Here is a 72,089-nt window from a genome sequence, read left to right on the forward strand (position 1 = left end):
TCACTAAGTGACCCGCCCGAGCCTGGCGACTTATGGGTGACCTGGCAAGCGGATCAAAGGAGCGACAAGACCCGGGGGCCCAAGAGGCTCAAGGCCCAGAAGGCAGGCTATGTTATGGTAGGCCGGCTTAAGAGGAAAGGCGTGAGGAATATCTCCTTTACGAGGAAGCAAGACCCGGACTTGTAATCAACTTGTAAGAGAAGATAGACTAATCCTAGTCCTACTAGGACTCCACATGTAACCCGCCCCTCTAACTTATATAAGGAGGGGCAGGGCTCCCCAAAGAGAGAGAGGGAACAAGAAACAGTATCTAGGGCTAGACACCAAGAGGAGAGCCGGCTTACGGCGACTTCCTCATAATCATAATGAGACCTAGCCACAAACAGCATGTAGGGTTATTATCGGATGATGTTTCCCGGGGCCCGAAGCTGTCTAAATCCTCGTCTTGTGTGTTGCATCTTTTGATTCCGCTCAACCCCTTCAAGCTACCACATAGATGCGTTGGCCTCGCGACTAAGTCCTTACACTAGGACATCTGCCGTGACAATTCCACGACAGGTACAGTTGGGCCTGTGTTTTCTGTGGCTGCTGATCTATCTGATTTAACATGTATCACTACCTTTTCCAAATACCTAGTTTGTACTCCTTGACGACCTGCACTCACCCTCTTCCTTTTGGACACCTATTACGAAAGAACAACATTTGACTGAAAAAACATAGTGTGACTACACATGGAATAGGTACAGAAAATGGATAGGTATGGCATATACTCATATATGATGCTTAAACTAAGCAGATGGTGTAACAAAGTAGAAGTAATGCAAGAGGTCAGAAGCAAAATATGTGCGGCCAATACAACTTTGCAAAGTTAGAGAAAGCACCTTGATGGGTGAATAAGATAGGCCATCCTCCACCATGCCAAGTTTGCTAGGCAGTGGATCATTCCGCAATATTCCTCTCGTGCGCCCATTCTCATATTCATTTTGATAATGTTCAATATCTGACATGCATGAAAACATAAAAACAAGTGAGATTTTCTTTGTAATGTAGAAGTGATTCTAATCCAATAGTGCCTCCCTGTAAACCCCTTTGTGCTACCTCTGCAATTCTTTTAAAAGATGTCATGCATGTTGTAATTTGTTGTGTGCATTAATATAATGTGGCCTACTACTCAAAATATGAGTGCTCCAGAAGTGATGACACTTCGCAGATGATAGCTTCAACATATAGTAAAGAAGAACAAGTCGACCTGACCCGACAGATTCAAAATATACTAAGGGAGAACAACTCGACCTGACCAGTCGACCGCAAGAGAAGAGTATCATTTTAAAGAAGAGCAGAAGAGCAAGCAGATTGAAGATATTACAAGTCTTTTAATACAATGTCGGTTGGCCACCCATGATGAACCAGAGCGCACAGAGAAATACTATTCTTTCCGGTCTCTCCATATGTGTCTCGCATGCATATCGAAACTAAAGTAGGAATATTTAGCTAACCAATTAAACATCTCTCAGTTTTACTAATATCAGCAATAATATCTGATATGAATTTGTACAACTAAGTTTGTTTAGCTCGATGGGTGGAGCAGTGCTATTACGACATGAACCACGTAGGCTGATTGTGGTCATCATAAAATGGGGAAAACATAAGCATGATGAGTACAGTGTTGACCGTGGCAGTGGGATGGCAGATCTGAAGCTGCAAACCGCGCAAAGGGTAGTTAGCAACCGATGTTTGCTTTGAAATAACAACTAAGATTTGGTATGGACAAGAAAGTACGGTCAACAAGTGACAAAGAAATGCAATTATGCTGTCTCTCTATATGTCGCGACATGCATTAGGAAACTCAAGTGGGACCTTTAGCTAACCAATTAAATGTGTCGGTTAACTAATATCAGTATCATATCACAATCATATTTGAACAACTAAGCTTTCGAATTCTGAGTGTTGTGTTGTTTAGCTTGAAGGGTGGAGTAATGCTAGTACGACAGAAAGCACCTACGCAGACCATAATAGAGTAGATAAAAGGGGAAAACCCTAAGCATCAAGACAAAAATCAGGAAAGTGGAACTAGCTGGACCAGTGGGTGGCACACATGCTTTTCGAAACGAATATAGGAACATTAGGTGACCAATTAAATGTTCTCTGTTTTCATGATATGAGCATCATATCAGATTCGTATTTCAACACGTAAGCTTTGGGTTCAGGTCTTGAGGAGCAGTGCTAGCACGACACGAAGCACCTACGATGATGGTAGTCAATATAAAGGGGGGAAACCATAAGCTTTACGAGTATAGTGCCCGTGACATGGCGGATCAGAAGGTGCAAACCGGACAAAGCTACTTCGCAACCAATGTTTGCTTTCAACTAGCCACTACGATTTGGTACGGACAAGAAAAGTACAGTAAACAAATTATGATCTATTTTTCGGGTGAGATCAATAACTTAAGCACATATGGAAGAGTACCACCTCTCTTGCGACGCCATGTAGGCCTATGCTGATACATTGAGGGTGCTGCGGGTGCGATGGCTGTCGGCGGCGGGGAAGAAGACTTTAGACGGCAGACGGCCGGTTCGGGGGATATATCCTGTTGCCGTGGACGAGGCGGTCGTAGGAGCAGCAACGGCAAGGTGGATGACGGCGCCGATGAAGCGAGAGGAGGCGATGAAAGGATCCTGGTCCAACGCCGTGGATGAGAGACGTCCATCTCTTGCAGTGGACGACGGGGTAGGGGTAGCGGCTCCGGCAAGGTGGAGGATGGGGTGGCGGACGGAGGAGGCTGGCCGCAGTGCGGAGGTTGTCCTGCCGCCGATGGTGTATGAATGGGGAAATGGAGGGGAGGGGGGATATCAAACTTTGGGACGCGCTTCTCTGAAATGGGGGAAAGTTACAAACTTATCCCCCGTTTAAAATTTCGGACATCGCATCGGTTGGGGATAGGACGGTAATCTCGCATCTCCCAAATAATTGCCGGTAACTATTTCGGGCGAGGAGAGGGTGATTTGCCGCCCACGGTGTATGAATGGGGCTGACAGGTAGGGTGGTTGTGTCATGTCTGATGGAAGTTACACATCTGCCCCTATTTAAGATATTAGCCCACACCGATTTCGGGCGAGGAGAGGGTGTTTTGCCGCCCACGGTTGGCGCCCACGGTGTATGAACGGGGCTGATAGGTAGGGCGGTTGTGTCACGTCTGATGGAAGTTACACATCTGCCCCTATTTAAAATATAAGCCTGCATCGATTTCGGATGAGGAGAGTTTGTTTTGCCGCCCACCGTGTATGAATGGGGAAATGGAAGAAGAGACACATGTCTTTCGGACGAGCTTGAATCAAATGTGTTTTGCCGCCCACGTTTGGCGCCCACCATGTCTGAATGGGCTCAGAGGCCATCGTGTCACGTCTGATTGAAGTTACTAGTCTACCCCTATCAACAACAGTGTAAATCCTATCGATAAGGATGTCAAGTGTCAGGGGTAGATAGTAATTTCCATCTCGCAAACACTTGCTTTGTGCAGCCCACAAATTATAGTGGGTGTTTAGCCGCTTCGTTCAAAACTTGGGAGAATTAGCATTCACGTTCGTCCTAGGACCTGGCAAACTAAATTCAAATCCAATTTGTATTCGATTACGAATATCCACAGATAATTAGACGTTTTGTTATTTATTTCTTCAAAACCACAACAAAGATTTATTCCACCTTTATATATGATTATGATTTAGAAATGCCGTGATCTTCGAATTCAGTAGGTTGGATATACTCTGAGTCAAACAGTTATTTCATCCAGTACAATATGCTCACATGATAAACATTTCACCTTATGTCAATCATACAAGTACTGAGGATTACCTCGCCTAAAAAATTCGGATCATTACAACACATGGACAACATAGGGGGTCTTGCAACATAATCCATTCAGAGACATGACACAACATGCAAGTACAATTATCTAATGAAAATTTCAACTGGTATCTATAGAAGAACCGGGATTATCTTGGGCTTCAGATAGCAGAAACAACAGGACCTCCTCCGTCTTCAAATGCAACATTCTTACTTCCTCCAATTCTTGGGTTGCTTGCATAATGCGTGCCGCTAATTCCGTAATTTCCAGCCTCAAGATAAATATTACCTCATTCTTGAGAGCCACACCATCTCTTTCTGCCTCTAGTAGAGCCTCAAACACTATAATATTTGTGCTCAGACTACTCTCCGGCGGTGTTGCCTCTGAACTGCTACCATGTAGTAACATGGATGGCGCACTGCTTCCACAAATAGATTCTAGGGTTGTGCATTTTGTCCTAGTGTGAACGGCATCCTGAAAGGTTTCCGCTGGACATAAGTAAGAGATAGTTATCGTATGATCCAGGCAGTAAGCTTACATGGTAAACGACGGACGAATTATTGCCTAGCATGGCAAACTACATTTAAATGGTTCGAAGCAGCATCAGCCGAAAAGAAATTAAAATGGTAAGATGAAACTAGGGATGTAAGTGGCAAATAAACGAAATCCGCCAGTCCCATCTAGTTAGTTTTTGCTACCTCCCTAGTTCATTTTCCTCAAAGAAAACAAAAACTCTTTTGAACTAACATACCACTAGTGGACTTTAATCGGGACTAAACCGGACCCAGTTGACATCCCTAGTTGAAAGGGAGTGTACAACCGCTATATTTAAGTTGCCAAGGCATCTAAGCAGTTGAAATAATTTGAGAAAGCACTTAACAGTGTGGCCTCATATAAACTACAAAGACAGTCTTGTGATGAAGTTGAGAGGAAAAGTTAAGGACTCAAATGAAATAGGCATGCATTTCTTTACAATAGTACAGCAGGCACTGCTGACATATTGGCCAAATCAGGTATAGCATAACAACAAATAAGCATTCGAATCAAGCAATACAGCAAAGCGGACAACTGAACTATTTGTAATTCGGTAGGATTACACGTTGAGGGCACAAGCCAAGAAAGCAGTCCACTCACATTACGTTTCACATGTACTAAAACACACTAGCTTACCATATGTTGCTGTGAAGCCTAGCTGCTGTTGCAATGTTCGTTGAAGATATCGTCAGCATCCCGTGGTTGCAAATCTAGTTGTTGTAGTTTATTTTGCACCATCTATTTAGGTAAAATTAATTTTAATCACATGCACTGGTCCAAATTGATCATCAATGGTTCATCTAAACTAATGAAAGAAGGGTGTGTGCATACACGACAATACTCCCTCCGATTCTTTTTACTTTGTGTATAACTTTTTTCTCAGTTTTCTTGTATTAGTCTGCGCGTTGCCGATTCCTAGCGCTGGTTTCCTTTTGTGCCCCGCCCCATCCGCCTCTGCCCTAATTAATTGGCAAATTAGTCCAGAAAAATTAAACCAGTGCCCTCCTTGGTATGCGGGTCAAGAGTTATGCACATACTAAATAGAATCGGAGGGAGTATATCTGCTTCCCTCTATTTTTATGCTTGTTCGAGGTGCCAGCCCCAAAAGAACAAATATTTTGCTTGATGGGGTTGGCAGCTCCATAATTAATAGAAGCATCAAATTAGTCATGCAACTTGGGAAGATCAAGAACACACAAACAAGTAATGAATAGAGGCTCGGAGCAGTGATGTAATAGCTAGCATCAGAAAATGTAGGGTAAAATGAACAAAAAGCAGTGGAACCACATGCTAGTTTGCTGATGTGTAATTAAGCATAGAGAACATTAAGCAGCCTGATGGAACCAACATGTGGAATCAGAACAAAACTAAAGCATATTAACTATATGTGCACTGGTATGTAATTTAGCATAGGTAACATGTTCACTGCCAGAAGTATGGCCCTACAGGTGCAAGCAGAATAACGCGTCTCATGAAAAACTGAATGATGCCCTGAAGAAATTCAAAGGTGCGGTGCTTATGATAGGAAAGTGAATGTAGGTGCCGGCCGTTGGATAATAGTACCTGATTCTCGGCGGCGTATGGGTATCGTTGTCATACTTGATAGCTAAGGATCGTTGATGATGCTCGTGTTGCAGTTGAGTTTGGGCCGGCTGTCGCCGTCGCTGAAGCGGCTCCGGTGCTACGGTTGCGGCGCCTGTTGACATACAAGAAAGCTCATCTGTGGTAAGTGAACAGTTGCACGATAAAGAGAAAAACCGAAGGAGTACAAACCGAAATAACCTGATGAGGCTGCGGCGTCGTTAAAGCAGGACCGGTGGAGTTGAATATGGCGTCCGTGGAGCGGGTCCGGTGCAGTGGACGAAGGCTTCGGTGGACGCGTTGTACAGTGCTGTCGGTGAGGCGGATCTGTTGCGGCAGGCGAGGGCTTGTATGAAGGGCCAGCGAAGGGGCGGACGAGGGAGTCAGTGAAGGGCCTACGAAGTGGTGGACGAGGGCACCGGTTAAACAGATCCGGTGTGGTGGACCATGATGGCGGTCAAGGAGATCTGGAGTGGTGGACCATGATGGCGGTCAAGGAGATCTGGAGCGGTGGACAAGCCAGTCGCTGAAGCGGCTCCGGTGAAGTGGTGAGTTGGCAGTTGGGGTTCCAAGGTGCGGAAGGTAGATCCGGCAGGGTTTGAGGTCCACTGCTGCGGCGGAGGACTAGATTTGGCGGCTTGCCATGGTTGGGGGGGTTGGGAAGGGGAAGGGGAGGGGCTCTGGGGAAGAATGTTGGGGGCAAAGAGGGGAAAACAATGGAGTTACCAAAGCAGCCCTTTTCTGTTCATGTGGCAGGGGTAAAACAGGAATATCGCAGCCCTTTTCCGTTCATGTGGCAGGGGTAAAACAGGAATATCGCAGGGCTAAACTTTCGGGCGCGTGATATTTCGATGTGAGCGGGAAGTTTGAAAGCTTTTGGCACCTAAAATTATAAGTATTCTACTCTCGTACGGCCGACTATGATATCATGGCCGACAATTTGTTTGTTCTGCACGCAAAAAAATGTGCAAGTTTTGACAATCAATGTCTCCAACTCGAAACTTAGATAGTCCATTCAATTCAAATATGGATCATTGAGCTACTACAAGCAAATACCATCATACGGTCCAATTCAAATGAAATTCCAAATGTGTTTATCCTAAATATGATGACAAAAGCAAAAATGTTTATGTGTATGAATAAAGTGGGTGATTATAAAGTTTGAACATGCCCATATGTGTATATCTCTAGGTTTGATATATGAATTTGAAATCATGAAATCCCGGCTTAAAAAATGTACCTCCGTTTAAATGAATTACAAAAGCTAATGATGGAGTCGAATTCCAAAATTCCAATCTTAGGTTTGTAATTCTGGTACATCAAGGTATATCATGCATGTTCAAAAGTATCGTTATCTCATAGTACAAACTGTGAAACAAATTGATCAACCATGAGTGCACAATATCTCAATTACGCTAAAGTCCCTCAAATATAGACACGTCACTCTTTATCTGAAGTCAACCCCCCCCCACACACACACAGAAGTCGTTCTCTCCCCCAAACACCAACACACGAGCACATTAACACCCTTCTCTCTTATAAAGTCCGGACCCCAACATAGGTCTCTATCACTTTGTCTCTCGGGCATGCACACATCTCTTCCCTCACACTCTAGGTCTCCCTCTATCTTTCTTACCCAAGCACACGCACTACGTAGAGTGTATATTTCCCATACACACAAAACGTCGCCCCCAAACGTCTATCTCACTAGTTATGTGGTTCTCGCGCCCTCACCTCACACACCACCCCCACTGCAAACAAGCACACTTTGTCTCCTTGTGCACCACTCTCCTCTTTTTATCTCTCCCACATGCGGACCCGCCCCAGCTCCTGCCCTCTATACATATATGTCGTGACTCTTTGCATAGCTCCCTAATGTATAATCGTTCTCAATTCCACACATTGTTCTCTACACCATCTATTCTAGCTCTCTCATGAAGTCCCTATCACACACACGATTACTCGCTTCCCTTGTGTCTCCGTTCATAGGCCAATTTTTCGGACAACATCAACATTTTCTCCCTATCTATACGCCATTTATGGACACAAACGACCCCTCTCGTCCCCTCTCTTCCTCCCTCTCTCCGTCGCTAGCTCTCTCTTTCTCTCGCTCTCACACCCCTCTCCCACACACACACTCGATGTCTCTTCCAAATAGTCTGCTCCCCCCGCCCGCACCCGTGCTATCTAACTACTACACATGTCACACCATTCCCCTTCCCTTATACTAGGTTTACATCATCATTGGTCTCTCTACTCCGCATACACTCTCTCCCTCTCACACACAAACGCGTGCACAAACACACACAGACATGCACGAACACCCATTTACCTGGATCCTCATCTCTCCTCATGTCTACATGTGTATCTCACACACTCACTCTCTAATTATGTATATGTGTCTCCATGTTACACAACACAAAGACCCATGTACATGTCTCTTTCTCTATCCTCCACACACATAGACACAAAGAATCTGTTATCATTGCCTCAGTCTCTAACATATCACACACGCGCACACACACACACACACTCATGCTCTCTCTCTCTCTCTCTCTCTCTCGCAAACACGCTCAACAAGGGTTTCCCCGTGAATAACTTACCATCTATTCATGAACAGTCGTGGTAGTACGGCGAACACGAGATGTGAAAAAGAATAAATCTACACGTGCTTAGACCACCTAGTATGACTACTAGGACTAGAGCAAGCTAAAAAGCGCGCCGCCGTCACCCCCTCCTTGTCGGCGACGGGAAAATCTTCGTTTTACACAGTCGAGAAGTCATTGTGCTAAGGCCCCACATGCTGAGGCGTTGAATAGAATGTAGATGCTAGTTTACGGAAGCGTATCGATAATACGTTTGTATCTCCATACTTATATTTCTTCTCTTATAAAAAACCGAGTTGGTGATGATGGTGCATGTGCCATCTTGCAATATAGACCGTCCGATCTATATCTGACGGATGGAAATTAAACTAAAAGATACCTGCACCCCTCTCCACATTTGCAGACAAGGCCTTCCCTCGTTCATCCTTATCTCCAACAAACCTCATTGTTGAGCAATTAAGAAAGGAAGCCTCTGGAACAAACTGGCCTGGTGGCCGCTGTCGGTGTCGTCAATCCCCATGCCTCCGCTCAGTTCGGCCACCAACCACCACCACACCCCACTCCTCTTCACCTTATCTCATATTTCTCGAGATATCATTAGTTTTTACACATGGGATTACTTCCGCAAGGGTCAATCACAACAAGTGTTTTATAAAAAAAATGCATCTTGATGTTCCGTGCAAGGCACGGATCTTGCTAGTACTCCTACACAAGACTAAGTTGGTGATGCTGGTGTGTCTGTCATCCGTCGTTTGTGACCATTAGATCTACATCTAACGATTGTGAGGTAAGTTGTTGCCTTTTCTCACCAACATCCCACTTGTCTACCAATTTGCAGAAAAACCCATAATTAGTATCTTAAAACCAACCACATCCCTCCCTGACCTCACCAAAACAGCCCAAGGAATATATTCTAATTGAAACATAATATATCTCTAGTGACATATGTATATCAAAATTAGGGTGTTTTGTACCAAGTTTGTGAATAAGTATTATTCTAATTATGATTCGTTGCAACGGACATGAACATTGCTAGTATTTCCAACCATGCATTTCTTTTCCTAGTATTCCATAATTTTGAGTTTTCCATCAAGATATTAGTCACTCATGGTTGATATTTACTTTCAATCATGTACACATATGCACTATGTAACTAGCCTTGCTTATTGGCTTCCAAAGCTTAACTTTCACTCCTACTTACAATATGTAGAGTATTTAACAAAAAACTACCACTTTCAACCAGCCCTAGGAGGAATCTATTGTTCAAAAAATAGCAAAAACATACCCAAAATTTCTTAATCGACGCCAAAAACTAACAGTACTCCTACCGATTAGCTTCGTTTAAACCCATTTATGATAGGGTTGGCCCACATGTCCGTGCTGACGAGGCAGCTTAAACCAACACATTTTGTTTGACTGTTGACACGAGGGACCCACATCTGACCTTCTATCCTGTTATTCCCCCTCAAATCATTATTTTTCCTGAACATTACTTCAAACAGTACTGATGCGTGTTCGTCGGTGATGCCGGTGATGAGCGAGTTGGCCGCCGCTCCGCCGGGCGGGCCGGACGCCGCGCTGGCCTCCGCACGGGTTGGCAGGCTGGCCCGAGCGTGACTGACGAGCGAGCAAGACGCCGCGCTGGCCTTCGCTCGAGCCAGATAGCTGGCCTTAGCGCGGCGCGCGCGAGCAAGCCGCTGCGCTGCCTTGCCAATCTAGCTAGCAAACCTTGCAGACAAGCAGCTGGACGGAGCTATCTTCGCTAGCTAGCGGCCGCGAGCGCCGGACGGAGCTGGCATCCGGGCTGCCGCAACATGGGCTCCGCAACGCCGGCGGTTTTGACCTCGCCTTCTGCCGGCGGTGGTAGCTGCTTCCCATGGCCGAGGATGACTAGGTGGACGGGCCAGAGGTAGGAGGCCACTCGAGGATTTTTGTTGGTAAGAGCATGTACAATGGTTGATAAGGCAGTCTTATCTTAAGTCTGCCACGTATGCAAGTGGTAGTAGTTTCTTGGCATTTTAGTGGTTTCTTAGATTTTTAGAGCAAGTACAATAGAGCCGAGTCAGCGGGCTATAAAAAATAAACTACTACTACATGTTGGCTATAAGATGGGTTGTAGATGACATGGCACTGGTTTATAGCCAGCAGCTGGCTATACTATTAACCATGCTCTTAGGGGTTTCTTGTAAGGAACAATGTACGTACTACTAGCGACAAGAGGCGATTCTAGGTTGCGTTGTACTCCAACGAGTACTACTAGTAGTCGCGGGAGTGTATACCTCGTTTTGTGGGTTCGATCCCAGTCGAACGCACGGCGGCCTTTTTTTAAAATAGTACTACTACACTTCGCTGCGAGCCAATATTTTACACGGGTAGTTTGAGTTTTGAAGTCAAACGAACGTGCGGCCCCACAATCTGGGTGCACTGGACAGCCTAGCCACGTGAACGTGTTTTCCTTCCCAGCATCCTGTGGCTCGCGTGCTCGCCCTAGCCGCACCTCGCTTGCAGCTTCTAGCTAGTAGCATATTTAAACTAGCGCCTCCCAATTAAGCCCGAGGAGCCGGAAAAGCCTAGTGGGCATTGGGAACTGTGCAATATGGCTCTGTACGTAAAGTGCTCTACTACTACTACTTTGTAGCTTGTGGCGTTGCATGCATGGACTTCACTCCATTATCGGCTCTACTATAAAAGAAATTCCTCTTGCCGTGTTTTTTTTTGAAACGGAGGCAAAAGCTTTGCTTCATCTCATTCATAAAGAAGGAACTACTAACAAAGTTCAACGAGATCCGTTACACCTCCACAAATGGAAGCGAAAAGCCTAGTCTCATTGTATCAAATAACTCAAATGTTCTGCCCCCGCGGTAACCATCGTTGATAAACAGGCTGCTAGTGTGTGCGTGAGGCGAGCGGCTGAGTAGGCCAGCTACGCGAGAGGAGCGGCTGAAGCACCGAGAGTACCCACTAGGCCACTACGCAGGTGTACTTCCCCTGCATTGATAGTACAACGATGGTTCTAGAGAACAGTAGTACCCTCGACTTCCAACTGTAGCTCCTTGGCCCTGAGATTCAAGAGTTCAAAACTAGTGTACTATACAAGACTACTCCCTCCTTTCCGGTTTATAGGGCTTATCTCAAAATTTTAGTTTTTCCATTTTATAAGGCTCAATTTGGTTGTTCCCCATCACATGTTTAGACTTCAAGGTGCATTAAATCATTGCATGCAAGTATTAAGAGAAAACTGACCAATGCATGCACTTTATGCATGCATGCATTGCAATTAATGCATTCGTAAACATAATTTTTTGAGGAAAACAAGAGCATTAATTGGGTGCTTTTGCAAACTACAAAAAATATTCCACCACTCATCATCTACCTTGGTTGGTGAGATTTTTGAATTGAGCCTTATAAACCGGAAAGGAGGGAGTAGACTAGAAGTACAGTACATCGCACTACTAGTTGAGAAAAGTAGGACTAGTACTGCTACAGTACGAGTACATACTCCTCCGTCACATAATGTACGACGTTTTTGACACTAGTTGGCGTGTACAAAAAATGGCAAAAAATACCCAAAATTTCTTAATCCATGCCAAAAACTACTACCTAGTGCCAAAAATTTCTTACTAGTGCTATTATTTACAGTATACTGCAATCCCATAACGTTCCATAATGCTAGTACTAGTACTCCATCGTACCAAAAACTACTACCTAGTGCCAAAAATTTCTTACTAGTGCTATTATTTAGAGTAGTAAATAATAGCCTCACCCCTTCGCTGAGGAACGATCTACAGTTGGAAGGGACGAGGCCCTGCGGTTACTATGCTCTTATCTCCTCCTCGCCAGTTCCCCTCCCCCCGAAGAGAAGGCAGTTCGTTGCTGCTCCCATGGATTCGCCAGGCGGTTCTCCTCCTCATCGGGGCTGGGAGACCTTGGACGATGATTCTCTGGGAGAAATCGCACGCCGCTCCGACGTCCTCACCGCCGCAAGACTCGGTGCTTCCTGCACCAACTTTTTCAAGACGCTGCTTAAACAGGCTTGGGAAAAGGCCATGCTTGTTGGTCTTCGATGCGTCCTCGAGGAGAAGGTTCTTCTATGGGACAATTCTTCGAACAGTCCACCGCTCCCTGGCCATGGTTGCACATTGACTCCGCTAGAGTTGACAACGTTGAGAGGTAGTCGGATTTTGTCCGATGAGCAGGTCAGTAATGGAGTTTGATCATGTAGTACTTAGTTATTCCATTTCCATCCCGTAATTTCTCCGCTGCCCACCGTCTTATATATAGGTCTGGGTTGGTGCAACGAAGATTGGCTTGCATACCTCTGGCCGGATACCACCATGATTTTGCACAACATCCACAGCAGTGCGGCCGTTCCGGTGGACCCCTTCTCCACCATTGGGATCGGCCTTCCGGACTGGCTGGGCAAGAATACGTATGATGATGCCTACATGAGATTGAAGAAGATAGCAATTGCGGACCCGCCGACAAAGAGACGCGGCTATGACGATTGCTATCTCATCGCGGTGTTCGACATAAGGATTGCCATCAATGTAGGAGGCAGTAACGGCAGAGGCTTGCGCATGTTGGCGGCAGATTTGTACCCCTACACGTTCGAAGACGCTGTGCGCCATCTAGGCCGCATCTTCGTGGTGACACGCCAGGGGACTTGTTTCATCTGGTTGACATCCTACGGTACGGGAGATTACAAACGGAATGCACAAACCATCATTTGCATCCCTAACGGTACTCCATTATTTTGCAGGGACCAGTCATCCCCCGATCAAAATAAGATCGCCGATCCTGGATGTGCATTTGCATCCGCGATTCGGTCTAACCTGGAAGCTTGTAGCTGACTTTGGCATATTGGGATCAACTATCTTAGCAGTTGTTACCCATGGTACCACTGATGTGCAACATGGTCACATAATCTACCACGATCGGACGGTCACCATCTACCCAGGTATTCCATTCTTAACCCTCTCGCCTTCTCTTTCATTGTTGTACTAGTAGTATACTTTGTATTACTAGTAGGAGTACTTTTTACCTTGGAGGACGTGTTTAGCTAGCTAGGCCCTTGAAGACTTGAACCCACTAGCTGCCACCATTTTTGTTTTTCCATGTCTTACTATCTCATCCATGTAGCCAAGAGTGGCTATATATAATAAGCCAGTTATTTTAATTCCTCTATACTGGAGTAGTACTATTTGCTGCACAGTATTACTGACCGCCACATTTGAGCACAACATTATTATACATGGACCTTGACTATGTACGTCACTATGTGTCTAGATCTAGGATGCCGCGTGTACCAGATGAACGGCGTCGAGTTCGGCCCCCGTGATGCTACGTGGGTGCCGAGGAACACCCTTGGAGAGTACTCGCTTTTCATCGGGGACAGCTACCCCATTGTGAAGCGGATGCCACCTTCCGTGCACGACACGAAAGGCCTGCTGTTCATGAAGCATGGTTGTGTCTTCAGTGCGCACCGCCGGATGAACGACATGCTGGGACACGCTATCCCTGATTTATGCCGCTTCAGCTTGGATGAGTCTTCATCGTGTGGAACCGGACTAGAAAGTTGCGACAATGATTCCCGTTGCCCGCCGCTATGGATCATGCCATCCATGAAGAACACCTGGGACTGGAACCTAGAGGAGGACATGTAGCCCATCTATAACGTGTAAGTGGAGCACGGTAATTGTGAACGGTAGCGCTGTGAATATATGTAGACTAGTCGTGCACAAATTTATCACATGAGTTGGAGATGAACTTGTGTGTCATACTGGCATTTGTCCTTTAGAATTTATTACTAGTAAATGTGTTATGTGTACATGCAACTTGTGTGGTTGTTGCACGGGCTCCAACACGCTCTTAGAGAAAAAAGGTGGCACAACTTTGGATATACGTGACGTGGCGGCATCACACAGTAGCATCATTCGCTATAGTTGTACTAGTACAGTCCTACTAGGACGATAACTCCTATAAAACCTTGCGTTTGGCTCTTTGCCTCTTCGGGAGGTAAAACAGTTCGTACTCGTGTGAACCTTGCACTTGGCTCTTCGCCTCTTCGGAAGGTCCAACAATGATGATACTACAGTACAATATGCTTCTGGAAATCTAACACCGATTGAACTGCTGCATGTCCATCGCGAGGGCGAGGGCGAGGGAGAGGGAGAGGGAGAGGGCGCTGTAGTCAAAACCCTCTCCTCGTCCTGCGAACCACCACGCGCGTGGGCGAGGGACAGGCGTAGTAAGCAAGCTTCTCCTCGTTCGGCGAGTTGACGGGACACATCAAAGCAGTACTAGTACTAGTAGTAGTAGTCCATACTGCGTCCTTTCCGATTAATATGGATTAATTTGAAACAAGAAAAATACACTGGCGGTCAATGTATGTAATAGTACGCTCTTTACGGTCACTATATATAGTTTTGCGGCGATTATGCGATCACTAGCTCATCATAGAGCACCGTTATGCACCCTACTGACCGGCCACATAGTCGACATGGCACTTTGTTGACTAGTTAAATTGTCACCTGGTTTCTGGGTCCCACCTATCAGTTGGCAGAGCAAAGAAATCAGTTAAACAAAACTTTACGCAGGTGCGACACGAGTCGAACCCTTGCGCGCGAACCGCCCTGGCTGTGTATGTGAGTGCATGCACGTGTCCTCCCTCGGTCTTCCAACAAAGAGTGTACTACATGATGTACATCTACACTTCCAATGCATTTAGCCTTTAATCTAAATCGATATTGATTGACTAAAGCACCAACTTCTGCTGTAGGTATAGGATACATGTCTATCCTTAATTACAGCATGCAACGACCTTCATTTAATCTTCTTATCTCAATGGTCGCATGCACACATAAGTCTGCTACTTTTGGGCATTAATTATGCCCTGGTCAATGTGTAAATCTCTAAATGTACAGTCTTTCACGGACGTAGGGAGTAGGTTGAGCACTTGAGCGTGAGCGTGTGTGTTGCGTCGTGTGCTATGTGCCGCATGGGTGCGTGAGTGTTGCGTGCGTGCATGGGGCTTACTCCCTCCCATTGACATGTTCATATTTCAAGCTTCCTCTGTTCCCTCCATATGGTGATACTCCCTCTGTTCCCAAATAGTACAGAGTAAAAGCCTCCCTCTGTTCCTAAATACGGAGTATTTGTCTTTCTACAGATTTCAACAAGTGACTAGGTACGGAGCAAAATGAGTGAAGTGAGCATAGAGGCATAGGGATACTGTAGAAAGGAAGTCCTCACGATCCATTTATTCCCCATCTCGGTCAGAGAGAACTATTCAACTAGTCTATTCTTCATCCTCTCTTTTTCTTCCTCCTCTCTTCCCCATCGCCGGCCGCACACCATTTACCCCCGCTCACTGCTCGCCCGCCCGCGCCATCTTCCTTGGTAGCTCGCGCGTACCATATCCCCCCGCTCACTGCTCGGCCACACGAGGAGAAGTTTCTTCGCTCGCCCGCCCGAATCCACTTCCCCGCTGGCTCGCAAGAACCGAAAACCCCAATGGCAGAACTGACTGACACGCAGAGCCGTGATTGGAATTCCCTCCCCGATGTTCTCTTGGAGCAGATCTGTAGTCGTATGGACCTACTCAGCACCGTCCGTCTAGCCGCATACTCGGTGTCTTTGTACCATCTACTCGTCTGCAACCGGACGGCTCTTTTCAAGACACCCTGCTTGGTGATGCCCGATCCTCGCAGGTGGCCCAAACACCGACTTGATGATCGTACGGAGGTTGCCGTGGTGCCCCTCGACATGCTACCACTACCCGTCCACCTGTCCTTCATGCGTGGCCACTACTGGGCGGGCATGAAGGCCAACTGGATCGTCCTCATCCACCACAACGGTAGTCCATGGCGTCTCGTAGATATCTACACCTAGTGAGAGATCACCCTTCCATCGTTGGATACCGCCGCCATCGAGCCTCGCAGCCCACCGGACACTCCTGCCTACTACCAAGCTTTTGGCTCGACCTCTGTTTGCAGAAAGTTGTAATCTGCGAAGTGCCCACACCATCAGAAGACTACATGGATTACAAGCTCATTGCCTTGTTCAACAAGGGATTAGTCTATCTGGAATCCGGTCGCCATACATGGTTATGGCTCATCATCAATCCTGTTGAGGAAACATTTCTGTCTGATGCTATAGTGCACGATGGCATCGTTTACGCGGTCGACGCATAGATTGGCTAACTATATTGGTGGAATCTATCGTCGTGTAATTGTTCTATCTCATCTCATCTTTACCTTATGAATACGACTGCCTGTTCATTTGTTACAAATTTAGAATGCATAGCATGTCTATAACCACATCATTGCTATATGTTCCTCTCATTTCCTAGATTTTTATGACCACACATGTTATTGTTAGTGTTGATATGAGAACAATTGGCATCTAATGATTGTAAGAATACATATTATGAGAATAACATCATGATTGCTATATGTTACTCTCGTTTACAAGATTTTTATAACAACGCATGTTATTGCTTGGAGTTGATATGAGAACAGTAGTAGTAAGTGCTATGGTAGAATATGAGTAGGCGCTGTCATAGCTGTTTTCCTCTCATTGTTACATGATGTTTGAACCATGACATATTGCTAGAATATGAAAGCCATTGGCTTATTTTTTTAACTTGGGGTATGATTATGACCACGGCATTGCAATTCTCTGTCTATGATATGTGTCACTATTATAATAATCTTAATTCCACACATACTCTGAACATGATTGTTTATTTTTGTCCTTTTGGTCTCTAATTTGAATTGTTGCAGCAGACGCAAATGCGCTGGCCTTCATGATTCCAGGACTTGGAATCATACCAGCCAATGGGTGGTGGTTTATCACTTGTTCAGCTGACGGCGGTCATTTGATGCTCACCCGCACATACCAAATTGACCAAACCATTACATCAAACCACATGCAGTACAATGCGTGGGGCGTTCGTGACATTGATGGCTATGGATGCTTCGTGTTCGAGAAAGATCCCAGCTCTGTTGGGCCAGGCGTATTCAACTGGAGGCGGGTTTACAGCCTCGGCAACCACTCCTTGTTCCTCGGGCTCAATTATCCGATCATCCAACCAATCATCGATCATATCACCGGCGATGATTACTGTGCTATGCAACTTCCATACACGAGGGGGGTGGGCTGTGTTTACATATCATACCATGGGTTTCATGAATCACCATATCAAGAGATTCATCGACACAGCTTGTTGCCAGATAATCTTCAGTGTGTGAAAGGCATCAAGCTTCCATGCGATGGATGGCTTTTGCAAACCTGACATGCGGCGATGTGGTTCATGCCAACAGCAAATATGCACAACTTGAGTCGTGCTGATATCTAGACTGAGCTATGTATTCTGGTGTTGTAGCATGACCCTCTTTTGTTGGATATTATGTACTGTTGTTAGTTTGAAGCAGTCCTCTGGTTTGAAGGATAGATACCTTCCTGGGATCAAGTGCATCCTAACTCACCTGCGTAGGATGTACTGATAATGATGATGGAGATACTGTGCAGAAGCCATATATATATATATATATATATATATATATATATATATATATATATATATATATATATATATATCAGTTAGGCTTCAAATGCGTACTTGTTAGTTAAACCTATGAATAAATTGTGACACTAAATATGACTAGTAAGTAGTACAGTAGCAGTAGTAGTATACGTTGGTCAAATTATTCATCATGTCAACACATTGAATTGATGTGATAACACGCTGCGCGTGAGGTGACACAAGAATCTCGGCGGCGTGTTCGGTTATTCTGGACTTCAGATTTGGAGTACCACTTATCTGTCGAAATCTTTCATCATTCACTTAAAACAGTCGATTGATCATACATTGAGTACCATATAACTGGAATTACCGATGCAAGTCGAAGAAGGATTGGCCCGTGCTGCCGACTGACGTCAAGTTCGATCCCACGGATCAGGAGCTGATCAAGCATCTTGAGGCCAAAGTGAGTGCTGACAGCGTGAGATTTCAGTCTCTAATCGATTTGTTCATACCAACCATCGACAGCGAGCACGGCATATGTTACATCCAACCTGAGAAACTTCCAGGTAAGACACCGATCGGCTGTCTACTTGCACAAACATATTCCTTTGTTTGTAGCTCTATTTTTCTTTTTAGACGCAGACTTGGTGAAGCAATTACAATTTGACAGTTAATAAAAAGTGAAACAAGTGACTGCAACATGCCAAAGATGTTATGAAAATGCCAACTAGGTACACTAAAACCTATATTCCACAATACTACATGTATCACACTGAGTGGCCTAAGGAAGCATTTCTTCCAGCGCAATTCCAGGGCGTTCAAAAGGGGCGCGTGGACGCGTCACAAGATACAGTCGAAGTGCGGCATGCACGTGATGTGGCACAAGACCGACAATACCTTGCCGGTGATGGTCAACGGCCGGCAGACGGGCAGCAAAAAAGGTTCTGGTGCTGCACACCAACAAGAACTTCGACCAGTAGAGGACCAACTGGGTGATGCACTAGTACCACCTCCGGGACTTAGAGCAAGAGAAGGAGCGGGAGTTGGTCCTCTGCAAGATTTTCTACCAGATGAACACTAGGGCCAGGAGTAAAAAGATTATAAGTTAGTTTGGTATTGGTAGTTGTACTACCTTGTCGTCCGCAAGTTGGTATTGTTGTTAACGATCTTTTGGTATGAACTTGCATTTGCTTCCAACCATCACGCCGAGGGTCGACGTGGATATAAAGTTGTATCATTTGTTTCGAAACGAATTCTCAGGCACCTGATTTTTATTTGATGGGTAGCATAAGCACCCGCCGTTCGAATTCCCAGTTCTCCAATTTTTTCGAAACAAGTGCATGCACTTATTATCACGATAAAAAAACAATATCCGTGCTGCATCCCAGTTATCAGTCTGTACTTGCAGAATTCTCTCATTTATTGAGCATGTATATTGTTTTTTCAGGTCGAGCAAGTTTCAATTGGGCTGTAGATTGCCCAGGGTTGTTTTGTTTTTAACAGGCCCAACCCATGACGACAACGGGGCACAAAGATCCAGCAGGTATCTACTGGCCTCTGGCCCACCAGCGTTAGTTATATTTTGTCTTACAACATCCGCACGCAGTTTTTTTTATTGAATCAAACACACAGCCCAGTTCTATTTTCCTATTGAAACGTATGTCCTACATCCATTTTCTAATCTCTACCTGTAGTTTTACTAGTTCATATACACGTATCATTATATTGAAAACACATAAAATTCCCTTTTCATATTTACATCCTTATTTTTGTTGTTGTTTCCCACCCAACGCTGATTTTTTACCACTGGTTTTCCCTTAAACCAACTAAACTGTCCCACGTCTTATTTTCTTACAAAAACAAAACGATTTTTTTGGCAAATCAATAAGTTCTTAAAAAATGTTTATCATTTCGGGATTACAACAGTTCGGACTCCACCGAAATATGTAAAATAAGGTTGGAATTTTTGACCGTGGTCCTGGGAGAAAATGGGCTGTAAATTATAAAAAATAGCAAATGGGCTTTATGTTGTCTGCCACAGATTTGGAGGCTGACTTGTGGGCCTACTAAGTTCATGCGTACACAAGGTTTCTCAAAAAAGAAACTTGGTCAACAATCGACTCTACCAGCGTCAGACCGTTAGATGTCAATCTAACAGCAATCGTGCTTCTTCAGTCTTTGATCTTCCTGCCCCAGCCGCCCAAACCAGCACCGTCGGAACCGCCTGCTCCCGCCTCCCGTGGCTGGCAGTGCTGCCGGGAAGGCCTCATGGCCCCATCATACTCGCATCCCTGGCCTGTCTATCCCTCTACTCACCCACACCTCCAGTTATTTTCCGGCGACGGCAGCCGAACCAGTCAACCCTCGTACTCTCCACCACGTGGGCAGCCACTGCCGTGTCTTCCCCGGCTCCGTGTCATTCCCTTCGTAGGCCTTGCCGTCGTTCACCGCCCTGGTGCTCTCGGCGCGGCGTGGTCAATGATGTCCATCCAACGGCCGTAGTGCTTCTTCAACCTCTGGTCTTCTTGCCCCAGCCACCCAAAGCAGCACCGGTCATGCCGCATGCTCCTGCCTCCCGTGGCCGCCTGTGCTGCCGCGGAGGCCTCACCGTCCCCATACTACTCCCACCGCTGGCCAGGCCATCCCTCCACTCACCCACTCCTCCTGTTATTCTGCGGCGACGACAGCCTCACACCGCAGCCGAACCAGTGAACCCTCGTACTCCTCTCTGCGTGGGCATCCACTGCCGCGTCTTTCCCGGCTCCGCATCGTCCCCTTCCTAGGCCTCGCCGTCGTCCACCGCCGTGGTGCTATCAGCGCGACATGATCAATGTGGTCAATGACCGATTTCCATCGGAAGAGTACTGTACGTGGAGAGGCTGACAGCTAGGTCCACGGCAGCCGCAAGGAAGTGCCTCCTTATTACACGCAAAATAATTATTCCTCCACCTGACAGCAGGGACCCACCGGACAGGCCACCAGTATTTCATGAAAAAAAACATTTCCCCTCTGACTGCTGGGACCCACCGGATGGGCCACCATATTTCGCGAAAAAAACGTTTGCCCCTGACTGCTGGGACCCACCGGACGGACCACCGTATTTCGTGAAAAAACGTCCCCCCCCCCCGCAGTCAGCTCGGACCCACCGGAAGTGCCTCCTTATTACGCACAGAAAAATGAATACCCCCTGCTAGCTGGGACCCACCATGGTGGGAGGCTGACTTGTGGGCCTACTAAGTTGACAAGGATGGAGGGTTTTGTCAACTTAGTCAATATGAACGATTCTAGCTCCAGTGACCATACGATGTCCATCCAACGGCCGTAGTGCTTCTTCAACGTCTGGTCTTCTTGCTCCAGGCGCCCAATGCTACGCCGGTCGTGCCACGTGCTCCTGCCTCTCGTGGCCCGCTATGATGCCGCGGAGGCCTCACCGCCCCTACTACTCCCACCGCTGGCCCATGCTATCCCTCTACTCACCCACACCCCCTGTTATTCTGCGGCGACAACAGCCTCATGCCGCAGCCGAACCAGTGAACCCTCGTACTCCTCTCCGCGTGGGCATCCACTGCCGTGTCTTCCCCGGCTCCGCGTCGTCCTCTTCCTAGGCCTTGCCGTCGTCCACCGCCTTGGTGCTCTCGGCGCTGCGTGGTCAATGTGGTCAACGACCGACTTCCATCGGAAGAATACTGTACGTGGAGAGGCTGACAGCTGGGTCCATAGCCACAGCCCAGTTTTTTTGTGATTTTCCAAGTAAGTCGCTTTGTCAGGCCTATTGGGCTGCAAATCTTTCAAGATGAGGAGAGCTTCATTCGGCTGGCCGAGAAAATGGCCCATCAGTAATGAGAAATGGGCTGTACATTTTTAAAACACATCAAACCGGCAATTAGTTTAAAATATTTTTTCATTTCGAGATTTTAAATTACATTAATTTTTATGCATGGAGAATTTGTTGAATTTTATATTGATATACATTTATTTTTAAAATCAGTTTGAATGTGAGTCGAAATTTCGGGATTAAAAACAGTTCGGACCGCACCGAAATATGCAAAATTTTGTTAAGTTTTTTAACCGTGGCTACAATATGGGCTGTAATGCTAACAAAAAGAATATGGGCTCCAAAAAAACCTTAAGAATTAGCAAATGCACTATAAATTATTAGAAATAATGGCAGATGGGTTGTATGTTGTTTTCCACAGATTTGAGGCTTTCCTAAAAAAAGTTGACGCACAAGCAGTGACTGTTGGACGTCCATCGAACGACCGTCATGCTTCTTCAATCTCTGCTCTTCCTGCTCCAGCCGCTCAAACAAGCGCCGGCGGGACTGCCTGCTCCCTCCTCCCCGCGGCCGGCTGTGCTACCGCGCAGGCCTCACCGCCCCACCGTACTCCCATCGCTGGCCTAGCCATCCCTCTACTCACCCACACCTACTGTTATTTTCCGGCGACGGCAGACGAACCAGTAAACCCTCGTACACTCGCACTCCCCTCCGCGTGGGAAACAACTGCCGAGTCTTCTCTGCCTCCGTGTCGTTCCCTTCCTAGGCCTCGCCGTCGTCCACTGCCCTAGTGCTCTCGGCGTGGCCTGGTCAACGTCGTCAACGACCAACATGCATCTTAAGTGGACTGTACGTGGAGAGGCCGACAGCTGGGTCCACGGCCGCACGCAAGGAAATGCCTCCTTATTACGCGCAAAATAATGATTCCTCCACCTGACATCAGGGACCCACCGAAAGGGCCTCTGTATTTCGCGAAAAAACGTTACCGCCAGTGACAGCTCGGACCCACCAGCTATATCTTCGCACGCAAGGAAGTGCCTCATTATTACGCTCAAAAATTGAATACCCCCTGCTATCTGGGACCCACCTTGGTGGGAGGCTGACTTGTGGGCCTACTAAGTTGACGGGGACGGAGGGCTTTGTCAACTTAGTCAATATGCACGATTCTAGCTCCAGTGACCATACGATGTCCATCCAACGACCGTAGTGCTTCTTCAACCTCTGGTCTTCTTGCTCCAGCCGCCCAAACCAGCGTCGGTCGTGCCTCGTGCTCCTGCCTCCCGTGGCCGGCTGCGATGCGGCGGAGGCCTCACCACCCCCTACTACTCCCACCGCTGGCCAGGCCATCCCCCTACTCACCCACACCCCCTGTTATTCTGCGACGACGGCAGCCTAACACCGCAGCGAACCAGTGAACCCTCGTACTCCTCTACGCATGGGCATGCACTGTCGCGTCTTCCACGGCTCCGCGTCGTGGTGCTCTCGGCGCGGCGTGGTCAACGTGGTCAAGGAACGGCTTCCATCGGACGTGGACTGTACGTGGAGAGGCTGACAGCTGGGTCCATGGCCGCAGCAAGGAAGTGCCTCCTTATTACGTGCAAAATAATTATTCCTTCACCTGACAGTGGGGACCCACCGGACGGGCCACCGTATTTCTCCCCCTGACTGCTGGGACCCACCAGCTACATCTTCGCACGCAAGGAAGTGCCTGACAGTCGGGACCCACCTGGTCGAAGCGTACATAGCGTTGTCATTCTGGTCGCGAACGTGTAGGTACATATATACTGGTCGATGTAGAGGCGTGCACGTGTCGTAGTAGAGGCGCACACGTAGCATGTACACGTACGTACAGCGGCCAGGGTGCAAGAAAGAAAATACGGCCACGTATGTGTACATACGAGCGGGGTCTCGAACGCCTACTCGCGCATACGTACGGCCAGGGCTCGTGTACATGGCTGGGTCGAAATGGAGAAACAGCGTCGTCGTCGTGTTCATGGGGAGGCAACGAAATGCGTCGTGTTCATGGGGAGGCAATGGAATGCGTCGTGTTCATGGGGAGGCAACGGAATGCGTCGTGTTCATCGGGAGGGCTTGGACAGAACAGGCGATGGAAATGAGGCCTGGCGTACCGCAGAATAGAGGAAACATCCTTCTGTTCGACCGGCCATGTTTGAAACGGGGTCCTGTTCATCGAGAGGGGTCTGGCGTACCGCAAAACAGAGGAAACGGACCTCCTACGGTCGAAACGGGGGTCCTGTGTTGATCGGGAGGGGTGTGGCGTACCGCAAAACAGACGAAACAGACTTGTGTTGGAGCGCTACGGTCAAAACGGGGGTCCTGTTCATCGGGAGCGATGTGGCGTACCGCAAAACGGGACTCCACGGGATACTGTTCATCTCCACCGTCGACCTCCTCCAGCCACCACGGGCTCCTGTTCATCCAGCCTCCACGGGCTCCTATTCATCCAGCCTCCACCGCGCGCTACTCCACCGGCTACTGTTCAACCACCCCTCCACCGTCTACTGTTCATCCAGCCCTCCACACCACGGGGTCCTGTTCAACCACCCCTCCACGGGCACCCCTCCACCGTCTACTGTTCATCCAACCCTCCACACCAAGGGGTCCTGTTCAACCACCCCTCCACGGGCACCCCTCCACCGTCTACTGTTCATCCAGCGCTCCACACCACGGGGTCCTGTTCATCCACCCCTCCACGGGCACCCCTCCATCGTCTATTGTTCATCCAGCCCTCCACCACACCACGGGGTCTTGTTCATCCAAAGGTAACGCCACCGCTCACTGTTCATCCAACCCCCCCCCCCCCGGCAATGCTCACTGTTCATCCAATCGATCGGCTTCAGTTAGCAGTAGTAGCGAAGGAAACGCTCGATCGGGTTCAGTTAACAGCCATCGATCGATCGCTCGGGTTCAGTAACGCGTAGCCTGCAATGCAATCACTCGGGTTCAGTTAGATCCCAACGCCTCGATCGGGTTCAGTTAGAGCCAACACCTCGCACACACGCGCGTACGTGTACGAGAGAAGAGCGCATCGCTCGGCCCCGACCTCCCACCGTAACGGGGAACTCCCCAAAATTTTCCTCCCCCTCGCTTCTACCATGGTTTTTTCCGTCATGGACGACCCAAATAATGTCATGCAGCTGCGTCTCCGACCCGCCCAGGACGAAAAGCCCATTTTCTGTCATGATTTTTTGTCATAGAAGTAGGAGCCCACCACATCTATGATGATACCGGGTTTTGTCACAATTATCGTCATAGAAGTGTCATATGTATGACAGAAAAAAATTCGTTCGGCCCAAAATGTCACGAATGTGTCTTTTTTTGTTGTGCATGTACCAATCTGAGGCTTTGGGACAAAGATTAGATACAAGAGATGAACTAGGGTTTGAGATGAGATGGTGCAGGTGAAGATATTGATGGAGATTGACCCCCTCCCGATGAGAGGATCGATAGTGATGACGACGGTGATGATTTCCCCATCCCGGAGGGAAGTTTCCCCAACAGAACAGCTCCGCCGGAGCCCTAGATTGGTTCCGCCAAGGTTCCGCCTCGTGGCGGTGGAGTTTTGTCCCGTGAGCTTTCTTATGATTTTTTTTCCAGTCGAAAGACCTCATATAGCAGAAGATGGGCATCAGAGGGCTGCCAGGGTGCCCACGAGGCAGGGGGGTGCACCCAGGGGGTAGGGCGCGCCCCCACCCTCGTGGATGGTGGGTGGCCCCCCTCTGGTACTTCCGTCGCCTAATATTTTTTATATATTCTGAAACGTGCTTCCGTGAAGTTTCAGGACTTTTGGAGATGTGCAGAATAGGTCTCTAATATTTGCTCCTTTTCCAGCCCAGAACTCCAGCTGCCGGCATTCTCCCTCTTCATGTAAACCTTGTAAAATAAGAGAGAATAGGCATAAGTATTGTGACATAATGTGTACTAACAGCCCATAATGCAATAAATATTGATATAAAAGCATGATGCAAAATGGAGTATCAACTCCCCCAAGCTTAGACCTCGCTTGTCCTCAAGCGGAAGCCGAAATCGAAAAATATGTCCACATGTTTAGAGATAGAGGTGTCGATAAAATAAAATACGGACATGAGGGCATCATGATCATTCTTAAAACAGCAACATATATATATAGTCATATGATTTCTTATGCTAAAGTAACAATTCATTCACAATTTCAAGTATGAATCAGAAACTTCATTGAAAGCTAACAAACTATAATCTCAGTCATTGAAGAAATTGCAATTTATCATAACATCGAAAAGAGTCAATATAAGAGCTTTTCAGCAAGTCCACATACTCAACTATCATTTAGTCTTTCACAATTACTAACACTCACGCAATATTTATGGGTATGAAGTTTAATCAGATAGAGAGAAAGATAGGGGCTTATAATTTGCCTCCCAACCTTTTACCTCAAGGGTAATGTCAACAATAATAGTTCATGAGAACTTACATCCAATTAGCTATATATATATATATTGTGCTTGCCAAAGGATAAAATGTGAAAAGGAAAGGTCACTAGTAGAAAACGGAGCTTTAGCGCCGGTTCGTAAGGGCCTTTACCTAAAGGGTGGGCACTAAAGGCCCCCCCTTTAGTACCGGTTCGGCACGAACCGGCGCTAAAGTGCCACCACGTGGCGTGAGCTCGCACCCTGGTATGGGGGACCTTTAGTACTGGTTGGTGTTACCAACCGGTACTAAAGGTTTTTTTTGAATTTTTTTTTGAAATTTTTAGAAAAAAAGTTGATTTTTTTTTCGATTTTTAATCTTTCTGAATTATTTGATGATTTAGTCTCTAATCACCTCTCTTAACTGCTCAAGTGTGGATCACTCATTCCAAATCATCTAACTTCCCGACCGGTCACCCATCCCTCTCACTACTCTAGCGCGAGCACGCTTAACTTTCGGGTTCTATTCTCCTTCGTTTCTAAGTCTGCACTTGTTGTTTTCCTAACAATAGTAAGATGTCAATCCTATTAACCCTTAGGAGTTTAGCTTGAGCAAGAAGTCACGCATTTCACCGTTTGAGTTTGAAACTATTATTCTAAAAAACAGTAATTATTTAGTAACGCTAATATTTCTTGAATAAGTTTGACCATAGTTTGACCACAGTTTGACCATAGTTTGACCAGATTTGACCAAAATTCAAAAAATTGAAATAATTATTTAGTAACACTAATATTCTTGAATAATTATGTAGTAACATGAATACTTCTTGAATAAGTAGTTTGACCAGATTTAACCAATTCTTTTTAAAAAAAACTGAAATTTGACCATATCTTTTTTTCCTTTTGGAATTTGAGGATTCTAAAAAATTCCAAATAGGCCGTAGGCGGTCTCCATCGGATGCGGATTTTCGTGCTGAATTTTTTGATATAGTATACGTTTTTTTTCCGACATTGTATGCAAAAGTTATAGCCGTTTTGCATTTTCCCTACACTTTTTGCAAAACATGTCCAAATTGTAGTTTTCAAATTTTCCTAACTAGTAGATGTAGTAATATAACTACCTCTCAAAGGATTTTATTTTTTGAAGTTTTTATCATTTTCTTTTGATTTTTTCAGAACTGAAATGGCGACACACGGGGGGGGGGGGGGGGGGGTAGAGTTCGAAAATTGCCCTATAGTGCCGGTTTGTGTCACAAACCGGTACTATAGGTCAGACCCCTTTAGTATCGGTTCATGGCACGAACCGGTACTAAAGGTGATCGTGGGGCCCTGGCCTGACGCCAGCCTGCCACAACCCCTTTAGTACCGGTTCGTGGCACGAACCGGTACTAAAGGTTCAACCCCAACCGGCATTAATGCAAATCCGTTCGAACCGGCACTAATGGTACCATAAGTACCGGGCCAAAATCAAACCGGCACTAATATGCTTCACGTTTGACCCTTTTTCTACTAGTGGGTGAAGATCACCATGACTCTTGTATGAAGTATAAGACACGAATAGAAGGTAGGCCCTTCGCATAGGGAAGCAGAGGTTGTCATGTGCTTTTATGGTTGGATGCACGAACTCTTAATGCAAAAGAACGTCACTTTATATTGCCACCTGTGATATGGACCTTCTTTATGCAATCCGCCGCTTTTATTTCTTCCACATCACAAGATCGTATAAAGCTTATTTGCTCCACACTAATAAATCATACATAGAGAGCAATTTTTATTGATTGCAACAATGACAACTTACTTGAATGATCTTACTCAATCCATAGGTAGATATGGTGGACTCTTATGGCAAAACTAGGTTTAAGGATATTTGGAAGCACAAGTAGTATCTCTACTTGGTGCAAAGAATTTGGCTAGCATTAGAGGGAAAGGCAAGCTCAACATGTTGGATGATCCATGACAATATAATTTATTTAGGATGTAAGAAAACATAACCCATTAAGTTGTCTTCCTTGTCCAATGCTACCTCTTGAGCACTGCGTTGGTTTTCCCTTGAAGAGGAAAGGGTGATGCAGCAAAGTAGCATAAGTATTTCCCTCAGTTTTTGAGAACCAAGGTATCAATCCAGTAGGAGATCACGCTCGAGTCCCACGCACCTACACAAACAAATAAGAACCTCACAACCAACGCGGTAAAGGGGTTGTCAATCCCTTCACAATCACTTACGAGAGTGAGATCTGATATTTATGATAAGATAATAGTTTTGGTATTTTTATGATAAAGAGAAATGAAGATGCAAAGTAAAATAAACGGTAATAGAAATACCTAAGTGTTGGAAGATTAATATGATGGAAGATAGACACGGGGGCCATAGGTTTCACTAGTGGCTTCTCTCAAGAGCATAAGTATTACGGTGGGTAAACGAATTACTGTCGAGCAATTGATAGAATTGAGCATAGTTATGAGAATATCTAGGTATGATCATGTATATAGGCATCACGTCCGCGACAAGTAGACCGAAATGATTCTGCATCTACTACTATTACTCCACACATCGACCGCCATCCAGCATGCATCCAGAGTATTAAGTTCATAAGAACACAGTAATGCTTTAAGTAAGATGACATGATGTAGAGGGATAAACTCATGCAATATGATATAAACCCCATCTTTTTATCCTCGATGGCAACAATACAATACCCGCCCTGCTGCCCCTGCTGTCACTGGGAAAGGACACCGCAAGATTGAACCCAAAGCTAAGCACTCCTCCCACTGCAAGAAAGATCAATCTAGTAGGCCAAACCAAACTGATAATTCGAAGAGACTTGCAAAGATAAACCAATCATACATAAAAGAATTCAGAGGAGATTCAAAGATTGTTCATAGATAAACTTGATCATAAACCCACAATTCATCGGATCTCGACAAACACACTGCAAAAGAAGAATACATCGAATAGATCTCTAAGAAGACCGAGGAGAACTTTGTATTGAGATCCAAAGAGAGAGAAGAAGCCATCTAGCTAATAACTATGGACCCATAGGTCTGAAGTAAACTACTCACACATCACCGGAGAGGCCATGGAGTTGATATAGAGGCCCTCTGTGATCAATGCCCCCTCCGGCGGAGCTCCAAAAAAGGCCCCAAGATGGGATCTCTCGTGTACAGAAGGTTGCGGTGGTGGAATTAGGTTTTCGTGGTGCTCCTGGATGTTTGGGGGGTACATGGATATATATAGGAGGAAGAAGTACGTCGATGGAACAACAAGGGGCCCACGAGGGTGGAGGGCGCGCCCAGGGGGTAGGCGCGCCCCTGCCTCGTGGCTTCCTCGACTGTTTCTTGAAGCCCACTCCAAGTCTCCTGGATCATCTTTGTTGAGAAGATCACGTTCCCAAAGGTTTCATTTCGTTTGGACTCCGTTTGATATTCCTTTTCTACGAAACACTGAAATGGGCAAAAAACATCAATTTGGGATGGGCCTCCGGTTAATAGGTTAGTCCCAAAAATGATATAAAAGGGTAAAATGAAGCCATTAACATCCAAAACAGATAATATAATAGCATGGAGCAATAAAAAATTATAGATAGGTTGGAGACGTATCAAGCATCCCCAAGCTTAATTCCTGCTCGTCCTCGAGTAGGTAAATGATAAAAAAGAATTTTTGATGTGGAATGCTTTCTAACATATTTCTCAATGTAATTTTTCTTTATTGTGGCATGAATGTTCAGATCCAAAAGATTCAAGATAAAAGTTTAATATTGACATAAAAATAATAATACTTCAAGCATACTAACTAAGCAATCATGTTTTCTCAAAATAACATGGCCAAAGAAAGTTCATCCCTACAAAATCATATAGTTTGGTCATGCTCCATTTTCGTCACACAAGAATGCTCTCATCATGCACAACCCCGATGACAAGCTAAGCAATTGTTTCACACTTTAGTAATCTCAAACGTTTTTCAACTTTCACGCAATACATGAGCGTGAGCCATGGATATAGCACTATGGGTGGAATAGAATATAATGAAGGGGGTTATGTGGAGAAGACAAAAAAGGAGAAAGTCTCACATCGACGCGACTAATCAATGGGCTAGGGAGATGCCCATCAATTGATGTAATGCAGGGAGTAGGGATTGCCATGCAACGGATGCACTAGAGCTATAAATGTATGAAAGCTCAACAAAAGAAACTAAGTGGGTGTGCATCCAACTTGCTTGCTCACGAAGACCTAGGGCACTTGAGGAGGCCCATTGTTGGAATATACAAGCCAAGTTCTATAATGAAAAGTTCCCACTAGTATATCAAAATGACAAAACAAGAGACTCTCTATCATAAAGATCATGGTGCTACTTTGAAGCACAAGTGTGGAAAAAGGATAGTAGTATTGCGCCCTCTTTTTTGGGCCTTCTCTTTTTTGGCCTTTCTCTTTTTTTTATTTGGGACAATGCTCTATTAATGATGATCATCACACTTCTATTTATTTACAACTCAATGATTACAACTCGATACTAGAACAATATATGACTCTATATGAATGCCTCCGGTGGTGTACCGGGATGTGCAATGACTCATGAGCGACATGTATGAAAAAATTATGAATGGTAGCTTTGCCACAAATACGATGTCAACTACACGATCATGCAAGGCAATGTGACAATGATGATGCGTGTCATGATAAACGGAACGGTGGAAATTTCCTGGCAATATATCTCGGAATGGCTATGGAAATGCCGTAATAGGTAGGTACGGTGGCTGTTTTGAGGAAGATATAAGGAGGTTTATGTGTGATAGAGCGTATCATATCACGGGATTTGGATGCACCGGCGAAGTTTGCACCAACTCTCAAGGTGAGAAAGGGCAATGCACGGTACCGAAGAGGCTAGCAATGATGGAAGGGTGAGAGTGCGTATAATCCATGGACTCAACATTAGTCATAAAGAACTCACATACTAATTGCAAAAATCTACAAGTCATCAAAAACCAAGTATTACGCGCATGCTCCTAGGGGGGATAGATTGGTAGGAAAAGACCATAGCTCGTCCCCGACCCCACTCATAAGGAAGACAATCAAATAACACCTCATGTTTCAAATTTGTTACACAACGTTTACCATACGTGCATGCTACGGGACATGCAAACTTCAACAAAAGTATTTCTCAAATTCGCAACTACTCAACTAGCACAACTTTAATATCACTATCTCCATATCTCAAAACAATCATCAAGTATCAAACTTCTCTTAGTATTCAATGCACTTATATGAATGTTTTTATTATGCCTAAAAGCAAATTGCCATGTTGTTTTAAAGGACTCCCAAAATAATATAAGTGAAGCATGAGAGATCAATTATTTCTATAAAATAAAACCACCGTCGTGCTCTAAAAGATATAAGTGAAGCACTAGAGCAAAAACTATATAGCTCAAAAGATATAAGTCAAGCACATAGAGTATTCTAATAAATTTCAAATCATGTGAGTCTCTCTCAAAAGGTGTGTACAGCAAGGATGATTGTGGTAAACTAATAAGCAAAGACTTAAATTATACAAGACGCTCCAAGCAAAACACATATCATGTGGTGAATAAAAATATAGCTCCAAGTAAAGTTACCGATGGATGAAGACGAAAGAGGGGATGCCTTCCGGGGCATCCCCAAGCTTAGGATTTTTGGTGTCCTTGAGTTTTACATTGGGGTGCCATGGGCATCCCCAAGCTTAGGATCTTGCCACTCCTTGTTCCATAATCCATCAAATCTTTACTCAAAACTTGAAAACTTCACAACACAAAACTTAAATAGAAAATCTCGTGAGCTCCGTTAGCGAAAGAAATCAAAACACCACTTCAAGGTACTTTAATGAACTCATTATTTATTTATATTGGTGTTAAACCTACTGTATTCCAACTTCTCTATGGTTTATAAACTCTTTTACTAGTCATAGATTCATCAAAATAAGCAAACAACACAAGAAAAGCAGAATCTGTCAAAAACAGAACAGTCTGTAGTAATCTTTAACTAACGCAACTTTTGGTACCCCTAAAATTCTAAAATAAATTACTGTAAGTGAGGAATGTATCTATTAATCATCTTCAAAAATAATTAACTAAATAGCACTCCCCAAATAAAAATGGCAGCAATTCTCGTGAGCGCTAAAGTTTCTATTTTTTACAGCAAGATCAAAAAGACTTTCCCCAAGTCTTCCCAATGGTTCTACTTGGCACAAACACTAATTAGACACAAAAAACACAACCAAAATAGAGGCTAGATAAATTATTTATTACTAAACTGGAGCAAAAAGCAAGGAATAAAAATAAAATTGGGTTGCCTCCCAACAAGCGCTATCGTTTAACGCCCCTAGCTAGGCATAAAAGCAAGGATAGATCTAGGTATTGACATCTTTGGTTTTAGGGAAGAAAAGAGCAAACTTATTATCTATGGCCGTTAATGGTAGAAGAAAGATTAAGCATTTTACGGAAATTTGCATCTAAGCTAGCTTTCATATCTTTGATAGATTCGTTTTGGTAGGAGAGCAAAAGAGATGTGGATTCAACCTTCTCATTCATGGGGTGCCCAAATATGGTTTTCATCTTTTCATAAGTATCTACGGTATCCCCTTCAAGAAAACCTTCTTCAAATATAGAATCTAAGACATGCTTAAACGAAGAAGGTAGGGCAACATAAAAACTTTTTAAGTAAATTTCAATTTGGTATTGGGGCACATAGCTGGCCCGGATCCTTAATAGTGTATCCCAAGCATCTTTCAAAGATTAATCGAGTAAATAACAAAAAATTCCGGAATCATCTTCATCAAAATTATTAAGATCCTCATTGATAACTCCGGTAGGTCTTTCCATAGCATCATTATTTATGAGTTTAGAGAGAATAGAAGTATTGTCCAAAGTACTAAAACTCGGAAGAGAACACCCAGCCCTTTTTGATTTCGACATGGCGAAAGAAAGGTGAGCGGAAAAGAGAGGGAGAAAGGAAAAGAGGGCGAATAAAACGGCAAGGGTGAAGTGGGGGAGAGGAAAGCGAGAGACAAATGGCAAATAATGTAATGCAAGGGATAAGAGTTTGTGATGGGTACTTGGTATATCTTGACTTGTGTGTAGACTCCGGCAACGGTGCCAGAAATGGCTCGTTGTCAGGAGTCAAATCTTGACTTGACTTGGCGCGAATCTCCCCGACAACGATGCCAGAAATCCTTCTTGCTACCTCTTGAGCACTGCGTTGGTTTTCCCTTGAAGAGGAAAGGGTGATGCAGCAAAGTAGCGTAAGTATGTCCCTCAGTTTTTGAGAACCAAGGTATCAATCCAGAAGGAGATCATGCTCGAGTCCCACGCACCTACACAAACAAATAAGAACCTCGCAACCAACACGGTAAAGTGGTTGTCAATCCCTTCACAATCACTTGTGAGAGTGAGAACTGATAGATACGATAAGATAATATTTTTGGTATGTTTATGATAAAGAGAAATAAAGATGCAAAGTAAAATAAACGTTAATAGAAATAACCAAGTGTTGGAAGATTAATATGATGGAAGATAGACCAGGGGGCCATAGGTTTCACTAGTGGCTTCTCTCAAGAGCATAAGTGTTACGGTGGGTAAACGAATTATTGTTGAGCAATTGATAGAATTGAGCATAGTTATGAGAATATCTAGGTATGATCATGTATACAGGCATCACGTCCGCGACAAGTAGACCGAAATAATTCTGCATCTACTACTATTACTCCACACATCGACCGCTATCCAGCATGCATCTAGAGTATTAAGTTCATAAGAACAGAGTAATGCTTTAAGTAAGATGACATGATGTAGAGGGATAAACTCATGCAATATGATATAAATCCCATCTTTTTATCCTCGATGGCAACAATACAATACGTGCCTTGCTACCCCTGCTGTCACTGGGAAAGGACACCGCAAGATTGAACCCAAAGCTAAGCACTTCTCCCATTACAAGAAAGATCAATCTAGTAGGCCAAACCAAACTGATAATTTGAAGAGACTTGCAAAGATAAGCCAATCATACATAAAACAATTCAGAGGAGATTCAAAGATTGTTCATAGATAAACTTGATCATAAACCCACAATCCATCGGATCTCGACAAACACACCGCAAAAGAAGATTACATCGAATAGATCTCCAAGAAGATCAAGGAGAACTTTGTATTGAGACCCAAAGAGAGAGAAGAAGCCATCTAGCTAATAACTATGGACCCGTAGGTTTGAAGTAAACTACTCACACATCGCCGGAGAGGCCATGGAGTTGATGTAGAGGCCCTCCGTGATCAATGCCCCATCCGGCGGAGCTCCGAAAAAGGCCCCAAGATGGGATCTCTCGGGTACAGAAGGTTGCAGCGGTGGAATTAGGTTTTCGTGGTGCTCTTGGATGTTTGGGGGGTATGTGGACATTTATAGGAGGAAGAAGTACGTCGGTGGAGCAACGAGGGGCCCACGAGGGTGGAGGGCGCGCCCAGGGGGGAGGCGCGCCCCCTGACTCGTGGCTTCCTCGATTGTTTCTTGACGCCCACTCCAAGTCTCCTGGATCACGTTTGTTGAGAAAATCACATTCCCGAAGGTTTCATTCCATTTGGACTCCGTTTGATATTCCTTTTCTACGAAACACTAAAATAGGCAAAAACAACAATATGGGCTGGGCCTTTGGTTAATAGGTTAGTCCCAAAAATGATATAAAAGTGTAAAATAAAGCCCATTAACATCCAAAACAGATAATATAATAGCATGGAGCAATCAAAAATTATAAATACATTGGAGACGTACCATACAACATCAACTCTTTAGCATGCCATATTTTAATGAGTGCTCACAATCATAAAAGATGTCCAAGATAGTATAATTATAAGTGAAAACCTCTCTTTATTTATTACTTCTTATTAATTGCAACGATGACCAAAACTATGTTTGTCTACTTTCAACAACTTTTATTTATCATACTCTTTATATGTGAAGTCATTGCTCTCCATAAGATCCATATGATCTCTTTATTTCTTTTTATTCTTTCTCTTTTATTTTATTCCCTCAAGATCATAGCACGATAATCAAGCCCTTGACTCAACACTAATTTTTGTTATATATAGCTCACGGACTCGATTAAATAGAAGGATCTTAAAGCAAAACTCAAAACTAGATCATACTAAAACTTTATTCTACTAGATCAAGATATTACCAAAAGGATCGAACTACGAAAAACGATAAAGATAAAAGTGGGATGGTGATACGATGCCGGGGCACTCCCCCAAGATTGGCAGTTGCCAAGGGGAGTGCCCATACCCATGTGTTTATGTCTCCTTCCTCGGAGGTGGTGATGATGGATTTGTTGATGATGTAGGCTTGTCGTCCATCTTCCAAGGCATAGGCTCACCATCATAGAAGGAGGATCGAGTCTCCGGGATCCTCAAATCTGCAGCCAAACTCATCCTCTTGAATATATATTCATACTCACAGTTTTTGTTTTGCAGGTCATAGATCTGTGCTTGGAGGCGCTCAATTTTCTCGTGAAGTTTGAAGATGGCCTCCCCAGTGTTCTTGTCATCCAGCTTGTGGTTGTTGGTGAACTCCGTGATCATTATATGATTGGCGTCGAGTCCACGTTCCACCATCTCCTGGCACTTGAAAACTTGTTGCTCCATTGCCTCGAGCCTTGTCTCCACGCTTCCCGTCCTCCTTGGTCCCTCAGCATCGCGTATGTGCAGCAACCCCTCACGCATCTCAATGGTTTGAGGGTGTTGCAGCACCTCCGCGAAGTAGGGGTTGATGACCTTCTCGAAGAACTTGTGCTTGGGGGAGCCTTAAGACGTCATGGCGATCTAGATCCATCAAAAAAATAGCTCGAAACAAGGATAGAAGATATTTGCGTGATACAGTGGTCAAACTTTCGGGAGATTATATAATGAATTTTTACCGACCGAAAGGAGTATCGTGCAAGAAAACGGAGTCCGGAGAGCACACGAGGTTCCCAGGAGGCAGGGAGCATGCCCTCCACCCTCGTGGACGCCTTGTGTCCTTCCCGGACTGCTTCTTATTTTCCTATTTTTTAAATATTCCAAAACGGAGAAAATTGCTATTTGATACTGTTTTGGAGTTGGTTTACTTACCGTACCACATACCTATTCCTTTTCGGAGTCTGAGATGTTCTCGAAAGTGTCCCTTATGTATTCCTCCGGGGTTACGGTTTCAATAACATTAGTTTCAACATTTGTGGGTTACATGAGATATAATGTTTGACTCTTTGACCGTTGACCACCCTCGGATTTGTTCCTTTGAAGTTGTTGATTTTTATGGCACCGGAACGATAGACCTCCCCGATGACGTAAGGACCTTCCCATTTAGAGAGGAGTTTTCCTGCAAAAATCTTAAACGGGAGTTGCATAACAATACATAATCACTTACATTAAACTCATGTTTTTGTATCCTTTTGTCATGCCATCTTTTAACATTTTCTTTAAACAGTTTGGCATTCTCATAAGCCTGGGTTCTCCATTCATCAAGTGAGCTAATGTCAAAAATCCTCTTCTCACCGGCAAGTTTGAAATCATAATTGATCTCTTTAATGGCACAATATGCCTTATGTTCCAGTTCGAGAGGTAAGTGACATGCTTTACCATAAACCATTTTATACGGAGACATACCCATAGGATTTTTATATGCAGTTCTATAAGCCCATAATGCATCATCAAGTTTCTTTGACCAATTATTTCTAGATCTATTAACAGTCTTTTGCAAAATTAACTTAAGCTCTCTATTACTAAGTTCTACTTGACCACTAGACTATGGATGATATGGAGATGCAATTCTATGATTAACATCATACTTAGCAAGCATTTTACAAAAAGCACCATGAATAAAATGTGAACCACCATCAGTCATTAAGTATCTAGGGACTCCAAACCTCAGAAAAATAACCTCTTTAAGCATCTTAATAGAGGTGTTATGATCAGCACTACTAGTTGGAATAGCTTCTACCCACTTAGTAACGTAATCAACAACAACTAAAATATGAGTATACCCATTAGAGGAAGGAAACGGTCCCATATAATCAAAGCCCCAAACATCAAATGGTTCAATAACAAGTGAATAATTCATAGGCATTTCTTGACATCTACTAATATTATCAATTCTTTGACATTCATCACAAGATAAGACAAACTTACGGCATCCTTGAAGAAGTAGGCCAATAAAAAACGGATTGCAATACCTTATGTGTAGTTCTATCTCCAGCATGGTGTCCTCCATAAGCTTCGAAGTGACACTTGCGTATGATCTGTTCCTATTCATGCACAGGTACACAACGTCTAATGACACCATCTACTCCTTCTTTATAAAGGTGTGGGTCATCCCAGAAGTAATGTCTTAAATGATAGAAAAACTTTTTCTTTTGTTGGTATGTGAAACTAGGTGGTATAAAATTAGTAACAATATAATTAGCATAATCAGCATACCATGGAGCAGTACGAGAAGCATTTATGACAGCTAGTTGTTCATCGGGAAAGCTATCATCAATAGGTAGTGGGTCATCAAGAACATTCTCTAAATAGACAAATTGTTTGCAATGGGGTTCTTAGCTCCCTTTCTATCAATAATAGGCAAACCAAATTCTTGTAACAAGAGAACCCATCTAATAAGTCTAGGTTTAGCATCTTTCTTTTCCATAAGATATTTAATAGCAGCATGATCAATGCGAACAGTTACTTTAGAATCAACAATATAAGGTTTGAAATTATCACAAGCAAATACAACTGCTAAAAATTCTTTTTCAGTAGTAGCATAATTTCTTTGGGCACTGTCTAGAGTTTTACTAGCATATTGGATAACATTTAATTTCTTATCAACTATTTGTCCTAGAACAACACCTACAACATAATCACTAGCATCACACATAATTTCAAAGGGTAAATTCCAATCAGGAGGCTGAACAATAGGTGCAGAAATCAAAGCTTTCTTAAGTATTTGAAATGTTTCTACACAATCATCATCAAAGACAAAAGGAACATATTTTTGTAAGAGATTAGTCAGAGGCCTAGAAATTTTAAAGAAGTCCTTAATGAACCTGCTACAAAAACTGGCATGACCAAGGAAACTTCTTATACCTTTAATGTCCTTAGGACACGGCATCTTTTCAATAGCATCAACTTTAGCTTTATCAACTTCAATACCTCTTTCAGAAATTTTATGCCCCAAGACAATACCTTCATTAACCATAAAGTGGCACTTCTCCCAATTCAAGACAATATTAGTTTCTTCACATCTATGCAAAACTCGATCAAGGTTGCTTAAGCAATCATCAAAAGAAGTTCCATATACAGAAAAGTCATCCATGAATACCTCAACAATCGTTTCACAAAAGTCAGAGAATATAGCAGTCATACATCTTTCAAAAGGTAGAAGGTGCATTGCATAAACCAAAAGGCATATGTCTATAAGCAAAGGTACCGAAAGGGCAAGTAAAAGTTGTCTTTTCTTGATCCTCTTTCGACACAGGTATTTGAGAGAAACCAGAATAACCATCTAGAAAGCAAAAATGTGTATGTTTGGATAATCTTTCTAGCATTTGATCAATAAAAGGTAAAGGGTAATGATCCTTTTAGTAGCTTTATTTAATTTGCGGAAATCAATTACCATTCTATAACCTGTAACAATTCTTTATGGGATCAATTCATCTTTATCATTAGGAACAACAGTAATACCTCCCTTCTTAGGGACACAATGGACAAGACTTACCCATTGACTATCAGCAACGGCATAAATTATACCTGCCTCCAGAAGCTTGAGTATTTCTTTTCTTACCACTTCTTTCATCTTAGGATTTAACTGTCTTTGGTGATCAACAACCGGTTTTGCGTCTTTCTCTAATTTTATTTTGTGCTGGTGAGGGAGTCCTCGATTAGGGGGTGTTCGGGTAGCCAGACTATACCTTCAACCAGACTCCGGGACTATGAAGATACAAGATTGAAGACTTCGTCCCGTGTCCGGATGGGACTTTCCTTGGCGTGGAAGGCAAGCTTGGCGATGCGGATATTCAAGATCTCCTACCATTGTAACCGACTTTATGTAACCCTAACCCTATCCGGTGTCTATATAAACCGGAGGGTTGTAGTCCGTAGGCAATCAACTCCATAGACAACAATCATACCATAGGCTAGCTTCTAGGGTTTAGCCTCCTTGATCTCATGGTAGATCTACTCTTGTACTACCCATATCATCAATATTAATCAAGCAGGAGTAGGGTATTACCTCCATCGAGAGGGCCCGAACCTGGGTAAAAAACATCGTGTCCCTTGTCTCCTGTTACCATCCGGCCTTGACGCACAGTTCGGGACCCCCAACCCGAGATCCGCCGGTTTTGACACCGACATTGGTGCTTTCATTGAAAGTTCCTCTGTGTCGTCGCCTTTAGGCCCGATGGCTCCTTTGATCATCAACAACGATATGGTCCAGGGTGAAACTTTTCTCCCCGGACAGATCTTCGTCTTCGGCGGCTTCGCTCTGCGGGCCAATTCACTCGGCCACCTGGAGCAGATCGAAAGCTACGCCCCTGGCCATCAGGTCAGGTTTGGAAGCCTAAACTACACGGCTGACATCCACGGGGACTTGATCTTCGACGGATTCGAGCCACAGCCAAGCGCGCCACACTGTCTCGATGGGCATGATATAGCTCTGCCGCCGAACAGCGCCTTGGAGGCCGCATACGCATCGGTTTCGACCATTGATTCGGAGCATACTGCGCCGATCGAGGATCAGCGGTTAGACGCTGCCTCAGGGGCTGCAATCTCAGAGGCGATCGAGCCGAACTCCAGCCCCGCACTCCGCATGGCCCGTGACTCCGAGGATCCGGACTCCTCCCCGGACTCCGAACCCCCCGCGCCCCTGCCAATCGAATCCGATTGGGCGCCGATAATGGAGTTCACCGCCGCAGACATCTTTCAGCATTCGCCTTTTGGCGACATCCTGAACTCTCTTAAGTCTCTCTCTTTATCAGGAGAGCCCTGGCCGGACTACGGTCAGCGAGGGTGGGATACGGACGATAAGGAAATTCAAAGCCCACCCACCACCCACTTTGTAGCCACTGTCGACGATCTAACCGACATGCTTGACTTCAGCTCCGAAGACATCGACGGCATGGACGACGATGTAGGAGACGAACAGGAACCAGCACCTGTAGGGCGCTGGAAGGCCACCTCGTCATATGACATATATATGGTGGATACTCCAAAAGATGGAGATGGCGATGGAACAGTGGGGGATGACGCCCCCAAGAAACAGCCAAAGCGCCGGCGTCAGCGGCGCCGCTCTAAATCCCGCCAAAGCAAAAACGGTGATTCCGGCACGGGAGATAATACTACCCCGGATAACGCCGAAGAACACCCACCTCAGCAAGATTCGGCACAGGAAGATGGAGAAGCCAGCCCTCATGAGAGAGCGGCAGACCGAGAGGTCGAGGATGATAACTATACGCCTCCCTCCGAAGACGAGGCAAGCCTCGATGACGACGAATTCGTCATACCATCAGACCCCGCCGAACAAGAGCGTTTTAAACGCAGGCTTTTAGCCACGGCAAGCAGCCTCAAGAAAAAGCAGCAACAGCTTAAAGCTGCCCAAGATTTGCTAGCTGACAGATGGACTGAAGTCCTTACGGCCGAAGAGTATGAACTCGAACGCCCCTCCAAGAGTTACCCGAAGCGCAGGCCGCTACCCCGATCAGAGGAGGAAGCACCTACATCACCAGCGCATGACATGGCAGACCGGCCACCTCGCGGCCGCGACAGAGAGGCCTCTCGGCCCTCCACCCAAGCCATGCCCCGACGCCGCTCAACTAAGGCACGGGAAAATGCGCCCGACCTGCGAGACATACTGGAGGATAAGGCAAGACAAACAAGATCGATCTACGGATCGCGCAGGCGCCCTACGGCATGTGACAATGATCTTCACTCCGGATACAACAAATCCGGCCGGGCCGAACACAACAGACATAGCTCTTCCGAGCTGCGTCGTGATATAGCCCAGTACAGAGGCGCCGCACACCCGCTATGCTTCACGAATGAAGTAATGGATCATAAAATCCCAGAGGGTTTCAAACCCGTAAACATCGAATCATACGATGGCACAACAGACCCGGCGGTATGGATCGAGGATTATCTCCTTCACATCCACATGGCACGCGGCGATGATCTACACGCCATCAAATACCTCCCGCTCAAACTTAAAGGACCGGCCCGGCATTGGCTTAACAGCTTGCCAGCAGACTCAATCGGTTCTTGGGAGGACCTGGAAGCCGCATTCCTCGACAACTTCCAGGGCACTTACGTGCGACCGCCGGATGCCGACGACTTAAGCCACATAATTCAGCAGCCAGAAGAATCGGCCAGACAATTCTGGACACGGTTCCTAACAAAGAAAAACCAGATAGTCGACTGTCCGGACGCAGAGGCCCTAGCAGCCTTCAAGCATAACATCCGCGACGAGTGGCTTGCCCGGCACCTGGGACAGGAAAAGCCGAAATCCATGGCAGCCCTCACGACACTCATGACCCGCTTTTGCGCGGGAGAAGACAGCTGGCTAGCTCGCAGTAACAACTTATCAAAGAACCCTGGTAATTCGGATACCAAGGACAAAAGTGGCAGGACACGTCGGAATAAGCAAAAACGCCGCGTTAACAGCGACAGCAATGAAGACACGGCAGTCAATGCCGGATTCAAAGGCTATAAATCCGGTCAGCGGAAAAAGCCATTCAAAAAGAATACTCAGGGCCCGTCCAGTTTGGACCGAATACTCGATCGCTTGTGCCAGATACATGGCACCCCCGAAAGGCCAGCCAATCACACTAACAGGGATTGTTGGGTGTTCAAGCAGGCAGGCAAGTTAAGGGCCGAAAACAGAGACAAGGGGCTGCACAGCGACGACGAGGAGCCCAAGCCGCCGAACAACAATGGACAGAAGGGCTTTCCCCCACAAGTGCGGACGGTGAACATGATATACGCAACCCACATTCCCAAGCGGGAGCGGAAGCGTGCGCTACGGGACGTATACGCGATAGAGCCAGTCGCCCCAAAGTTCAACCCATGGTCCTCCTGCCCGATCACTTTTGATCGAAGGGACCATCCCACTAGCATCCGTCATGGCGGCTTCGCCGCATTGGTTCTCGACCCAATCATCGACGGATTTCATCTCACAAGAGTCCTCATGGACGGCGGCAGTAGCCTGAACCTGCTTTATCAGGATACAGTGCGGAAAATGGGCATAGATCCCTCAAGGATTAAGCCCACAAGAACGACCTTTAAAGGCGTTATACCAGGTGTAGAAGCCAACTGTACAGGCTCAGTAACACTTGACGTGGTCTTCGGATCCCCGGACAATTTCCGAAGCGAAGAGTTAATCTTCGATATAGTCCCGTTTCGCAGTGGCTATCACGCCCTGCTCGGACGAACCGCATTCGCAAAGTTCAATGCGGTGCCGCACTACGCATATCTCAAGCTCAAGATGCCAGGCCCTCGAGGAGTAATTACGGTCAACGGAAACACCGAACGCTCCCTCCGTACGGAGGAGCATACGGCGGCTCTCGCAGCGGAGGTACAAAGTAGCCTTCTCAGGCAATTCTCCAGTCCGGCCATTAAAAAGCCAGACACTGCCAAGCGCGCCCGGAGTAACCCACAGCAGGACCGCCTGGCACACTCTGAGCAAGCGTAGCAATGCGGCCCCAACCCCAGCTTTCGCGACATAGCGAAACCAGTACCTCGCGTACATAACTACGCCCTTGAAATACCATGGGCACAGGGGAAGGGGCACAATAACGGCACGCCCAGAATACGGCTTAAAACGTACTAGGGGCTGCCGGATTCTTTTTTTAATTTTTTCTTACTTCAGGACTCCATACTTCGGACGACCTGTTCGGCAATTCGACTGCCGCACAAACGATGCAAGATCCAGGGAGGCAGACAAGCCATGCCGCACTATGGAACTCCCAGGTGGTCTCTGTTACGAGCGGTATACCTGTTTTAAATACAATTCCGCGGCCTGCCCCTGGTCAGGACATACTGAATAGTCCAATATCTTTTGCTTACCGCACTATTTGTATCGTTCGGCTTTGATAAATAGCCTTTATATAAACAATGCATAGCTTTTGTCTATTTTCTGCATTACTCTCTTTTATATATGTTCATTAATGACATGTTGCACCCGTACACTATGGTACGGCAAGTACGCCAGGGGCTTCAGTACCCTTTAATATGGTGTGAGAAGTCCGTACACTTTCACAAGTGCGGCACCCCGAACTTATAGCACTATATGCATCGGCTCCGAATCATGATTTGGGTCAATAGTTGGGTTTGCCCGGCTCCTATGTTTTGGTGCCTTACGTTCCGCTATATCGGCTAAGGTAGCACTAGGAGAACCACTGCGATTGTGCCCCGGTTGAGCTGGGTTAAGCACCTCAGTGGAGAAAGCTAAAACTGACTGTCATGATGAGGCGAGAGACCGGTCGCTGTTCGAGAGGTTTTTCGAGTCCCTAAAGACTTATGCCGCTTCGAGCGAGGAGCCGGATTTGTCCGGCCAAGGCGTGGATAGCGCCCCGAACTCGGTCTTCCGAACTAGGGGCTTCGCCGAAATTTAAAATTATAAAGTTCTATGGCTAAGTGAGAGTGTTCAAGCATTATAGTCCGATTGCCTGGTTCGTTGTGCTGAGCGCCTCCCTCGAAGGACCCAACTATGGGAAAAAGAGCGCTCAGGTTTATCCCGAACACCCCAGCACTAGTGGCATGGGGGCAGAAGCCGACGACTGGCCATCTCTCAATTTTTTGATAAACGGCCGCACAGAAAATAATATTTTAAATTCAACAAGCATTGCTTAAGCGCCTATGAACAAGTTTTCAGCGCACAGGATAAAAACGAGCGAGTTTATTCAAAAATTACATCCTTGGTACATTCATCCGCCACAAGGCGGGCACCCGCAAGAACATCCTTGTAATAGTTCTCGGGCTTGCGATGCTCCTTCCCCGGCGGCGGCCCGTCCTTCACAAGCTTCTCACCGTCCAGCTTACCCCAGTGCACCTTTGCACGGGCAAGGGCCCGACGGGCACCTTCGATGCAGACGGAGCGCTTGATGACCTCGAGCCTTGGACAGGCCTCCACCAGCCGCCGCACCAGCCCGAAGTAGCTCCCAGGCAGGGCCTCTCCGGGCCACAGCCGAACTATGAAGCCCTTCATGGCCTGTTCGGCCGCCTTGTGGAGCTCGACCAGCTGTTTCAGCTGGTCGCTCAAGGGCACAGGGTGTCCGGCCTCAGCATACTGAGACCAGAACACCTTCTCCGTCGAGCTGCCCTCTTCAGCTCGGTAGAATGCGGCGGCGTCGGATACGCTGCGGGGAAGATCTGCGAATGCCCCTGGAGAACTCCGGATTCGGGTAAGTAACAAGTAGTTTACTTTTATATTTCTGCTTTGCATAAAGAATGCCTTACCCGCTGCTATCTTCTTAATCTCCTCCAACTCTTGGAGGGCCTTTTGGGCTTCGGCCTTGGCAGACTTGGCAGTCTCAAGGGCCGCCGCGAGCTCGGACGCTTGGGTCTTTGACTCAAGCTCCAAACTCTCATGTTTTTTCATGAGAGCCTGAAGCTCTTGCTGCACCTCGCCGACCTGAGCCCCAAGTTTCTCTCGCTCGGTGCGCTCCGCGGCCGTTTTCTTTTCGGCCTCGGACAGCGCCTGCTTGAGGGTCGCCACCTCAGTCGTGGCCCCTATAATAAGCAGTGCAATCCTGTTATTTTTTGCAATCACGCCTCTCTATAGGCACTTTTTCTGTAAGGTATTTCCTACCTTCTTTTTCCTCGAGCTGCCGCTTGGCAAGGCCGAGCTCTTGCTCGGTCTGCTTGAGGTCCTATTTCAGGACACCCACCTCCGCAGTCAGTGCGGAGGTGGATAGCAGCGAAGCCTGCACACGCATATTGACTCTTTATTGTTAGACTCCTGCGAAATTTACTAGATCCTCTATTCGGCTTTTCTTTCCGAATGCCAAACAGAGCATCAGGGGCTACTGTCTATGCGGTTATATTTTTACATATTTTTACTTACCTCGAAGCCTGTTAGGAGACTAGCGCAAGCTTCACTCAGTCCGCTCTTCGCGGACTGAACCTTCTGGATCACCGTACTCATAATAGTACAGTGCTCCTCGTCGATGGAGGCGTCGTCAAGCACCTCGAGCAGATTGTCCGGCACCTCCGGTTGGACGGAGGCCGCCGGCTCAGAAGGCTTGCTCCTCTTGGAAGGAGTTCGCCTACCGTGGTCCGGAGCTGTTGAAGATTTCGGCGCGGTGTCCGGCACAAAGCCGGACTTGGAGCCCTGGGGGGTCTTGTCCCCTTTACTCCTGGGGTCCGGGAGGTCGCCCTGCGGCTCCTCTAGGACCATCTCCTCCTGCCCCGGAGCTCGTTGCGACGCCACTTCAGCGTCGTCCGCAGTGCGGGGGGAGACAGCGGGCGGAACTGAGTTCACGTCCGATGAATCCAGGGAGCCGCTCGACGACTCGTTGAGTTCGGCCCGGAGCGGGCTGCATAATTATGTTCGACATTAGGGAAAGCTGTGCAACAAAGGAACATCATGAGTTATTCTGATATCCGAACTTACGATTTCACCGGACGCTTGGCCCTGTTTGGCCACTCCTCTTTGCCCTCTTCGGCGTTGGGGGCGTAGTCCGGCGGAGGGGTCTTCCTTTTCCTAGACCCCTCTGCCTCCCCCGTTGGGGCGGCCTTCCTCTTCTCTCCTCCCCCCGCTGGGGGGGAGAGGTTTCTTCTTCCTCATCCTTGTCTTCACGGGGAGAGTGCGTCTCGGACTCGTCGGACGACGAGTCCGACACCACCATATGTCGGGAACTCTTTCGAGTCCCCGTGGACTTCTTCTTCTTGGCCTTCTTCTCTGGCACCACATAAGGTGCCGGAACTAGCAACTTCACTAGTAGAGCGGGGGCTGGGTCTTCGGGCAAGGGAGTTGGATAGTTAATCGATCCGGACTTCGCTCTCCAAGCCTGTCAAAGGTAAGGGAGCTTAGATCCCGCATAGAGTCAAACTATGAAAAAACTTAACATCCTGTAAAAGGTGAAAATAGCTTACCTCGCTAGCGTGACGGTGCGAGTTGTATCCGCGGTCCTCGGAAGCGGATGTGGGAGCCTCGGCGCCTTTGGTTACCACCTTCCAGACATCTTCATGCGTCGTGTCGAAGAGCCTGTTAAGGGTTTGGTGCTGCGCCGGGTTGAACTCCCACAGATTAAAGCCCCGTTGTTGACACGGGAGGATCCGGCGGACGAGCATAACCTGGACTACATTGACGAGCTTGATCGGCTTGCTCACCAGGGACTAGATGCATGTCTGCAGTCCGGTCACCTCTTTTTCGTCGCCCCACGACAGGCCGTCTCTTTCTAGGACATGAGCCGCGTGGGGGGTCCGGATCGGAACTCGGGGGTTGCGATCCATTTCGGATCACGCGGCTCGGTGATGTAAAACCACCATGATTGCCACCCCTTCAGGGTCTCCACGAAGGAGCCCTCGAGCCATAGGACGTTGGCCATCTTGCCCGCCATGGTGCCTCCGCATTCCGCCTGGCGGCCGCGCACCACCTTGGGCTTGACGTTGAAGGTCTTGAGCCAGAGGCCGAAATGGGGGCGGATGCGGAGGAAGGCCTCGCACACGACGATAAATGCCGAGATGTTGAGGACGAAGTTCGGGGCCAGATCGTGGAAATCCAGGCCATAGTAAAACATGAGCCCTCGGACAAATGGGTGGAGTGGAAAACCCAGTCCGTGGAGGAAGTGGGGAAGGAATACTACCCTCTCATGGGGCCCTGGGGTGGGGAGAAGCTGCCCCTCCTCGGGAAGCCGGTGCGCGATGTCTTTGGACAAGTATTCGGCCTTCCTTAGCTTTTTGACATGGCCCTCTGTGACGGAGGAGACCATCCACTTGCCTCCCGCTCCGGACATTGCTGGAGAAGGTTGAGGTGGGAAGTGCGGGCTTGGGCACTGGAGCTCGAGTGCGCAGGAGATGGATAGGCAAAAGAGGAAGAAGGCGCAGGTAAAAGGGTGGATCCTTATCCCCTTATATGGGCGGATGCGGTTATGCGTCCCCACCAGCCTAGTAAAACTCGCTTGCCTCCCAAGCGCCGTGATAAATGGCGCGGTTGGGTTACCCAGGTCCGTATTGATGAGAATCCCGTAAAGGGGGTACACGATCTCTGCTTTGACAAGACGTGCCAAGGAAACCGCCTTGCAAAACATGTTGAGGTGGAAAAGTAAAAACGATTCGAGTAAAGGACTTGGCCGTAGTGTGATGACGCACTGCGGAATACGTCGGCAGATTTGATTTGTGTCAATATTATTCTCTCTATGGCAATATGTGGAAACTTATTTTGCAGAGCCAGACACTACTCTTGGTGTTTACAATCTTCTATGAAGGACTTGGAGGAGGAACCCGCCTTGCAATGCCGAAGACAATTTATGCGCCGGACTCGTCGTCATTGAAGCCTGGTTCAGGGGCTACTCAGGGAGTCCTGGATTAGGGGGTGTTCGGGTAGCCGGACTATACCTTCAGCCGGAATCCTGGACTATGAAGATACAAGATTGAAGACTTCGTCCCGTGTCCGGATGGGACTTTCCTTGGCGTGGAAGGCAAGCTTGCGATGCGGATATTCAAGATCTCCTACCATTGTAACCGACTTTATGTAACCCTAACCCTATCCGGTATCTATATAAACCGGAGGTTTGTAGTCCGTAGGCAATCAACTCCATACACAACAATCATACCATAGGCTAGCTTCTAGGGTTTAGCCTCCTTGATCTCATGGTAGATCTACTCTTGTACTACCCATATCATCAATATTAATCAAGCAGGAGTAGGGTATTACCTCCATCGAGAGGGCCCGAACCTGGGTAAAAAACATCGTGTCCCTTGTCTCCTGTTACCATCCGGCCTTGACGCACAGTTCGGGACCCCCTACCCGAGATCCGCCGGTTTTGACACCGACAGCTGGCATAGAGTGGGAGTAATGCCCTTAAGATCATCAAGGGTATATCCAATAGCAGCACGGTGCTTCTTAAGAGTTTTCAATAATTTATTTTCTTCATGCCCTGAAAGGTCAGCACTAATAATAACAGGATTTATCTCTTTCTCATCAAGATAAGCATATTTAAGAGTATCAGGTAAAGGTTTAAGCTCAAACACGGGGTCACCCTTGGGTGGAGGAGGATCCCCAAGAATTTCAACAGGCAAGTTGTGTTCCAAAATAGGTCCCTGTTTAAAGAATACTTCATCTATTTCCCTTCTTTCATTCATGAACATATCATTTTCATGGTCGAGCAAATATTGTTCTAAAGGATCATTAGGAGTCATGGCAATAGAAGCAAGACCAATAGTTTCATCTTTACTAGGCAATTCTTTATCATGGGGTTGTCTACGAAATTTAGCAAAATTAAACTCATGAGACATATCCCCCAAACCAATAGTAACAACATCCTTTTTGCAATCGATCCTAGCATTAACAGTATTCAAGAAGGGTCTACCAAATATAATGGGGCAAAAGTTATCTTGTGGGGAGCCAAGAACAAGAAAATTAGCAGGATATTTAACTTTCCCACACAAGACTTCAACATCTCTAACAATCCCAACTGGTGAAATAGTGTCTCTATTGGCAAGCTTGATTGTGACATCAATTTCCTCTATCTCAGTAGGTGCAATATCATGCATAATTTCTTTATATAAGGAATGAGGTATTGCACTTGCACTAGAACCCATATCACATAAGCCATGGTAGCAATGATCTCCTATTTTAACAGAAATAATAGGCATGCCTACAACAGGTCTATGTTTATTTTTAGTATCGGGCCTAGCAATTCTAGCAGCTTCATCACAGAAGTAAATAACATGCCCATCAATATTATCGGCCAAGAGATCTTTAACCATAGCAACACTGGGTTCAACTTTAATTTGCTCAGAGGGAGTAGGTGTTCTAGTATTACTCTTACGAACTAAAGTTGAAGCTTTAGCATGATCCTTTATTCTAACAGGGAAAGGTGGTTTCTCAATATAAGGAGTAGGAACAACAAGATCATTATAAGTGATAGTCTTTTCTTTAACTTTAATAGGTGCAACTACTTTTACTTCAATGGGAGGATTATATTTAAACCACTTTTCCTTAGGAAGATCAACATGAGTAGCAAAGGATTCACAGAAAGAAGCTACTATCTCAGAGTCAAGTCCATATTTAGTGCTAAATTCATGGAAAACATTGGTCCCCATAAAATATTTAACACAATCAAACTTAGGTGTTATACCTGACTCCTTACCTTCGCCGAGATCCCAATCTTCAGAGTTGCATTTAATTCTTTCCAATAGATCTCATTTGAATTCAATAGTCTATATCATAAGCCTCCCCAAGAAGTATCGAGCATGGAGCGATTATCGAGAGAAAGCTGAGCATAAAAATTTTGAATAATAATTTCTCTTGAGAGCTCATGATTGGGGCATGAATATAACATTGACTTAAGCCTCCCCAAGCTTGAGCAATGCTTTCTCCTTCACGAGGCCAAAAATTATATATATAATTATGATCAGGATGAACAAGATGCATAGGATAAAACTTCTGATGAAATTCCAATTTCAATCGGTTGTAGTTCCATGATCCCATATCATCACATAGCCTAAACCATGTCAATGTTTTTCCCTTCAATGATAAAGGGAAGAACTTCTTCTTGATAAGATCCTCGGGCATACCTGCAACCTTATATAATCCACAAACTTCATCCACTTAGATTAGGTGCAAATCAGGATGTAATGTTCCATCACCTGTGAAAGGATTAGCTAGCAGTTTCTCTATCATACCCGAAGGAATTTCAAAGTAAACATTTTCAGTAGGTTCAGTAGGTTGAGGAGATCCTCTTTGCTCTAATGGTCGGGGTGAAGATACCCCGAATAAGCCTGAGGGAGTCCTGGATTAGGGGGTCTCCGGACAGCCGGACTATATCCTTTGGCCGGACTGTTGGACTATGAAGATACAAGATTGAAGAATTCGTCCCGTGTCCAGATGGGACTCTCCTTGGCGTGGAGGGCAAGCTTGGCAATACGGATATGAAGATCTCATCCCTTGTAACCAACTCTTTGTAACCCTAGCCCCCTCCGGTGTCTATATAAACCGGAGGGTTTAGTCCGTAGGACAACAGACAATCATACCATAGGCTAGCTTCTAGGGTTTAGCCTCTACAATCTTGTGGTAGATCAACTCTTGTAATACTCATATCATCAAGATCAATCAAGTAGGACATAGGGTTTTACCTCCATCGAGAGGGCCTGAACTTGGGTAAACACCGTGTCCCCTGCCTCATGTTACCATCCGCCTTAGACGCACAGTTCGGGACCCCCTATCGGAGATCCGCCGGTTTTGACACCGACATTGGTGCTTTCATTGAGAGTTCCACTGTGCCGTCACCATTAGGCTTGATGGCTCCTTCGATCATCGGTAACGATGCGGTCCAGGGTGAGGTTTTCCTCCCCGGACAGATCTTCATATTCGGCGGCTTCGCATTGCGGGCAAACTCGCTTGGCCATCTCGAGCAGATCGAGAGCTACGCCCCTGGCCATCAGGTCAGGTTCGGAAACTTAAACTACACTGCCGATATCCTCGGAGACTTGATCTTCGACGGATTTGAGCCCATGTCAGGTGTGCCACATGATCACGACGAGCATGACGTAACTCTGCTGTCGGACAATGTTCGGGAGATCGCATCTGCAACTACTCCGGCCTTCAATCCGGAGCAAATTGCACCATCCGAGGACGGAGGGATAGACCCCGCCATGGAGGCCGCACTCTCAGTGGCGATAGAGCCGGATACTGACTTCACCCCTTACGAGAGCTGTGTTGCCGAACCACTGGATTCATCTCTGGCCACGGACTCGGAGCCGCCTGCATCCGTGCCTACCGAATCCGAAAGGGCGCCGATCATGGAGTTCACCTCTACGGATATCTTTCAGCACTTGCCTTTCAGCGATGTGCTAAATTCATTAAATCTCTCTCCTTGTCAGGGGAACCTTGGCCGAACTATGTCCGGCTAGGATGGGATGCGGACGACGAAGAAATTCGCTGCCCACCCACCACCCACTTAGTAGCCTCTATCGACGATTTAACTGACATGCTCGATTTTGACTCCGAAGACATCAACGGCATGGACGACGATGCAGGAGAGGAACAGGAACCAGTACCCACAGGGCGCTGGACAACCACTTCATCACATGACATATACATGGTGGATACACCCAAATAAAACGATGACGAGGAACGGGAGGAGACAATGGAGGATGACCCCTCCAAGAAGCAAACGAAGCGTCAGCGTAGGCGCCGCTCCAAATCCCGCCTCGGCAAAAACAGCGATAACAGCGCAAGAGAAAATAACACTCCAGTCGACTCCAGAGGAAACAACCACCACATCGTCCCGGCGGCAGAGCACGATGAAGCTACAAACGGAGAACATAGTACGGATCCGATGTCCGAACACGGCGATGCCGAGGATAAACCTCATCAAACCCCCTCTGGGGAGGAAAACAGTCCGGACAAAGATGCACACATCATCCCGGAAACGCACTTGGAGCAAGAGAACCTCCGCAGAAGGCTTATTGCCACAGTGAGGAGTCTGAAGAAGCAGAAGCAAAGGCTTAAGGCCGAACAAAATACGCTCAACAACAGGCGGAACAAAGTACTCGACAACGAAGAAAAGTATGGTGGAGGTTACCACACAAAGAGCTATCCAAAGCGCAAGCTATTACCCGAATTCGACGATGAGGCCTTAGACCCCATACAGCCAAAAAATAAAACGGCTAACCGGCCGGATCAACCACCTTGTGACCGTGATAGAGCGGCTAACAAGGCTGCACATAAGTCAACACACGATTTACGTGAAGACTTGCGCCAAAAAACTAGTATGACCAGATCGATCTATGGATCTAGGAAGCGCGCTCCGGCACAAAATCAAAACCGAATACTACAACCGTCTGAACACCATGATACATCCAAATACAGGGGTGCCGCACACCCCCTATGTTTCACCGATGAGGTCCTGGACCACGAATTCCCAGAAGGATTCAAACTAGTGAACATAGAGGTGTACGACGGGACCACAGACCTTGGGGTCTGGATTGAGGACTTTATCCTCCATATCCATATGGCTCGCGGAGACGATATCCATGGCATCAAGTACTTGCCCCTCAAGCTTAAAGGACCAGCTCGGCACTGGCTGAAAAGCCTCCCCGAAAACTCAATTGGCAGTTGGGAGGAGGTCGAGGATGCTTTTCGGGCTATTTTTGAAGGGACCTATGTCCGACCTCCGGATGCAAATGATTTAAGTCATATAATTCAACAGTCCGGAGAGTCGGCCCAAAAGCTTTGGAACAGGTTTCTCACTAAGAAGAACCAAATCGTTGACTGTCCGGACGCCGAAGACTTAGCAGCTTTCAAGCACAGCGTCCGAGACGAATGGCTCGCCAGAAACCTCGGCCAAGAAAAACTGAGAACAATGGCAGCCCTGACAAGCCTCATGACCCGCTTTTGCGCGGGCGAAGATAGCTGGTTAGCCCGAAGTAGCACCAGCGACCCAAGCACATCCGAAGTCAAGGATGGCAATGGAAAATTGCTACCTCTTGAGCACTGCTTTGGATTTCCCCGAAGAGGAAGGGATGATGCAGCAAAGTAGCGTAAGTATTTCCCTCAGTTTTTGAGAACCAAGGTATCAATCCAGTAGGAGGCTACGCTCGAGTCCCTCGTACCTACACAAAAACAATAGCTCAACGCAACCAACGCACTTAGGGGTTGTCAATCCCTTCATGGTCACTTACAAAAGTGAGATCTGGTAGAGATGATAAATAATATTTTTGGTATATTTGGTATAGAGATGCAAAGTAAATAAAGTAAAAGCAAAGCAATAATAAAGTGATGGAGATTGATATGATGAGAAAGAGACCCGGGGGCCATAGGTTTCACTAGTGGCTTCTCTCAAGAGCATAAGTATTCTACGGTGGGTGAACAAATTATTGTTGAGCAATTGACAGAATTGAGCATAGTTATAAGAATATCTAGGTATGATCATGTATATAGGCATCGCGTCCAAGACAAGTAGACCGAAATGATTCTGCATCTACTACTATTACTCCACTCATCGACCGCTATCCAGCATGCATCTAGAGTATTAAGTGAAAAATAGAGTAACGCCTTAAGCAAGATGACATGATGTACAGGGATAGTTTCATGCAATATGATAAAAACCCCATCTTCTTATCCTCGATGGCAACAATACAATACGTGCCTTGCTGCCCCTTCTGTCACTGGGAAAGGACACCGCAAGATTGAACCCAAAGCTAAGCACTTCTCCCATGGCAAGAACACCCAATCTAGTAGGCCAAACCAAACTGATAATTCAAAGAGACTTGCAAAGATAACCAATCATACATAAAAGAATTCAGAGAAGATTCAAATATTATTCATAGATAGACTGGATAATAAACCCACAATTCATTGGTCTCAACAAACACACGCAAAAAGAAGACTGCATCGAATAGATCTCCACGAGAGAGGGGGAGAACATTGTATTGAGATCAAAAAAGAGAGAAGAAGCCATCTAGCTACTAGCTATGGACCCGTAGGTCTGAAGTAAACTACTCACACTTCATCGGAGGAGCTTGGATGATGATGTAGAAGCCCTCCGTGTTCGATTACCCCTCTGGCGGAACTCCGGAATAGGCCCCAAGATGGGATCTCGTGGATACAGAAAGTTGCGGCGGTGGAATTAGGTTTTTGGCTCCGTCCCCGATCGTTTGGGGGTACGTGGATATATATAGGAGGAAGAAGTACGTCGGTGGAGCTTCGAGGGGCCCACGAGGCAGGGACGCGCCCTAGGGGTGCGCCCCCTACCCTTGTGACCACCTCGTGGCTTTCTTGACGGAGGGTCCAAGTCTCCTGGATCTTATCTGATGAGAAAATCACGTTTTCGAAGGTTTCATTCCGTTTGGACTCCATTTGATATTCCTTTTCTTCGAAACCCTAAAACAGGCAAAAAACAGCAATTTTGGGTTGGGCCTCCGGTTAATAGGTTAGTCCCAAAAATAATATAAAAGTGGAAAATAAAGCCCAATAATGTCTAAAACAGTAGATAATATAGCATGGAGCAATCAAAAATTATAGATACGTTGGAGACATATCAAGCATCCCCAAGCTTAATTCTTGCTCGTCCTCGAGTCGGTAAATGATAAAAACAGAATTTTTGATGCGGAGTGCTACGTGGCATAATTTTAATGTATTTCTTCTTAATTGTGGTATGAATATTCAGATCCAAAAGATTCAAGACAAAAGTTCATATTGACATAAAAATGATAATACTTCAAGCATACTAACTAAGCAATTATGTCTTCTCAAAATAACATGGCCAAAGAAAGTTCATCCCTACAAAATCATATGGTTTAGTCATGTTTCATTTTCGTCACACAAGAATGCTATCATCATGCACAACCCCGATGACAAGCCAAGCAATTGTTTCATACTTTAGTAATCTCAAACCTATAAATTTTCACGCAATATATGAGCGCGAGCCATGGACATAGCACTATGGGTGGAATAGAATATAATGGAGGAGGGTTATGTGGAGAAGACAAAAAAGGAGAAAGTCTCACATCAACGAGGCTAATCAATGGGCTATGGAGATGCCCACCGATTGATGTTAATGCGAGGAGTATGGATTGCCATGCAACGGATGCACTAGAGCTATAAATGTATGAAAGCTCAACAAAAGAAACTAGTGGGTGTGCATCCAACTTGCTTGCTCATGAAGACCTAGGGCACTTCAGGAGGCCCATTGTTGGAATATACAAGCCAAGTTCTATAATGAAAAATTCCCACTAGTATATTAAAGTGATAACATGAGAGACTCTCTACTATGAAGATCATGGTGCTACTTTGAAGCACAAATGTGGTAAAAGGATAGTAACGTTGTCCCTTCTCTCTTTTTCTCTCATTTTTTGGGCCTATTCTTTTTTTATGGCCTTTCTTTTTTTGGGCCTTTTCTTTTTTTATGGCCTTTATCTTTTTTTTATTCCTCACTTGGGACAATGTTCTAATAATGATGATCATCACACTTCTATTTATTTACAACTCAATGATTACAACTCAATACTAGAACAAAGATGACTCTATATGAATGCCTCCGGCGGTGTACTGGGATATGCAATGAACCAAGAGTGACATGTATGAAAGAATTATGAACGGTGGCTTTTCCACAAATACTATGTCAACTACATGATCATGCTAAGCAATATGAAAATGATGAGTGTGTCATGACGAACGGAATGATGGAAAGTTGCATGGCCATATATCTTGGAATGGCTATGGAAATGCCATAATAGGTAGGTATGATGGGTGTTTTGAGGAAGATATAAGGAGGTTTATGTGTGAAAGAGCGTATCATATCACGGGGTTTGGATGCACCGGCAAAGTTTGCGCCAACTCTCAATGTGAGAAAGGGCAATGCACGGTACCGAAGAGGCTAGCAAGGATGGAAGGGTGAGAGTGCGTATAATCCATGGACTCAACATTAGTCATAAAGAAATCACATACTTATTGCAAAAATCTACAAGTCATCATAAACCTCGGCACTATGCACATGCTCCTAGGGGGATAGATTGGTAGGAAAAGACCATCGCTCGTCCCCGACCGCCACTCATAAGGAAGACAATCAAATAACACCTCATGTTTCAAATTTGTTGCATAACGTTTAGCATAGGTGCATGCTATGGGACTTGCAAACCTCAACACAAGTATTTCTCAATTTCACAACTACTCAACTAGTATGACTTTGATATTATTACCTCCATATCTCAAAACAATCATCAAGCATCAAACTTTTCTTAGTATTCAACACACTCATAAGAAAGTTTTATTATTAATCTTGCATACCAAGCATATTAGGATTTTAAGAAAATTACCATGCTATTATGACTCTCAAAATAATCTAATTGGAGCATGAGAGATCAATAGTTTCTATAAAACAAATCCACCACCATGCTCTAAAAGATATAAGTGAAGCACTAGAGCAAAACGATAAAGCTCAAAAGATATAAGTGAAGCACATAGAGTATTCTACCAAATTCCAAATCATGTGTGGCTCTCTCAAAATGTGTGTACAGCAAGGATGATTGTGGTAGAATAACAAGCAAAGACTCAAATCATAAAAGACGCTCCAAGCAAAACACATATCATGCGGTGAATAAAAATATAGCTCCAAGTAAAGTTACCGATAGAAGTAGACGAAAGAGGGGATGCCTTCCGGGGCAACCCCAAGCTTTGGCTTTTAGGTGTACTTGGATTATCTTGGGGGTGCCATGGGCATCCCCAAGCTTAGGCTCTTGCCACTTCTTGTTCCATAATCCATCAAATCTTTACCCAAAACATGAAAACTTCACAACACAAAACTTAAAGTAGAAAATCTTGTGAGCTCCGTTAGCGAAAGAAAACAAAACACCAGTTCAAGTTACTGTAATGAACTCATTCTTTATTTATATGGGTGTTATACCTACTGTATTCCAACTTCTCTATGGATTATAAACTATTTTACTAGCCATAGATTCATCAAAATAAGCAAACAACACACGAAAAACAGAATCTGTCAAAAAGAGAACAGTCTGTAGTAATCTGTAGCTAGCGCAAGATCTGGAACCCCAAAAATTCTAAAATAAATTTCTGAACGTGAGGAATTTATCTATTAATCATCTTCAAAAATAATTAACTAAATATCACTTTCCAAATAAAATGACACTAGTTCTCGTGAGCGCTAAAGTTTTTGTTTTTTACAGCAAGTTCAACAAGACTTTCCCCAAGTCTTCCCAACGGTTCTACTTGGCACAAACACTAATTAAACACCAAAAACACAACCAAAAACAGAGGCTAAATAATTTATTTAATGAATAACATCAAGGATAAATATTGGGTTGACTCCCAACAAGAGCTTTTCTTTAAAGCCTTATAGCTAGGCATTGATAATTTTAATGATGCTCACATGAAAGACAAGAATTGAAGCACAAAAGGAGCATCATAAAGCATGTGACAAACAAATCTAAGTCTAACATACTTCCTATGCATAGGCATCTTATAGGCAAACAAATCAAGGCAAGCAAAAACTAGCATATGCAAGGAAGAGGAAAGAAACAATAGCAATCTCAGCATAACGAGAGGTAATTTAGTAACATGAAAATTTCTACGACCATATTTTCCTCTCTCATAGTAATTACATGTAGGATCGTAAGCAAATTCAACAATATAGCTATCACATGAAATATTCTCAACATGATCCACATGCATGCAAAGTTGGCACTTTTCCGAAATAGTGGGATTAACATTAACTAAAGTCATGACCTTCCCAAACGCACTTTTATCAAAAACTTCATAAGATTGAAAATTCTCCAAATATGTGGGATCTAAAGTTGACATTCGTCCAAACCCACTTTCAATATTATTGCAAACATTATAATCAATCTCATATTCATCATGGGGCTTAAATAAATTTTCAAGATCAAAAGAAGAATCACCCCAATCATGATCGTTGCAACAAGTAGAGGACATAGCAAAATTAGCATCCCCAAGCTTAGGGTTTTGCATATTATTAGCACAATTGACATTAATAGAATTTATAATAACATCATTGTAATCATGCCTTTTATTCAAAGATCTATCGTGAATCACTTCATAAAATACTTCATCGCAATTTTCAGATTCACGAATTTCAAGCAAAACTTCATAAAGATAATCTAGTGCACAAAACTCACTAGCAATTGGTTCAACACAACTGGTTCTCTTAAAACGATTAGCAAGCGGATGAGGATCCATAAATCTTAGGTCCTCTGTTTATTAATAAATAAACTACTATTCCAACCATACGAGCAAACAACAAACGGGAAAAAAGAGGCAAATAGAGAAAGAGAGGGAGGATAGAGAGAGATGGTGAATAAAATGGCAAGGGTGAAGTGGGGGAGAGGAAAACGAGAGGCAAATGGCAAATAATGTAATGCGGGAGATAGGGATTGTGATGGGTACTTGGTATGTTGACTTTTGCGTAGACTCCCCGGCAACGGCGCCAGAAATTCTTCTTGCTACCTCTTGAGCACTGCGTTGGATTTCCCCAAAGAGGAAGGGATGATGCAGCAAAGTAGCGTAAGTATTTCCCTTGGTTTTTTAGAACCAAGGTATGAATCCAGTAGGAGGTTATGCTCGAGTCCCTCGTACCTACACAAAAACAATAGCTCAATGCAACCAACGCGCTTAGGGGTTGTCAATCCCTTCACGGTCACTTACGAAAGTGAGATTTGATAGAGATGATAAATAATATTTTTGGTATTTTTGGTATAGAGATGCAAAGTAAATAAAGTAAAAGCAAAGCAATAATAAAGTGATGGAGATTGATATGATGAGAAAGAGACCCGAGGGCCATAGGTTTCACTAGTGGCTTCTCTCAAGAGCATAAGTATTCTACGGTGGGTGAACAAATTACTGTTGAGCAATTGATAGAATTGAGCATAGTTATGAGAATATCTAGGTATGATCATGTATATAGGCATCACGTCCGAGACAAGTAGACCGAAACGATTATGCATCTACTACTATTACTCCACTCATCGACCGCTATCCAGCATGCATCTAGAGTATTAAGTTAAAAACAGAGTAACGCCTTAAGCAAGATGACATGATGTAGAGGGATAGTTTCATGCAATATGATAAAAAACCATCTTGTTATCCTCGATGGAAACAATACAATATGTGCCTTGCTGCCCCTTCTGTCACTGGGAAAGGACACCGCAAGATTGAACCCAAAGCTAAGCACTTCTCCCATGGCAAGAACAACCAATCTAGTAGGCCAAACCAAACGGGTAATTTGAATAGACTTGCAAAGGTAACCAATCATACATAAAAGAATTCAGATAAGATTCAAATATTATTGATAGATAGACTGGATCATAAACCCACAATTCATCAGTCTCAACAAACACACCGCAAAAATAAGATTACGTCGAATAGATCTCCACGAGAGAGGGGGGAGAACATTGTATTGAGATCCAAAAAGAGAGAAGAAGCCATCTAGCTACTAGCTATGGACCCGTAGGTCTGAAGTAAACTACTCACACTTCATCGGAGGGGCTTGAATGATGATGTAGAAGCCCTCCGTGATCGATGGCCCCTCCGGCGGAACTCCGGAACAGGCCCCAAGATGGGATCTCGTGGATACAGAAAGTTGCGACGGTGGAATTAGGTTTTTGGCTCCGTCCCCGATCATTTGGGGGTAGGTGGATATATATATAGGAGGAAGAAGTACGTCGGTGGAGCTTCGAGGGGCCCACGAGGCAGGGGGCGCGCCCCCTACCCTCGTGACCACCTCGTGGCTTTCTTAACGGAGTGTCCAAGTCTCCTGGATCTTATCTGATGAGAAAATCACGTTTCCGGAGGTTTCATTCCGTTTGGACTCCGTTTGATATTCCTTTTCTTTGAAACCCTAAAACAGGCAAAAAAAACAGCAATTCTGGGCTGGGCCTCCGGTTAATAGGTTAGTCCCAAAAATAATATAAAAGTGGAAAATAAAGCCCAATAATGTCTAAAACAATAGATAATATAGCATGGAGCAATCAAAAATTATAGATACGTTGGAGACGTATCAAAAACCACGACGCAGTAAAAACAAGCGTCGAAATATAGAAGACAGCCCAGATAATATGGTGGTCAACGCCGGATTCATGGGCTCTCGACCAGGTCAGTGGAAAAAGCCTTTCAAAGACAGCAAAGATGGACCGTCTAGCCTAAACAAGATTCTAGACAAACTATGTCAGATTCACGGCACCCCGATAAACCTGTGAATCACACCCACAGAGAATGCTGGGTCTTCAAGCAGGCTGGTAAGCTAACGCCGAACACAAGTGGGGGAGACACCAAGCGAAGACGAGGACGAACCTCGCCAGCAAAACACCGGAGGACAGAAAAAATTCCCACCAGAGGTTAAAACAGTAAACATGATCCATGTGACGAAGAGGAGAAGCAAACTTGCACTCCGAGACATACGCGTCGTAGAGCCCGTCACCCCCAAGTTCACCCCCTGGTTGGCCTGCCCGATCACTTTCGATCGCAGGGATCACCCGACAAGCATCCGGTATGAAGGATTGGCTGCCTTGGTGTTAGACCCAATAATAAATGGATACCATCTCACACGAGTCCTTATGGACGGCGGCAGTGGTCTAAATCTGATATATTAGGACGCATTCCGCAAAATGGGGATAGATCCGACAAAAATCAGCCGCAGTAATACTACCTTCAAGGGAGTAATTCCAGGCACAGGGGCCCGCTGCACGGGCTCTCTATTACTAGAGGTTGTATTCGGTTCTCCCGACAATTTCTGAAGCGAAAAATTAACTTTCTACATCGCTCCATTCTGAAGTGGCTATCAAGCACTACTCAGAAGAGCGGCTTTCGCTCGTTTTAATGCAGTACTGCATTACGCTTCTCTCAAGCTTAAGATGCCCGGTCCACGTGGCACCATCACAGTTAGTGGAAATATTGAGCGTTCTCTATGCGCGGAAGAATGTGCGGCGGCTTTAACAGCCGAACACTAGACGGCCTCACCAACCAGAATAAATGACAGGTCCTCAAGACCACGGACACAGTTAGACGAGCCCGGCGCATCACCACATATACATGAGATTGGTTTGATGGTTAAACCCCCATAGACGGTACCAGGGGCTTCCCGCATGTAATCAGGGCTAGTTCAGCTCAACTTGATTTATCTTGAAGTTTAATGGTTTATCGTTAATAACCAAATTTCTGGCACGACAACTTTCACATAAGTTCTTCTCTTCTATAGATGACAATCGTGCTACACCTATCCAGGACACGGCACAGCGGAGACATAGGCGCAGACGTGCAGCAGGGACCCTCTTAAAGGTTTCTTTTCAGATTAAGACCCTGCATAAACCTTTTTTACTGTCTCTTGTTGTTCACATCCTCCGGATACTCAATACAACCGAGAAGGATGCTGACGTTATTGGCATATGGCCACGTCATGATATTGCACGTACCTGGACACTCGGGGTTAAGGGCATTGTTTAGCCCGGCATATGTTATAAAGACCGAATACCTTAGGGAGTGTTCGGCGTCGCGAGTTTGGCCTTATATGCATCAGCTCCAAATCATGTCTTTGGTCAAATGTTGGGTTTGCCCGGCTCCCATGTTTTGGTACCTTACATTCCGCTATATCGGCTAAGGTAGCACTGGGAGAACTACTGCGATTGTGCCCTGGTTCATCCGGATGAGCACCTCAGTAGAGAAAGCCGAAAACTGACTATCATGATAAAGTGCGACACTAGTCAACCACTCGATGACTTAGCGGAATCTTCGGGATTCCTCCGCATTAACGAAGGGCCGTTCCTCGGTCACGTACGTACGTGCCCCGTATTCGGATGAGCGCGGAGGTACCAGGGGCTATCTAGTAGTCCCGCCGTCAAACTCCTATGGCTAAGTGAAAGTGTTAAAGCAATATAATCCGATTGCCTCGTTCGCTGCGCTACCACCTCCTTTATGGACCAAGACGTTGGATCAGGTGTGAATACGCGTTTGTTGCGAACACCCTGATACGTCTCCAATGTATCTACAATTTTTGATTGTTCCATGCTATTATATTATCAACCTTGGATGTTTTATATGCATTTATATGCTATTTTATATGATCTTTGGGACTAACCTATTAACCTAGAGACCAGTGCCAGTTTCTGTTTTTACCTTGTTTTATAGTATCGCGGAAAAGGAAAATCAAACGGAGTCCAATTGACCTGAAACTTCACGGAACTTATTTTTGGAAGGAAAGCAACCCGGGAGACTTGGAGTCCATGTAAGGGAAGCAATGAGGAAGCCATGAGGCAGGGGGGCGCGCCCACCACCTGGGTGCGCCCTCCACCCTCGTGGGCCCCTCGTGGCTCCCCTGACGTACCTCTTCCTCCTATATATCTCAATATGCCCTAAAATGATCAGGGAGTACAATAGATCGGGAGTTCCACCGCCAGAAGCCTCTATAGCCACCGAAAGCCAATCTAGACCCGTTCCGGCACCCTGATGGAGGGGGGAATCCCTCTCCGGTGGCCATCTTCATCATCCCGGTGCTCTCCATGACGAGGAGGGAGTAGTTCTCCCTCGGGGCTGAGGGTATGTACCAGTAGCTATGTGTTTGATCTCTCTCTCTCTCTCGTGTTCTTGAGGTGGTACGATATTGATGTATCGCGAGCTTTGCTATTATAGTTGGATCTTACGATGTTTTCTCCCCCCTCTACTCTCTTGTAATGGATTGAGTTTCCCCTTTTGAGTTGTCTTATCGGATTGAGTCTTTAAAGATTTTAGAACACTTGATGTATGTCTTGCCGTGCGTATCTGTGGTGACAATGGGATACCACGTGATTCACTTGATGTATGATTTGGTGATCAACTTGCGGGTTCCGCCCATGAACCTATGCATAGGGGTTGGCACACGTTTTCATCGTGGTTCTCCGATAGAAACTTTGGGGCAGTCTTTGAGGTTCTATATGTTGGTTGAATAGATGAATCTGAGATTGTGTGATGCATATCGTATAATCATACCCACGGATACTTGAGGTGACATTGGAGTATCTAGGTGACATTAGGGTTTTGGTTGATTTGTGTCTTAAGGTGTTATTCTAGTACGAACTCTAGGGCTGTTTGTGACACTTATAGGAATAGCCCAACAGATTGATTGGAAAGAATAACTTTGAGGTGGTTTCGTATCCTACCATAATCTCTTCGTTCGTTCTCCACTATTAGTGACTTTGGAGTGACTCTTTGTTGCATCTTGAGGGATAGTTATGTGATCCAATTATGTTATTATTGTTGAGGGAACTTGCACTAGTGAAAGTATGAACCCTAGGCCTTGTTTCAACACATTGCAATACCGTTTACGCTCACTTTTATCATTAGTTACCTTGCTGTTTTTGTATTTTCATATTACAAAAACCTTTATCTAACATCCATATACCACTTGTATCACCATCTCTTCACCGACATAGTGCACCTATACAATTTACCATTGTATTGGGTGTGTTGGGGACACAAGAGACTCTTTGTCGTTTGGTTGCAGGGTTTCTTGAGAGAGACCATCTTCATCCTACGCCTCCTACGGATTGATAAACCTTAGGTCATCCACTTGAGAGAAATTTGCTACTGTCCTACAAACCTCTGCACTTGGAGGCCCAATAACGTCTACAAGAAGAAGGTTGTGTAGTAGACATCAAGCTCTTTTCTGGCGCTGTTGCCGGGGAGGTGATTGCTTGAAGGTATATCTTTAGATCTTGCAATCGAGTATTTTAGTTTCTTGTTTTATCACTAGTTTAGTTTATAAAAGAAAACTAAAAAATGGAATTAAGTTTGCCTCATACGCTTCATCTTTTTAATATATTTCGTGAGTATGATGGAAAGGAAATTTGTGCCAACGTGTTAGAAGAAGAATGCATTAAAATATTTGGCACTAAATCTTTGAATGATGAGCATGATTGCAATGTTGTTAGTATGAATTCTTTGAATATCCACGATGCTATGCAAAGCCACAAGCTTGGGGATGCTACGTTTGATGAAGATGATATTTTTTGTCCCCCAAGTTTTGATGAGCAAATTTATTATGATGAAATCATGCCTCCTATTTATGATGATTATATTGATGAAAGTGGATTTGGAGAGGTCATGACTTTATTTTGTGATGAATCCACTATTCCGAAAGAGGTTCTAATTGATTATGAGAACAAAGTTGCTATATATGATGATTATTGTGATGACTTGTATGCTATAAAGAATAATGATATCCATGAAACTTGTCATCATGATTTTAGTTTTCAATTGGATTATGCCTCACATGATAATTATTTTGTTGAGTTTGCTCCCACTATTATTCATGAGAAGAATTTTGCTTGTGTGGACAGTAATAAAATTTCTATGCTTGTAGATCATGAAAAGAATGCTTTAGGTGCTGGTTATATTGTTGAATTCATTCATGATGCTACTGAAAATTATTATGATGGAGGAATATATACTTGTAGGAATTGCAATAATATCAAGTCTCCTCTATATGTGCTTAAAGTTTTGAAGTTATGCTTGTTTTACCTTCCTATGCAAGTTGATTCTTGTTACCATAAGTTGTTTTCTCAAAAAATCCCTATGCATAGGAAGTTGGTTAGACTTAAATGTGATAGTCATATTCTTCATGATGCTCTCTTTATGTTTCAATTCTTATCTTTTATGTGAGCATCATTGAAATCATCATGCCTAGCTAGAGGCGTTAAACGATAGCGCTTGTTGGGAGGCAACCCAATTTTATTTTTGTTCCTGTTTAGTAATAATAATTCATATAGCCTCTGTTTAGATGTGGTTTTATGTTTTAATTAGTGTTTGTGCCAAGTAGAACCTTTGGGAAGACTTGGGGAAAGTCTTTGCGATCATGCTGTAAAAAACAGAAACTTTTGCGCTCACGAGAATTGCTGCCAGTTTTTATTGGAGAGTGCTATTGAGTTAATTCTTTTTGTAGATGACTAATAGATAAGTTCCTCACGTCCAGAAATTTATTTTAGAATTATTGGGGTTCCATAAGTTTGCGTTAGTTTCAGATTACTACAGACTGTTCTGTTTTTGACAGATTCTGTTTTTCGTTGGTTGTTTGCTTATTTTGATGAATCTATGGCTAGTAAAATAGTTTATAAACCATAGATAAGTTGGAATACAGTAGGTTTAACACCAATATAAATAAATAATGAGTTCATTACAGTACCTTGAAGTGGTGTTTTGTTTTCTTTCGCTAACGGAGCTCACGAGTTTTCTGTTAAGTTTTGTGTTGTGAAGTTTTCAAGTTTTGGGTAAAGATTTGATGGACTATGGGATAAGGAGTGGCAAGAGCCTAAGCTTGGGGATTACCAAGGCACCCCAAGGTAATATTCAAGGATAACTAAGCGTCTAAGCTTGGGGATGCCCCGGAAGGCATCCCCTTTTTCGTCTTCGTTCATCGGTAACTTTACTTGGAGCTATATTTTTATTCACCACATGATATGTGTTTTGCTTGGAGCATCATTTTATTTTCTTTAGTTTTGCTTGCTGTTTGAATAAAATACCAAGATCTGAAATTATTAAATGTTAGAGAGTCTTTACATAGTTGCATAATTATTCGACTACTCATTGATCTTCACTTATATCTTTCGGAGTAGTTTGTTGTTTGCTTTAGTACTTCACTTATATCTTTTAGAGCATGGTGGTAGTTTTATTTTGAAGAAATAGATGAAATCTCGTGCTTCACTTATATTATTTTGAGAGTCTTTAGAATAGCATGGTAGTTTGCTTTGGTTATGAAACTAGTCCAAATATGATAGGCATCCAAGATGGGTATAATAAAAACTTTCATATAAGTGCATTGAATACTAAGAGAAGTTTGATACTTGATGATTGTTTTGAGATATGGAGGAAATAATATCAAAGTCATGCTAGTTGAGTAGTTGTGAATTTGAGGAATACTCATGTTGAAGTTTGCAAGTCCCGTAGCATGCACGTATGGTAAACGTTGTGTAACAAATTTGAAACATGAGGTGTTATTTGATTGTCTTCCTTATGAGTGGCGGTCGGGGACGAGCGATGGTCTTTTCCTACCAATCTATCCCCCTAGGAGCATGCGCGTAGTGCCGAGGTTTTTGATGACTTGTAGATTTTTTCAATAAGTATGTGGGTTCTTTATGAATAATGTTGAGTCCATGGATTATACGCACTCTCACCCTTCCATCATTGCTAGCCTCTTCGGTACCGTGCATTGCCCTTTCTCACATTGAGAGTTGGTGCAAACTTCGTCGGTGCATCCAAACCCCGTGATATGATACACTCTTTCACACATAAACCTCCTTATATCTTCCTCAAAACATCCACCATCCCTACCTATTATGGCATTTCCATAGCCATTCCGAGATATATTGCCATGCAACTTTCCACCGTTCCGTTTATTATGACACGCATCATCATTGTCATATTGCTTTGCATGATCATGTAGTTGACATCGTATTTGTGGCAAAGCCGCCATTCATAATTTTTCATACATGTCACACTTGATTCCTCACAATCCCGGTACACCGCCGGAGGCATTCATATAGAGTCATACTTTGTTCTAGTATCGAGTTGTAATCATTGAGTTGTAAATAAATAGAAGTGTGATGATCATCATTCATAGAGCATTGTCCCAAAAAAGGGGAAGGCAAAAGAAAAAGAAAAAAAGAAAGGCCAAAAAAGGGAAAGGCCAAATAAAAAATAAAAATAAAAAAAGGACAATGCTACTATCCTTTTTCCACACTTGTGCTTCAAAGTAGCACCATAATCCTCATGATAGAGAGTCTCTTGTTTCGTCACTTTCATATACTAGTGGGAAATTTTCATTATAGAACTTGGCTTGTATATTCCAACAATGGGCCTCCTCAAGTGCCCTAGGTCTTCGTGAGCAAGCAAGTTGGATGCACACCCACTTAGTTTCTTTTGTTGAGCTTTCATACATTTATAGCTCTAGTGCATCCGTTGCATGGCAATCCCTATTCCTTGCATTGACATCAATTGATGGGCATGCATCTCCCTAGCCCATTGATTAGCCGCGTCGATGTGAGACTTTCTACTTTTTGTCTTCTCCACATAACCCCCTTAATTATATTCTATTCCACCCATAGTGCTATATCCCAGGCTCACGCTCATGTATTGTGTGAAAGTTGAAAAAAGTTTGAGATTACTAAAGTGTGAAACAATTGCTTGGCTTGTCATCGGGGTTCTGCATGATGAGAGCATTCTTGTGTGACGAAAACGGAGCATGACCAAACTATATGATTTTGTAGGGATGAACTTTCTTTGGCCATGTTATTTTGAAAAGACATGATTGCTTAGTTAGTATGCTTGAAGTATTATTGTTTCTATGTCAATATTAAACTTTTGTCTTGAATCTTATGGATCTGAACATTTATGCCAAAATAAAGAAGAATTACTTAGAGAAATATGTTAGGTAGCATGCCACATCAAAAATTCTGTTTTTTATCATTTACCTACTCGAGGACGAGTAGGAATTAAGCTTGGGGATGCTGATACGTCTCCAACGTATCTATAATTTTTTATTGTTACATGCTATTATATTATCAACCTTGGATGTTTTATATGCATTTATATGCTATTTTATATGATTTTTGGGACTAAACTATTAACCCAGAGCCCAGTGCCACCTTTTGTTTTTACCTTGTTTTAGAGTATCGCAGAAAAGGAAAATCAAATAGAGTCCAATTGACTTGAAACTTCACGGAACTTATTTTTGGAAGGAAAGCAACCCGGGTGACTTGGAGTCCACGTAAGGGAAGCAACAAGGAAGCCACGAGGCAGGGGGCACGCCCACCCACCCACCCCCCCCCCCCCCCCGGGCGCGCCCTCCACCCTCGTGGGCCCCTCGTGGCTCCCCTGACGTACCTCTTCCTCCTATATATCTCCATATACCCTAAAACGATTAGGGAGCACAATAGATCGGGAGTTCGCCGCCGGAAGCCTCCGTAGCCACCGAAAGCCAATCTAGACACATTCCGGCACCCTGCCGGAGGGGGGAATCCCTCTCCGGTGGCCATCTTCATCATCCCGGTGCTCTCCATGACGAGGAGGGAGTAGTTCTCCCTCGGGGCTGAGGGTATGTACCAGTAGCTATGTGTTTGATCTCTCTCTCTCTCGTGTTCTTGAGGTGGTACGATCTTGATGTATCGCGAGCTTTGCTATTATAGTTGGATCTTATGATGTTTCCCCCCCCCCCTCTACTCTCTTGTAATGGATTGAGTTTCCCCTTTTGAGTTGTCTTATCGGATTGAGTCTTTAAAGATTTGAGAACACTTGATGTATGTCTTGCTGTGCGTATCTGTGGTGACAATGGGATACCACGTAATTCACTTGATGTATGTTTTGGTGATCAACTTGCGGGTTCCGCCCATGAACCTATGCATAGGGGTTGGCACACGTTTTCGTCGTGATTCTCCGGTAGAAAATTTGGGGCACTCTTTGATGTTCTATGTGTTGGATGAATAGATGAATCTGAGATTGTGTGATGCATATCGTGTAATCATACCCACGAATACTTGAGGTGACATTGGAGTATCTAGGTGACATTAGGGTTTTGGTTGATTTGTGTCTTAAGGTGTTATTCTAGTATGAACTCTAGGGCTGTTTGTGACACTTATAGGAATAGCCCGACGGATTGATTGGAAAGAATAACTTTGAGGTGGTTTCGTACCCTACCATAATCTCTTCGGTTGTTCTCCGCTATTAGTGACTTTGGAGTGACTCTTTGTTGCATGTTGAGGGATAGTTATGTGATCCAATTATGTTATTATTGTTGAGGGAACTTGCACTAGCGAAAGTATGAACCCTAGGCCTTGTTTCAACACATTGCAATATTGTTTATGCTCACTTTTATCATTGGTTACCTGCTGTTTTTATATTTTCATATTACAAAAACCTTTATCTACCATCCATATACCACTTGTATCACCATCTCTTCGCCGAACTAGTGCACCTATACAATTTACCATTGTATTGGGTGTGTTGGGGACACAAGAGACTCGTTGTTATTTGGTTGCAGGGTTGCTTGAGAGAGACCATCTTCATCTTACGCCTCCTACAGATTGATAAACCTTAGGTCATCCACTTTAGGGAAATTTGCTACTCTCCTACAAACCTCTGCACTTGGAGGCCCAACAACGTCTACAAGAAGAAGGTTTTGTAGTAGACATCACACCCCCGCATTATATGCATGGGGGCTGAAGCCAACGACTGAATCTTTCAGGTTATATACATATATACATACACGGCCGCACAGGAGGCATCATAATACTTTCAGGAAAAAGTATAAACACAACCTTTATAAATCAAATAAAACATTGTTTTACAATGGGAATACATATCACTAGAACATAATATTCTTCGAGCACTGAGCCTCTATCGAATGAGCGCCTTCAAGGACTTCTTCAAAGTAGTGCTCGGCAGCTACTCGGCCTACGACCGAACACTGTGTTGCAATAGTGGTGGCCTCCATCTCTGCCCAGTATGTCTTGACACGGGCAAGTGCCATCCGTGCACCCTCTATGCACGTCGACCTCTTCATGGCGTTGATGTGCGGCATAGCACCAAGGAATTGATGCACTAAACTAAAGTAACTATTCGGCCTTGGCCCTTCCGGCCACAGATGATCCACAACAGACCTCATGGCAAGTCCGGACAACCTATGGAGCTCGGCCCACTCGGCCATTCGCTCATTCAACAGCAGCGGACGCACTAGAGCATGGAACTGTGACGAGAAAAACTTTTCCACTTCACGATCTTTTTGATCCTTGAAGTACTCGGCCGCATCAGCAGCACTTGCCGCCAAATCCACGTATGCGTCTGCAGAACTCCATAGTTGATCAAGAGGGGCATACTTTGGATCTCCGAACTTAGTCCGCAACAAAAAGGGCTTCCCAGTAGCGATATCTCCAGCTTGACGTAGCTCCTCCTTCGTCGCTCGTATTTTGGAGCAGACTTCCTTGGCTACTACCATGGCCTTCTCCAGGTCCGTCACCTTCGCTCAGTTTTCTTTTTCAAGAAGCTGGTAACGGTCGGCGGCATCTTTCAACTCAATGGCCATCATGGCCATTCTTTCCTTGCTCTGGCAATGCACGGCCTATTCGGCCCTCAGCTCTTCGACTGCCTTTAGAGCGGCCACATCGCTATTTCTGGCTTGCTCCTTGGCTCGGGCAAGTTCCGCCCGAAGGGTCTCCACGGTGGCAGCTCCATCTGCAGTCACAACATATTAAAGATACTGGCATCATGCTCCTCTTACTATGTGTTGATCACCGGATAAATCACATACTCTGTGCCTCATCGAGCCGCTTGTTGACAAGTACGATGTCGGCATCTGCCGCATCAAGTTGCCGCTTCAGCTCGGCAAACTCACCAGTCCGGCTAGCCACTGGACCTTCAGCCACCTGCACATGAAGGCGGTCTGATTATTACCTGTGACTATGATCCTCTGTTTGTCGCCGCTCTCGACGGCAACCAAAGTCTCAGGGGCTACTATCTGCATAGGGCACACCTAACGTGTGTGGTACTGTCAAAAACATACACTATTTCACGTACCTCAAAGCCTTTTAGCAGACTCATAAAAGCTTCATGCAACCCTCTTTCGGCAGATGAAATCCTTTCAATCACCATACCCATTAGCGTACGATGCGCTTCTGAGATGGCCGCTTGCTCTAGAAGATCCTTCAGTGCGTTCGACCGCACACTGTACAGTTCCGAACTCTTTCTGTTGCTCTCTTTAGGAGCCGAATACTGAGGACTTTGGGTGGCCAAAGGATTACCCTCTGGCCTTGGCGAATCAGGAGAAACCCTCCGCGACGACACTTCAGGGTCGCCCGCCTCATGAGGCGGGGTGGCAGGGGGAGGTGTTTCGCTCTCCATCATCTCCGGAAGAAGATCCCCCGAAGACGAACTCTGTCGAGAAGGGCTACGATCTGAACTTCAAGATATATGCTTTGGTTATTATCTTCAGAAGTGATGTAGGATATTTTCGCTATTAAGTACCTTTTGTTTACTTACAGCTCGGTCGAGGGCTGATCCCCTTGCGGACACTGTGCGGCAAGAGTACCCTCCGAGGCAGGACCCTCTGGCGAAGATTTCTTCCCCTGTTTGGAAACCTTTGTTTCCGGGTCTTGAGAGGTGGTCCTCTTCCTTCCTCGGGTAGAGGGAATGTCAGATTCTTCTCCCTGGTTATCCTCCTTTGCGGAGGCGCTAATTCCCTCGGTTTGGACGAATAGTGAGTGAGGCCCGCTTTCAGCCTCTTTATTCCCCCCTTTATATTCCTTTGAGGGCGCCTGATAAGGCACCGGCTCGAGCATTCTGTCTAGTACTGGATTGGCGGGGCCTTCGGGAAGGGGGGCCGAACACCTGATCATCTTCGCCTTTGTTATCCAGTCCTGGTCAAAGAGCGACTTTTCAGAATGATGTTATGATAAATAAAAAGACAGCGTGTTCGGCCATGGGATTACTTACCTGGGTATCCAGGCGATTACAGCTCAGACCCTCATCCTCGGTAGTGTCCGGACACTTTATTTGGGGTCCGAAGAACAATTTGTACATCTCTTCGAGCGTCATGCCGAGGAAGTGCTGAATAATTCGCGGTCCTTCCGGGTTGAACTCCCACATACGGAGGGGTCGACGTTTGCAAGGCGGGACCCGATGAACTAGCATGACTTGCATTACCGAGACCAGGCTGACAGCTCTCTCAAGGAGCAGATGCGACTCTGCAATATCGGCACATCATTCACCGGCCCCAGTTCAGCCCCTTGTTGATCCATGACGTCAGTTGTGGAGGGGGGGCCTGAGCGAAAGGCAGGGGCGGCTACCCACTTGGCACTTCGGGGAGCTGTGATGTAAAACCACTCCCGTTTCCATAAACTGGACACCTCTGGGAAGGAACCCTCTGGCCATGGAACATCAGCGCTTTTGCTTATTACGGCACCTCCGCACTCTGCGTGTCGCCCCTCCATCATCTTCGGCTTCACATTGAAAGTCTTGAGCCAAAGGCCGAAGTGTGGGTTAATGTGGAGGAAGGCCTCACACGGCGATGAACGATGAGATGTGAAGGAGGGAATCCGGGGCCAGATCATGAAAATCCAGCCCATAATAGAACATGAGCCCCCTAACAAAGGG

Source organism: Triticum aestivum, chromosome 7A, assembly GCF_018294505.1.
Source record: "Triticum aestivum cultivar Chinese Spring chromosome 7A, IWGSC CS RefSeq v2.1, whole genome shotgun sequence".
NCBI lineage: Eukaryota > Viridiplantae > Streptophyta > Magnoliopsida > Poales > Poaceae > Triticum > Triticum aestivum.